At 33.9% G+C, this 72,089-nt stretch overlaps 1 pseudogene; it reads left to right on the top strand.

Moving 5' to 3' along the window:
- Window positions 1-37,076: 37,076 nt before the first annotated feature.
- Window positions 37,077-43,290, top strand: LOC116525009 (annotated as a pseudogene).
- Window positions 43,291-72,089: the final 28,799 nt, after the last annotated feature.

Here is a 72,089-nt window from a genome sequence, read left to right as displayed (position 1 = left end):
CTCAAAGTGCTGTTGACACTTGGAATAACCTAATCACTTGGAGGCTAATGAGAACAAGAACACAGATTTCAGTTTGCAACTGACAGCCCCTCTGCCCAGATCTGCACAGAGTATGCAGATTTAAGAAGAAAAAAAGGAAGAAACATTAGCACCCAGCTTCTCTCTACAGAGTAAAAGTACTGGATAGAGCATCCATTGGTCCAACTTTTGTAGCAGCCACAGAACTACCTTCAGTATCACTTTCACCAGTGCAGTGAATTTGGCATATTTTAGATATCTATGTGAGCTGCCAAAAAATAAAATAAAGTAGATTGGACTAGGATGAAGGGTTGAGGGGCCTATGAAATCTCTGGCCATGTTGATTAGTCTTCCCCTTTACAAAGCCATTCTCTAAAGATTGGGGGAGGTGGTTGCTTTAACTAATGTTCAGACATCAGCACATACAGTAAAGAAAGAAGGAGAGACAGGCAAATATGTTTCAAACAAAGGAATAAGATTTGAGGAACTTACTGTAATGAAATGGATATAATTTATTTATTTGAAAATGATTCAAAATAAACATAATGAAGATGCTCACTGAGGTCTGGAAAACAATATATAAACAAAGTCAGAATTTAATGAAGGGGATAAAAATAGTATAAAAGTACCAAAAGAAATGCAGCTGAAGATCAAAATAATTCAACTAAAAATTCACTAGAGCTACTCAGCAACAAACTAGATCAAGTAGAAAGAAAAAATCTATAAACTCAAAGATATGTCACTAACAATAGTAAGAGGAGCAAAAATAGAGAGGGAAAAAAGCTTAAAATAATTATGGAATATCATAAGGTAGATCAAACTATGCATAATGGAATTTACAGTGGGAGATAAGAGAGAGGACTAGAAAACATATACAAAGAAATAATGGACAAAAATTGTACATATCTGGTGGAGGAAATGGAAATCCAGATCCTAGAAGCCTAAAGGGCACAGAACAAAATAAGCCTAAAGAAATGCCCAGAGATATATTATAATCAAATTGTCAAAATCAAAGGCAAAGAGAGAATTTTGAAAGCCACAAGAGAAAATCAAGTTGCTACAGAGAAGAAAAGTCTTATTAGATTATTAATGGATTTATAAAAGAAACCTTACTGGCCACAAGGAAGTATATTGAAGATGCTGAAATCATAATTAAAAAAAAAAACACCTGTCAACCAATTTACGAATTATACTATATATAGCAAATTGTTCTTCAAAATGAAGAGATAAAGTCTCTTAAAAAAAAAAAAAGAATAATTTATAAGTGATTTTATAAGTCCAGCATTACCTTTATACCAAAGCTAGGCAGAACTATTCCAAGAAAATAAAACCGTGGTTCAATACTCCTGGTTGATATAGATGCAAAAATCTTCAGCAAAATCCTAGCAAATTGAATTGAACAGTTTTAATTGGCATTTCTCTTAGGATTAGTGATCATCTTGAGTATCTTTTTTAGTTGAGTATCTTTTTATATACCTATTGATCACTTGTACATCTTCTATGAAAAAACGTCTATTTGAGTCCTTACCCATGCTTAAAATTTGGTTATTAGTATGCAATAGAGTTGTAGGCATTTTTTACATGTTTTAGGAATTAACCCCTAAGCAAATATGCTTTGCAATTTTTTTTCTTATCCTGTAGGTCACCTTTTCATGCTTTTGATTTTTTTCTTGATGTGCAACAGCTTTTTAGCTTCATGGGGTTTCACTTGTATACTTTGCTTTTTTTGCCTGTGTCTTTGGTATGGTATTCAAGAAATCATTGAAAAAACTAATACGTGTTGAAAATGTTGGCAAATATGTTGCCTCGATACCCAGTTGTGTCCGTCTATCCAGCTTAGATGATGAGTTCCAGTATTAATTTCTCTACTAAAGGCCAGATTGCTCTCTCTTCAAACCTACACACTCAGTCATGGAGTCAGCTTGATTTGAAGATACACTTCCTTTCAGGAAAGGTTTGTCATGTTCTTTGTTTACAATTTCATACCTGCTTGCTATAAACTGTGCAGTTGCCACACTGCTCCTCTGGTGCTTATGGACCTCAATGAAGGCAAGCGCCCCAAGTCTATGCTTCTTTCCTGCTTGAGCTCCCTGAGCTACATGTGTCTGGCCTTCATGCGTGTTGTTTACTCCTTAGGACCTGTAAGTAATAAAATCTTTATTTCCATCTTGTATCACTCTTAATTATTAAAGGGATACCCTTCATCTTAAAGATCCTATACGAAAACACAACATCAGAAAGCATTTTCCATATGTTTCTTCAAGAAGTTTTATAGTTTTATATCTAAGGTGTAAGATTTAATCCATTTTGAGTTTATTTTTCTGTTCAATTTCATACATTTGAATGTGGATATTCAGTTTTCATAGAACTGCTTCTTGAAAAGAGTTTCCTTCTCCTATTGTGGGTTCTTGGCATCCTTATAGAAGACCTTAAAGTATATGAATGGCTCTCTATTCTGTTCCATTAGTCCATATCTCATTATTCCAGAACTAGACTGTTTTGAATACTATAATTTGTAAGATATTTTTTAAATTAGAAAGTCTGATGCCTCCAGCTTTTTTCTTCCTTTTCAAGAATGATTTTATTATTTGTGTGTGTGTGTGGTTGCATATAGGTTTAGAATTTTTCTATTTCCTTTTTAAAAAGCCATTGACGCTTTTATAGAAATTGCAAGGAATTTGTATACCTTGGGGAATATAGACATGTTTAACAACATTACACCTTCCAATCTATGAACAAAGATTTTTAAATTTGTTTTTGTGTTATTTAGTTACCTTCATCAAAGATTTGTAGTTTTCAGTGTCCAAGTATTTCATCCACTTAGCTAAATTTATTTCTATATATTGTTTCTTAACTCCCTTTTCAGACAGTTGCTAGTGTATGTAAATGCAATTGATTTTTGCATGTTTATTTGATATTCTAAAAATGTGCTGAATTTGTTTATTACATCTGTTTTTAATGGAGTTTTTAGTGTTTTCTATATGTAAGATCAAGTCTTCTGCAAGCAGGAACACTTAACTTCTTTTGCAGTCGCCTTTTATTATTAATTTTTCTTGCCTAAATGCTGTAGCTAAAACTTCCATGATTATGTTTAATAGAGGTGAGAAGAGTGAGCATCCTTGCTTTATTTCTAATATTAGAAGAAATGCATTCAGTTTTTCTCCATGGAGTTACGTTGTTAGCTGTGAGATTTTTATATGTTGGCCAATTGTATATATTCCTTTGAGATGTGTCTGTTTATGTTGTTTGACCATTTTTAAATAGGGTTGCTTTTTCTTGTTGATTTATGTTCCTTATATATTCTGAGTATTAGATCTTTGTTAGATGCATAATTTGCAAATATTTTCTCCCATTCTGTAGATTGTCTCTTTATTGATAGTTTCTTTTGCAGTGCAGAAGCTTTTCAGTTTAATTATATATATGCTGTTTTGGTAACTGTGGCCTTGTAGTTTGAAGTCAGGTAGTGTGATGCGTCTGGCTTTTTGTTTGTTTGTTTGTTTCGCTTAGGATTTGCTTTGGCTATTTGAGCTCTTTGTTGGTTCTATATACATTTCAGAGTAGCTTTTTCTAATCCTGTGAAAAATTACATTGGTTATTTGATAGGATATCAGGGAATCTGTAAATTGTTTTGGGCAGTATGGCCATTTTAACAATATTGATTCTCCCTGTTCAGGAACATGGAATATTTTTGCATTTGTTCTTATTGTCTCTGATTTTTTTCAGTAGTGCTTCCTAATTCTCATTGTAGAATTTTTTCTACTCCCTATTAGCTGTATTCTTAGGTACTTTATTTCTTTTTGTGGCTATTGTAAATGGAATTCCAGTCTTAATTTGGTTTTCAACTTGGATGTTATTGGCGTTACTGACTTCTGTACATTGAACTTATATTCTGAAACTTTACTGAAGTTTTTAAAAATCAGTTCCAGGAGACTTTGAGCAGAGACTGTGGGGTTTTCTAGGTATATAATCATATTGCATGCCATAAGAGATAGTTTGACTTATTCTCTTCCTATTTGGTTGCCTTTTATTTCATTCTCTTGTCTGATTGCTCTGGGTAGGACTTCCAGTACTACGTAGAATCGCAGTAATAAAGTGAGCATCCTTGTCTTCCTCCTGTTCTCCAGGGGAATTCTTTCTGCTTTATCCTGTTCAGTATCATACTGGCTGTGGGTTTGTCGTTGTTGTCTCCTATCATTTGGAGATATGTTCCTTCAATACGTAGTTTGTTGAGGATTTTTAACATAAAGTGATGTTGAATTTTACTGAAAGCATTTTCTGCATCTGTTGAAATGACTGTGTGGGTTTTGTTTTGTTTATAGTTCTGCATATATGATAAATCACGTTTATTAATTTGTGTATATTAAACTCTACCTTGCATCTCAGGAATAAAGCCTACTTGATCATGCTGGATTAGCTTATGCTGTTGAATTTAATTTGGGAGTATTTTGTTGAGAATGTTTTGGATTATTTTCTCCATTATTCTCTATCGTCTTCTGCCTCAGAAATATAATTTTATGACACATATTACATGAGATTCTTTGTACCTCTGACTTTTGTTTAGTCTTTAGCCAATGGGAGGCAATGGAAGAGTGTTGGAGCATGGGAAAGAAGAGATGAAGGTATTTATGTCCTTGGTTCTGTCCATTTTGGGAAGTGGGTTGGCAGGGGATGAGTTTCTTCACTGGTGGACAAAGCTGCTATCTGCTGGTCCTGGTCTCTAGCTAGAGCTTCCACACTAGGTTCTGCTAATAGTTCTCAACATTCATGTTTGTTTCCCTTCAGACCTTATGATGGTAGCTGCTTACCATTCCTGTTGGCTCCAGTGATTTAACATGTCTTTTAGATTTTGTAGCCCTATTTGTCCCTTTATAAAGTCCCCTGATTAAGCTCTATTCTATCATTTTCTTGAGTATACAACTACTTTTGATGGGAGGATTCTAATTGACATAGTAATTGGCTCTGGGAGGTAACCTAAAGAATAAATCTTAAAAATAGAAGCCTGAGGTTGGATTGATCATATTATTGATGAGCTCATGTGTATCTTTTCTACTGGATGGACTGAGTCCCTGATAAACCAGTATGTGATGGCACTATGCTTACTCACATTTTTCCTGGGCATGGATAAAAAGTGTGAGTAGAGGTCAAGGATCTGGGAAATGAGGAAATGGTTATTAAAGAGAAAAATGGCATTGGGTGTGGCTCTTATTAAAAAACAGAAAATGCCCGCAAAGCGGAGGATAAATATTTACTATCCAACTTAAGGCACAAGAGGAAAATCAGAAAGTCTGTATAGCAGTTATTTAAAAGTCTCTTACTTTCTGCAGGTACAGAGGGGATATACCTTGGTAGTCCAAAAGCCCAAATATAAAGATGTCAGGATTGCAGAACCAATTAAGTGGCCACAATTTTTAGTTCTTTTATTAAAAGTACAGCAATGGTGAAGAAAGGGTTGACTACTGAGAAATGAAATGGGGCTTTGAGAAATACATGGCTGAGAATGTGGCTTCCAAAACCCACACATTTTACTAACAGAGATGTATTTCTGTTCATCTCTCATTATCACCAAATCCTTAAGGAAGGCTGTATCTTACATAGCTCAGACAAGAAATGGAAAACACTGTCAAAGAAGACCAAACTATCCAATAGGATAGGGTGTATGCCTTAAATATGTAGGCAATATGTGGCATAGCCTCTCCTGTGGCTCCAAATACATATGCACAAGTCAAGAAGTGGATGCGGGAATAGCCAGTCACTATTCACTTTGAAGAAAGTTTGCTCCTTGCTCTTATAAGATGAGCTACTTGAGTTTCTAATAACCATTACTCTATAGATAAATCCTCCCACTACAAAAGATATTCATGATCATGAGATAGTCATCATACATGCTGCTAACCCAAGTTGCAGAAAGGCAGTCATTCTACTGGCCTGAGGATTTGTCGTGACTCCAAAACAGAAAATAGAATGCTGTCAGGCTAAAGAGATTATCTAGAAACCAGAAGATCTAGTGAGTGTTTTTTTCTGAGTGTGTGTTACTGCATTGTATCTATGGCTTCCTACCATCTAAAATGCCAGTGAAAACAATATTTCCTATATTCCTAAACAAGTTTAAACAGATATTTTTAATTTATGTATACAAACTCATTAAAATTGATTAAACATGCATGTATAAAATTACTTAAAACCTATGAAGTATGTAATATAACATTTTAAAAATAAAACCTGTTAGTCCAACCAAAGAAAAATAAAGAATAAAAATTGTGATTTTTTCCCCTATTCTAATTCTTGTACTATCATCCAATGAGTTAGCCAGTCCTGAAAACTTGAGTCCTTTCTTTTCCTCTCTCTCCTTATCTATGTCATCAGTAGTACTTGTTGCTTCTGTCTTGAAAGTATATTCTAAATCTACTCACCTCTCATTATTTTTATCTTTATCAGCCTTTGCTATCAACTTGTAGCTAATTTTATTCTTCACACTATATTAATAGCAATGCTTTAACAACTAAAATCGTATTATGTCATACTCCAGCTTGTTCTGTCTGAAATTCCTATAAGACCAAGTATGATCAGATGACAGCCTCTTTCTCTGATTTCATATCCTATCACTCTTCCTCATGCTCATTCTGGTCCAGCCACACTTTTCTTCTTAAAATTCCTCAAATATTTCAAGCTCGTCTCAAATACAGGAGCTTAGTCTAAATGATCTTTCTTAGTTCTTTGCATAATATGTTCTTTAACATAATTTAGGTAATGTATAAATGTCACTTGTGAAACATATAGCTTAACTATTTAAATTAAAAGCACTATCTTAACCTATATTAGTGCTTTATTTACTTTATAGTGTATATCACTTTCTGAAGCATTATGGTTATTTATGTGTTCTCCTTTTTATTTATTACCTTCTTCGTCAACATCTAAGCTCTGTGAAATCAAGAAATCTTTTATATTCACTTCTGTATCTCTGACAGCTAAACCTGGCAATTAATGTTAGCATTTGAAGCCTTTAGGGTTAGCATTTGAACCCTTTAAAACTTTTCTCAGAATTGCAGTTCTTTGGTCAAAGCATTAAATTTTCTCTGAACCTAGATTATTCTCTATGAAATTGAGAAAAATTACCTTCTTTTGATATCTATATTGACACATTGATAGTCAATGAATAATAAATGTTTCACTTTATATTTCTCAGCTATCTCAATGCCACTTACAAATATGCTGCCTTTTAATAAAACCATAACATTCAAAGATGTAGACTATTTATCTCATTTACTTCTCTTGGTAAGCAGGGTGATTTTCACCATAGGTATCTAGATATTAGGTGCCTGTGTTCCTTAGGGCAAGTGCTAATGCTATAAAGTTTTTAATCACTGTTAAAACTGAGAGTGAATATTGTTGAAAATAGCTATTCTGTTCTCCCCAGTACATCTCAAGTCTGTAAATTTATAAATGTCTAATTTGAATTAAATAAATTTGTTAGGAAACAAGATTTTATGATTCACAGAGAATAGTTAATATTCTATTGTTTGGGGTATTTGGTGACAAAAAAAATTAGCAATGAGAATCATGGCTAAAACAACCTCATACTTAATCACCTGCTGAGGCTAATTGCAACCTTGTCTTAAGTAACAATGATAATGATTGCATTAGTATATCCAAGTAAATAGAATTAATTAGAACATGCTGTAAAGTCAGCCTTATTTTGTACTATATGCAATTTGTAATCAGTGAAAAATGAAACGAAATTTGATTATAGTTAAGAAGGGAGTTAGACATTTTAAAAAGGGCAAGAAATATTTTTAAGTTTATAAATCAGAGCTTGAATCCTGATAGCCTCATTTTCTAACCATGATAATGGTTAGAAGGAATATTGAAGATTATCTGAGATAATATTGCAAGAGCATAAATTTTGACACAATAAATGGTAGCCATTTTTATTATTAAAGCTGTATATAGTAAAGCATAATGTCTTTTAAAAAGGGAAATGCTATTTTTAGATGATTTGACATTTGTGATCATCAGTCCCCCCACAATCTGCAAGTAAAATATTGTTTAAAATAACAGCAGTAGAAACTTTTTCCCTTTCTAGTTTTCCTACTAGAAATGTTTTATGATAAGCTTATTATCAGGAAAAGATAAACACATGGAATGAAAATGACAAAGATAGCCTTTGTTTATTTCATAAATGCTTGGCTTCAGAGTAATTGCTTTAAGATTGGCTTATTGTTTTTGTGAATAAAAACTAAGATATTACATGTGGTCCTGAGGAAAAGCATGATATTTGCTATGATAATTAATTACATGTATCAAATTGACAGGGCCACAGTGTACCAAGATAATTGGTGAACCATTACTCTGGATGTTATCATGAGGGTGTTTTTGATGAGATTGACATTGAAATCTGCAGAGTGAGCAAAGCAATTGCTCCCTGTGTTAGGTTGTTCTTGCATTGCTATAAAGAATACCTAAGATTAGGTAATTTGTAAAGAAAAGAGGTTTAATTGGCTTATGGTTCTGCAGGCTGTACAAAAAGCAATGCATTGTCATCTGCTTGGCTTCTGCTGAGGGCCTCAGGAGGCTTACAATCACAGCAAAATATTAAAGGGACACAGACATCTCACATGGCAAGAACAGGAGCAAGAGAAAGGGGAGGTAAAACACTTTAACCAGATCTTATGAAAACTCACTCACTATCATGAGACAGCACCAATCCATGAGGATTCCCCCTCATACCCAAACATCTCCCACCAGACTCCACTTCCAACATTGGGGATTGTATTTTAACATGACATTTGGGTGAGGACCAATATCCAAACTCTTTAACCCTCTCTAATGTGGGTGGGTGTCACCTGATCAGTTGAAGGCCTGAATGGAACATAAGGGTTGACCATACCCTGAACAAGACAATTATTCCTTCATGATGGTCTTTGGCTGGGGCATTGGCATTTTCCTATCATCAGACACAAACTGAAACAGTGGCTCTTCCTGTGTCTTATGCCTCCAAGACCTTTCAACCGGAATAACACCAACAGCTCTCCGAATTCTCAGGTCTTTGGATGAAAACTGGAGCTAAACTACCAGCTCTGCTATGTCTCCAGCTTGCTGTCTAACACTGTAGATTTTGGGACTTGCCAGCCTTCACAATCATGTGAACCAATTTCTCATAACTAATCATTTTTTATACATCTGTATGTGTAAGGTAAATATATTTGCCTACTTAGAAAATGAAATAATTGACGCTTTGGCTTTCTAAGACGAGATCATCATCATTGTTATGCAGTTAATAATAGCTGTAATAACCCTACTGAGGATGCTTATTATGTATTTCTGATGTGCAACTTGTCATACATGATTTCTTTCAATTTCCGTGTTAATTTTATTAGGAGTTTGTAACTCCCTGCATGTTAAAAATTAGGGGACTGTTCAATAACCAGTGCTAGGGTATTCTGTCAGTAAGAAGGTGGACCCATATTTATGCTATCTTATTTGAGAAAAAAAAAAGTTTTTATTATGCTATGCTTCTTTTCAGGGTCTCTTGATTCTTAATAGCAATTTAGATGTAATCATGGCTAATTAACCAATTTGTCTTTGGAATGAGGCCTTGTCAATTCTCTTTGCATAATCCTGTGCACTTCCAGGAACACAGGTATTTCTCTCTCACTACATAGAGCCAAGCAATGAATTGACCATTCATCACCTTTAGAAATACAAATATAATTGAGTTGGCCTGAACTATCACTCTTTTTTTTTAAATCAGAAACTTCTGCCATACATGACATAATATTCTTTGCCATAAAATTTCTTCATTTGAGACCTATTTTCTATGTTTTTAATATTTTATGTCATATATTCTTATGAGTGTTACCCATAACAATTTGATTTCAATGCCATTGAAGAGAGTTAAGTCATGATTATTTAAGATTTCTTCAGTTATTTCTTGGCAAGTCAGGATGTTAAGTCACTATTATTGATCACCTTTAAATGCTGTCTGTTGTAAAAACTAAGAGTATTATACTTTAATTCAAGCAGAATTAAACTTTTTTCTGCCTTTTATTTATAAACGCCATTTTCAATTTTGAAAATACTCTGCAGTAAACACAAATCAGTGTCTGCCTTTTTTGAATAATTTTCTTTCCTTTTTTATTTTTATATTACTATTTTATTTATATTGAAAAATAACCCTCTCTGAGATGCTACTTTGCCATAGAATACACTTATCATGGAGTGAAATAATATTCTATAATGTTTACAGTTTTAAAAGGTTTTACAAAATTTTCACTTATAATTCTTTTATTCTCATTTATACATTCAGTAAACATTTATTGGGAACATAATAAGTCTTCCCATAAGCATCTCAAGCTAGTAGGAAAGACAAAGATGTGAAAAGGGTAATTAAAAATCTAGTGTGATGAGTGCTATTAACCCTGCGTTCTATAGTGGCACATATGCATGGCTTCTTATCCACTGAAGAGTGGGACAAATGTAAAATAATTCATGGGGAATATCTCAACTGAATTAAAACTTGAAATATGTTCAGACATTATTTAGAGACAGATTCGAGGATAAATCCATTGGTAAAGGCTGCCAATTAGAAGATATTCAGGATAGAAGGGTAGTTAAAAATACAGCTTCTAGAGCCAGAAAACACAGATACATAAGCATTCAGTGGCTTCTTAGCAGTTGTACAATCTTGCTCTAGTTATTTGCCTGCCTATAATGCAGTCTTCTCATCTGTAAAATGGAGACAATAATAGTATGCACTCCATAGGATTTCTAAAGGTATTTAATGAATCAGCATATGGAAAATAGAAATGGTCTGGTACATAGTAAGCATTCATTAATGGTAATTAATATGTCTAGAGTACAGTAGTTGAAAACATTAGGCTCCAAACAGGACAGATTTTGTCCCCATTTTATATGTAAAGTTGAAATTAAAAAGTGATTTCTAATATTAAGCAATATTTTTCTTTTTTAATTATATATTATTTCAGTCCATTTTTGGATTACCATTTTATTCAAATGTAAAAAAAATAAACTTATTTTGAAACATAATTTTCTAATAGGTAACTACTAGCTAAATAGTTATCATTGCAGAGCCTCTTACAAATGCAATGCCTGTCATCTTTCTACAACTGTTTGGCAATGAGATACAGAGCTGTTCAGCTTTGACTCACTCACTCTAGCAGTTATAGGCTCCATTATACAGATTTGAGCATTATTAAAAATGGTATGCTAGCTGAATACTCCAGAAATCCTACCACTTTCATATGAGAATTTCCAAATAAAAGTTTTCATAGGCAGGACTCAACTTCATAATTAACATAGTTTCATTTAAAAATGAATGCTGCCATCCCTGTGGGATTCCAATACAACCTAGAAATGCTCCCCTTTGTCTTAGTTTTGTCACAAGTAGAAGATCACCTTTAAATCAGAATAGTTACCATTTTATGCTTTACAAATTTATCTAATCTTGCTCTGTTTCCCATACATAATATAATTTAATTTGGTGATATATTTTTGACTCTCAAAATAATTGGAATAAAATTGAGTACATTTAAATCTTGGAGCATCAGTTTATTATATCAATGTAAGTGTGGAAAAGATATTGATGCTAGGTTTTCAAAAATGTCACAAAATGACTAGACTTGTGCTAGGCATAGTGAAGACTGTGAATTAAATATACAATCAGTTATTGTTTTTCAGCATAATGTAGAGTGTTTTTTAATCTTCTTCTTCTTTTGTGGTAGCTCTAAATTTTTTCATTCCGTAATTCAGAGAGAAATGAATAAATGTGAATATCCAGTGTTGAAATGCATAAGAAACTAATCTATCAGCAAAGTTGCACTAGAGGGAAATCACCTGTGGACACAAGGCAGCTATCCCAACTAGTCTCTACAACATGCACTGTTATGTCAGCCCCATCTAAAATGACTCTATCTCAGAGTGCATCAGCACAGGCTGGAAATGCTGAATCACTCAGTTAAAATTGCATTTATATTACCATTTGTTTATTTATGTAATGTCAATGTATTTTAACTAGACTAAACTCCGCGAGGTTAGAGATTATAGCAATCAGATTTATCTACTCATTTTCAGTGTTTAATAGGTGCCTGACTCATAATAGGATTACAATAAGCATTTTTTGGAGGACAAATAGATGAGTGGATGAATGACTTCACTCAGCCTCTCTTAAACAGTTCTCAATCCCTCTTCTTCAAGGTATAAGAACATATTCATTGTCTGAGTTTGCTGTGCTCAGCTTCCCTTATTTCTTTCAAAGTACCTTCCAAAATCAACTATCTACAAATTCTACCATTTGCCTCCATTTACCTCAACTTTTCTTCTTGTTCTCTGTGCATCTTTTCTTACTATTCTTTCTAAAGATTGCTAAATTATATGAGAGAAAGAAAAAATAACTGGAAGATAATCTGTTCTGGAATATATTATAAAAATAAATATTTCAGAAGGGTTTTCTTTTTTTTTTTTACAAGATTAGGTATGCTATGGTATGGAAAATTTCCTTACAGTTGTAGATGAGGGCTGCAGACCAAGAGAGGGACTTTAAATCATAGTAATCCTTATCTACCAGTGAAGATTTATTCAATTAAGGTTGGATCCTCTATACTGTTGTAAGTACAAAGTGTATACATAAACTCATCTTTGAAAGGCAAACCAAATGAATTGCTAGGCATTTTGGAGAACCCAAATGAATTCCTCACTGTTCATTGAAAACAAAGGGCACAGATGTTTTAAGTGCAGACACAGAATGGGATTTTAGAACATAAAAATGAAAGAGACAGAGTCATTATTCAAAAACACCAGATAATATAAAAATTAAAGAATATCTCTGAAAAATATAAAAGTTAAAGAGTATCCCAGATAATATAAAAGTTAAAGAGTATCTCTGAAAAACATGATTAATTGGCTGGGGTAGGCAACAGTCACTGTTTCTTTTTTTTTTTTCTTTTATGCTAGAAACAGAAACATCTACCGTGTCAAAGATGTCATCAGTCCTTCCATGAATAAATTCATATTCTTTAGAGGAAAAGGAATATAATTCATGTATATATATATATATGTGAATCACCTAATTATATTTAACATAGGCAATTTCTGTGCTTGAAAATTAAAAAATGCCACAACTTACAACATATAAAGTTGCTTTTTGTTCTTACTCTACATAAAATCAGACTTAATCTTAGGATTTATGCTAGCTACTTATGGTAGAAGACAGATTATATATTATTCTTTGATTTCATGCTTGTTTTGCTACAATATTAGACTTTTTTTTTCAAAACAAGACTTTTGTGGCTAATGTTAGACAATCAGCCTCCTATTTCTTCTTCTCTTCCTGAACTAGACAGGGGTGATCCAAAGTCAACTAAGGAGCATACTTGGGTTGGGAGTGAATGAGTTTTGGTTATTCTTCTGATCTATTTATCTGGGCAACTGCTGTTATTTTCTTATTGGTTTAAACAAAATATGGGAGTATTGGATGGCAGTTTTGTTATCAGCTCTACACTTTCAGAAGCTTTTTCATAGTTCATTTCTTGGTATTAATTACATTGCTATTTATAGACAAGACATTGTATCATTGGTTAAGCAGACATATTTTTCTAAATTTCTCTATCAATATTTCTGTCATTATTGGGTATGGTTTTACCCTGGGTATGGAAATGCAACTGGCCTGGCAGATGACAAATATTTTGGGCCCTAACAAACATCCTAATGTGTTTTTCTTTTTACTTTTATACAGTGAGAAACAGGGAAAGAAAAAGGAAAGGAAAAGAGACGAAAGAAGAAGAGAGGAGAGGAGAGGAGAGGAAAAGAAAGGAAAGCAGGGGAAGGGGAAGGGGAATGGAAATTTTTATTTAGAACCTTTAAATTCTCCTCAGGCTTTTTCTGATGATATAATTGGCTTAGCTTGAGCATTCCACAAGTGTTTAATATGTATTCTGTGCTAATTCCATTCCCTATGATTAACAACACTAAATACTGAAATAGAGATACTGAGAATCAAACCTTCAAACTAGTTCCTTGGCTAATTTGTGAATGTAACGGCCAAGTAAAATTCATGAAGTAAAAGTTTTGAGGGAGATGAGTGAGTCTGCTGTAAGAGTATTCAAGGGCAGGCTTTGTAGGCAGAGTAAAACACCTGGAAGGAGGCTCATGCCTCATATATTCAAATAATATCAAAGAATACTGTGTCACTGGAGGACAACAAAAGAAGAGAAAAATTTTGGAATGATCAACATAAAGTCTTATCAACCATTGAAATGACATTGACAATGCGTCTATTCAATTCTCTGAACATTAAAAGTCCTTGTTGACCACATCTCTTAATTAAGTGGTGGGCCTAATTATTTTGCTCCACCCTTCCCATCTCAAAGATGAGAAGAAGGACACATGGGTAACTCAATATTGATGCAGGTTTTAGGTGGTATAAGTTAACTCCTACTTGTGGTTCATCCACTTGTCTCTCCTGTGGCTAATGCACTGGGGTTATGTGGCTGCATTAGTCTGTTCTCACACTGCTACGAAGAAATACTCAAGACTGGGTGTTTTATGAAGAAAAGAGGTTTAATTGACTCACAGTACCACATGGCTAGGGGGTACCTTAGGAAACTTACAATCATGGCAGAAGGCACCTATTCACAGAGCGGCAAGAGAGAGAATGAGTGCCAGCAGGGGAAATGAGAGATGCTTATAAAGGTATCCAATTTCACGGGAACTCACTGTCAGTAGAACAGCATGGCAACGACTCCCATGATTCAATTACCTCCACCTGGTCCCACCTTTGATACCATGGGATTATTACAATTCAAAGTGAGATTTTGGTGGGAACACAGAGCCAAACCATATCAGTAGCTATACATTAAAAAAAAAAATTCAGTAGTAATTACATGTATTTTCATGAACAAAGGGAAACAATTATTAGATCATCTTGTGACATTTGCTCAGAAGAAAGAAACTAAACTATAAATAAATAGAAGTGAAAATAATGAGACAAAGGAAACCTAGAGTAAACCTTCAATTAGAGTGGGTTTTTCTTCATTTCAAGAACGTGATCTTCCAATACATTAAGCTCTGCCTTCCTAATTTTGACCCTTATGTTCTGTCTCTCAATTCAGTCCTCTCTCAGTGGTTTAGCACATATTAACTTTTAAAAATCAGTATTTTTTAAAAGCTATCTTAATCATTGGCAGTATAAAAATGAATAAGACATAATCTAAAAAAACTCAGTTTACTCACATGTAAGTGCACATTGTAGCAACAGTGGAACAAGGACGTTTTTAATCTTTTTCTTTAGCTACTGTCTATTTTCTGAATTTGATAATGAAAAAGCATGTTGTTGTTGTTTTGATCGAAGATGATGATAAAAGGTTTTTAGCATGCCTCAGCCACTTGGAAATAGCAATATGGTACATATAGATAAACTCCGTGGGCTTTAATTTAAGAAGAAAAACAGGAATCTACCAGAACTGTGAAGGATATTCCAGATTCCAGGGAGAAAAAGGAAACTTTCCTGTGACAGTATCTGGTTGATAAAAGTGAATGAAGCCCCAGTACGTAAGAGCACAAGAACCCTGCTTATGAAAATTTGAATGTAGTAGCACCATGAAAGGATTACACTAGCTCTCCACCAATGGTCTCCAACAAAAATGGAAACTCAAAAATTACACATAAAGAGTTCAAAGAATGGATTGTAAGGAAGCTCAACAAGATCCAAGACAAAGCTGTAAATCAACACAAACTTTTAAAGCTATCCAGGAAATGAAGAGAGAAACATCTTTTTTTCCCCCTCTGATCTATTATCTTTTTTCATTTCAGCAGTTTTTGGGGTATAAGTGGTTTTGGGTTACATGGATATGTTCTTTAGTGGTGATTTCTTAGATTCTGGTGTACCCATAACCAAACATATTCTTGGACTATAATGGAATAAATAGAAATTAATATCAGTAAGAAATCTCAAAATTATACAAATACATGAAGATTAAACAGCTTGACCTGAATGACTTTAGGGTAGGCAACAAAATTAAGGTAGAAATAAAAAAATCTTGACACAAAAGAAAACAGAAACAGAACATACCAGAATCTAAAAGAGGCAGCAAAAGGAGTGTTATGAGAAAAGTGTATAGCACTAAATGACTAGGCCTCAAAAAGTTAGAAAGATCTCAAATTAATGATCTAACATAACACCTAAGGGAACTAAAAAAAGAACAATCTAACCCCCAAACCTAGCAGAGGAAGAGACATAACAAAAATCATAGCAAAACTGGATTTTGAATAAAATTTCTGTGAAGGTGATAGGGAAAATGGCAAGTAGGAGGCAAGATTAACTTGCAGCTCCCACTTGGACAAACAGAACGGTTGTGTGGAGTGCCACATTGTGAACTTTTGCTCCAAAATATACTGCAGAGACATACAGGAAAGCTGAGAAAATCTATAGCCCCTTTGAAGAAGGTATATTGTCACAGTCTGAACTGTGAGTCAGCTTGCTTTCTCAGCTCAGACGCTTGAAGCCTGGGGAACATTGTCAGCCCTGCTTACCTACTGCCTGGAAATAAACTCAGTGATACTGTTGGGGCACAGTGTAAGGGAGACCAGTCGTTCAGGCTGTGGACTGTATTGGAATTGGGAGAGACCTGTGGCTGCTGGCTTTCCACCACTTCCCTGATGACCTGTGTGACGTAGAGGAGGCAGCCATAATCTCCCTGGAAACATAACTCCATTGGCCTGGGAGCAAAACCCATACCACACCGCAGCTCCAACAAGCCCCACCCAAGGTGAGCCTGAGCTCAGACACATCTAACCCTGCCCCCAACTGATGATCTTTCTCAATCCACCCTGATAGCTAATGACAAAGGACAAAATTTTGGCAGCTCTATAGCCCCACCCATCATCTGATCCTCCTTAAACCATCACAACTTATGAGCTCTTGAAAATGTCACCACCTGCTGGAGGCCAACCAACACAAAACTAGCACATTTAATAAAAATACAACAAAGGACCCTCAAAGAGTTCACTTTACTTCCCTGCTCCCTCCCCTGGAAAAGATGCTGGTATCCACGCCTGAGAGGCCTGAAGATGGATCACAGGACTCTTTGCAGAGACTCCCCAGTACCAGCCTGGAGTCTGGTAACTCCACTGGGTGGCTAGATCCAGAAGAGAAATAATAATCACTGCAATTTGGCTCTCAGGAAGCCACATCCCTAGGGGAAAGAAGAAAGCACCATATTAAGTGAGCTCCCCATGGGACAAAAGAACCTGAACAGCAGCCCTTGAGTCTCAGAATTTCCCTCTGACATAGTCTACCCAAATGAGAGGAAATCAGAAAAAGAATTCTGGTATATGACATAAAATGGATTCTTAACACCCTGAAAAGCTCACAGTAGCTCACCAGCAATGGATCCAAAGTAAACCAATATCTCTGAATCACCAGAAAAATAATTCAGAAGGTTAACTATGAAGCCGATCAAGTAGGCATTGAAGAAAGATAAAGTTCAGCTTTAAAAAATAAATTAAAAAAAAAGATACAGGATACGAATGGAAAAAATCTCTAGTGAAATAGATAGCATAAATAAAAAACAATCATAACTTCTGGAATAAAGGATAGGTTTAGAGAATTGCAAAATGCACTGAATAGTTTTAGCATCAGATTCCAACAAGCAAAAGAAAGAACTTAGAGCTCAAAGACAAAGCTTTCAAATTAATCCAATCTGACAAAGACAAAGAAAAAGGCTTAGAACAAAGCCTCCAAGAAGTTTGAGATTTTGTGAAATGACCAAACCTAAGAATCATTGGTGGAAGAAGAAAAATCTAAAAGTTTAGAAAACACATTTGAGGAACTAATCGAGGAAAACTTTCCTGGCCTCACTGGAGAGCTAGACATCTAAATGCAATAAGCTCAAATAACACCTTATAAAAAGATCATCAACCTACGCACATAATCATCAGGTTATCTAAAGTCAAAATGAAGGAAAGAATCTTAAGAGCTGTGAGGCAAAAGCATCAGATAACCTACATATATTAAAAAAAAAAACCTATCAGATTAACAGCAGATTTCTTACCAAAAGCCCTACAAGCTAGAAGAGCTTGTGGTCCTATCCTCAGCATCCTTAAACAAAACAATTACCAGCTAAGATTTTTGTTTCCAGCAAAACTGAACTTCATAAATGAAGGAAAAATAGCGTTTTTCAGACAAGCAAATGCTGAGAGATTTTGCCACTACCAAGCCAAAACTACAAGACGTGCTAAAAGGAGTTCTGAATCTTGAAACAAATCTTCAAAATACACCAGAATAGAACTTCCTGAAACTATAAATCTCACAGGACCTATAAAACAACAACACAATAAAAATACCAAGATATTTTTCAGGAAACAAATAGCATGATGAATAGAATAGCACCTCAAATCTTAATACTAACATTGAATATAAATTGCCTAATTGCTCTATTTAAAGAATACAGAATGGCAGAATGGGTAACGATGCACCAATAAAATATCTGCTGTCTTCAAGGGACTCACCTGATACATATGGGCTCATATAAACTTAAGGTAAAGAGGTGAAAAAAAATATTCCTAGCAAATGGACATCAAATGAAAACAGGAGTAGCTATTCTTATATCATACAAAACAAACTTCAAAGCAACAGCAGTTTAAAAAGACAGAGACATGACATAATGATAAAAAGACTAGTCCAAGAGGAAAATACTATAATACTAAATATCCAAATCAGTAAAGAGGAATTAAAATGTCACAGTTTGCTTATGAAATGATTAAATACAAAGAAAACCCTAAAGACTCGTCTAAACACTCCTAGAACTGATAAATTAATTCAGCAAAGTTCTAGAACACGGAATGAATGTACACAAATTAGCCCTGCTATATACCAACAGTGACCGAGGTGAGAATCAAGTCTAGAACTCAGCTCCTTTTCTAATAGTGAAATAAAATAAAATACTTAGAAATATACTTAACCAAAAAGTTGAAAGAACTCTAGAAGGAACCAGCTTTTTGTTTTATTTATCTTTTGTGATTACAGCAAAAACAAAAATTGACAAGTGAAACCTAATTAAACTCTAAAGCCTCTAGAGCAGGAAAAAACAAAAACAAAAACAAAAAAAACTATCAACAGAGTAAACAGATGACCTACAAATGAAATATTAACAAATTATGCATTTGGCAAGGGTCTAATAACCAGAATTCATAAAGAACTTAAAAAATTCAACAAGTAAGAACAAATAACTCCATTGAAAAGTGTGCAAAATACATGAACAGACACTTCTGCAAAGAATACAAACCAGCAGACAACAAATACAGGAGAAATGTTTAACATCAGTAATCAGAGAAATGCAAATCTGAACCACAATGAGATACCATCTCACACCAGTCAACATAGCTATTAGTGAAAAGTCAAAAAGCAAAAAATGCTGGTGAGGCTGTAGAGAAAAGGGGATGCTTATACACTGTTGATGAGGATGTAAATGAATTCAGCCACTGTGGAAAACTATTTGGAGGTTTCTCAAAGAACTTAAAAGCAGAATTACTATTCGACCCTAGCAATCCCGTTACCAGGTACATATCCAAAACAAAACAAATTATTCCACCATAAAGACACAACTTGTGTGTTTATTGCAGTACTATTCGCTATGGCAATAGGTGCCCAATATGTGCCCATCAGATAAAGAAAATGCGGCACGTACATGCCATGGAATACTACAAAGCCACAACAAGGAAAAAAACCATGTCCTTTGCTGCAACATGAAAGCAACTGGAGGCCATTATCCTAAGTGAATTAACACAGGAGAAGAAACCAAATACTGTGTACTCACTTATGAGAGGGAGCCAAATACTGTGTACTCATGAACATAAAGATAACAACAATAGATCATAGGGACTACTAGAAGGGAAAGTCTGTGCCGAGAAGGTGGTGAAAAACAATATTGTGTACTATGCTCACCATCTGGCTGATGGCATTGTGGTAGGAGTTATTAAGAAATTATGTTAGGCAGATAGAGACGAAAAGGAGTACTTGGAAAGTTTTCATCTCTTTTAAAGCAGCTTCAGAAATGTTTCTTGTGCAGTAGGAAAGCCCCAGCTTTTAGAGCCGGGCAGGTAACCTCTGATATGCAAATGCCAGCCATTAGAAATTTGATCCACCCAACATGGTGATACCCACTGTTGCCTTCTTGCCCTTGCCCCCACATGTGCCTGGCAGCATGGTTGCCCCACATCTCCCCACGTGTAGAAGATGGAGACCTGCATTTGCATATTAAAAAGCTAGAGTGGGAGAGCCAGTTTTTTTGTGGGCTACATGAATGACATACCTGGTCAAAGCAATCCCCTGGGCCCTATGCAAATCTGACACTGCCTCCTCCAACCTTCTCATATAACTCATATCTTCCATATGTGGGGTTCCCTGTCTGAGTTTTGGACAAAGAAAGCAGCTTGTACAGGGGAGCTGCTTTCTTTGTTTCCCTTCTTTCTTGCCTATTCAACTCTCCGCTCCTTAAAACCACTCCATGTGTGTCCCTGTTGTCTTATCTGATTTGGCATGGGACAAGAGCTCTGGTGTTCCTCCACTCATTAAAGCCATATCAGCATTAACCTTAAACCAAACATAGGCATCACACAATATACCCATGTAGCAAACTTGTACATATACCCCCTGAATCTAAAATACAAGTTGAAATTATTTTTAAAAGGAAAATAAATGTTAAAATTTAAAGAAAAATAATTGCTTTTTAGAAAAATAAAGAATGCATTTGGTTAGATATTACTCTTAAGAAATCAAAAGTTTGTTAGATGAAATAAACAGCAGCAGTTTTTTTGGGGGGAGCAGATAATTTCTAAAAGTTGTTCTGAGAAGTATAGAGAAAAATATTTTTGTCCAATCATTTATAAGAAATAGTCATATGCTATGTATCTGTTCACCTGAAATACTTCTGAATGTCAATATACCCCAACATTTATTGTGTAAACTGGCTGTAATATAATTAATGTGTTACCATTTTAGTACATAACTACTGGATAGGATGCAGAAAAAGGTGAACTTACAAATTTTAGATTCTTCAGGTGGGTCAAGAAGTGCCATATCTCCCACTATGATTGATAGAATATTGAGTTAGATTGCAAGGCAAAGTTAAAATCTAAGAAGCAGAGAAAGGTTTCTGTTTGGCAAAACAGCATTAGTAATGTCTCTTTCTAGTAGACCATGCTAACTTTCTCTTTGACTAGGCTAGTGCTGGAATATATGTGATTCTGGTGTTAATCACAGAGTCTTGATATAAATTGGCCATAGTAATCATGGGCTCTAGACATATCCCCAGGGGCTTCCAGAGCCTAGAAAACTACTATCCAAATGTGTAATATTAGTGCTTCTAACTAACCTTTGACTCCTAGAAATTTGTATGTCTAGAAATGTATGGTTTAATGTTAAGAACTTGGACGGCGTTTTAATAATGTTCACACTAGTTTTGGAATTATTTATACAGTTATTCACTCAACAAATACTGAATATCTACCATGTGTCAAGCATTATCATAGACATCAGGGATAAAAAAATTAACCAAATGACAATTATAACAACATTAATGATACACTATTGATGACCCCACAGAATCTAAAATTGATATAGAAATGGATATATATTAATAAAAATATATAAAAATCAAAACAATTTCCTAAGATAAATAACACAATGTATTATGAGATTGCTTAATGGGAGACCCATTGAAAGGCAAATGTGAATCAGAGCTGAACCAGAGGTTACAAAATGTCCAGGCAGAGAGAACAGCATGTGCAAATCGGCTGGGGGAGAAACAAGGCATTTAAGAGTTAGTGTAGCTATAGTGGAGAAAGAAATAAAGGGTAGTGCAGGATGTTTATGGGAAGCATTAAAGGGAAATTTTCCTTCCTGCTTATATATATTCAGGAAAGAGGATATCCACTAGATAATGCTCTGATCTCTCTGCTCTTACAGGATGTGAGTAAATTAATTGTGCAGTTTGAAAGAAGGAAATAAGGATATGTGAATCAGTCTTCTTCTGTCTATTTTGGAAATCAACTTACCCTCAGAAAGTACACATTTTCCTATGCTTCTGCATGTTATAATTTTAAAAAAGCCAGTCCCCATGAGTAGTCCTGCCATTGTGTCCAATTTTGGAATTAATAGTTTATAAAACTTATTAGGCTAGAGTAGATATGCCACATACATATGTTACTAGTAATAAGATGATGTTTTCATTTCCTTCTTCGTGACTTTTTTTTTTTTTTTTTGAGATGAAGTTTTGCTCTTGTTGCCCAGGTGGGAGTACGGTGGTGAGATCTCAGCTCACCGCAGCCTCTACCTCCTGGGATCAAGCTTTCTCCTGCCTCAGCCTCCCGAGTAGCTGGGATTACAAGCATGCACCACCACGCCCAGCTAATTTTGTATTTTTAGTTGAGACAGGGTTTCTTCATGTTGGTCAGGCCAGTCTCAAACTTCTGACCTCAGGTAATCCGCCTGCCTCAGCATCCCAAAGTGCTGGGATTAGAGGCTTGAGCCACCGCACCGAGCCATCTTCTTGACTCTTTCTCTCTGTCTCTCTCAATTAATTCCAAACTCAGGTAAGGGGGAAAAGAATGCTACATATTTACCCACTCAAAATACTATAAGGGTAATAAGAGCTAATCAATTTAAAGCCTTGTAGACAATAGTAAAGATATTGTTTTTAATCCTAGTGTCAATGAGAAGACATCAATGTCCTACACACTATGAATGGACATGTTTATACATCTATATGTGTATATGTATTTGTCTAAATTAGTGTTTTATCTGGCTGCTCTGTGATGAATAGATTGTTGTGCAAGGACTAAATAAATTCAGGAAAGCTACTGAGAGGAATATTGGAATAAGTGTTTTATAGATTAAAATAAATAGCACTGTTCTAGCTTCTGGACACCCACAAAAATATAAAAGCCATTCAGTATCTAGTAAACTTAACTAGATGTCATTTTAAATCCAGTGTTGAACACAATGGCTGACACATTAAAAGTTCAAAATAGCAATAGCAATATGGTGAATGAAATGATGACTGAAGCTCTACCTGGAATAGTTAATACAGTTTATAAATATTTAATTTGGTTCATACATTTGGAAGTATATTAATATGAACTTTTGCATACTTAATTTTACATAATTCCCTTACTTAGCCAGAGCCATCAAAGCAAGATAGTGAAATAATTAATGTGAAGATTTCAACTTAAAAATATATTTAATGTATACATTTAACAAAATAACTAATAATTAAATATAATTTTATTTAAAAATATATTAATACATTTAAAAAATTATTTTCAGTGTTTAGGAGACAATAGTGTTAAAATCTCAACACTATGGGAAGACAGTCAACTGATATCTAATTTGCATACATATGTGTGTGTGTGTGTGTGTGTGTATATACACATATACATACAATTATATATAAATTTGTGTATATATAAATTAATAAAAATATATCTATCTATCTATATATATATATATGCTATCTGTTTTCCTCACTATAAAGTAGTATCTGACACTTAATCATATAATTGAAATTATAAATGGAGATAGCCAAATAAAGACACCTGGAAAGAAATATATTTTCAATAAGCTATAAATAACTATATTTAACATGGATATTTGTTATCTTCTGCAAAACAGCAGATAGTGGTATATAGAATGACCTGTTGTTTTTCTTAGGATCAGAATACGATTTGATGAAGGCGCCAGAAAGAGGGATGAAAGTCATTTAAGTGTCAAAGGTTATTAGAATTTATCTTATTTTGTACACATAAGTGCTGTCTGTCACTGGGAGCATTCAGAGTCTGAAATGTGTCCTCCCTAGTGAAGGGTCCTTCAATGGACTGAAAATGCATTTGGCGATCGTCCCTGTGTTTCAGAATATCTAGTACTAGAAATAACTCTATATGGCCTCTTGATAAATTTCTGATTTGATACCACACATAGAAAATGATTCTATTTGGAAGTCTCAGAACAGTGGGGGAGCTAGGAAGTATATGACTGTAAACAAATGTGTTACCTGCATATCTTCCAATGATGTTATGTGGCCAATTTTTGCCCAAAGAGTTTGATAACTTCTGCTTGACTAGGGATTATAAAATCTCCAGAAAAGAAGTTGGATGTAAGTAAAAGAGCCAAATTTGATTGTCTTTCCAATATGAAGGCCTAATTTTTCTAGCTTTTCCAATTAATTCCTAGGTTGCTGAAGGCATGAACAGAGTCAGAAAGTGAATAATTTGGGTCTTGCGCATCCTATTGTACTTCTTTATACATGAATACTATGGTCCTGCTTATTTTACTTTTATGAGAGGCAAAGTCTGCCAGCTACCAAAATGCAATTTTTCAAGTTAAAGTAATTTCATAAAAAATGGAGTTCAAACAGCATGCCAAGGAGCCAGACTGCAAAAGTTGAATTTCACACATAATGCACTATTTTAGCAGTGGAGCACAGGATACTCTCTAATTATCTTTTGAAACTCAGCACATTCATATCACTTAGCACCTATACTGTCTTTCATCCTTCTCTCTATATAAAAAAATAGACTCTCTACAAAAAGACACGTGTTTTGTCAGTAGGTAAACCCTGGACAATAAAGTTCCACTAAAGCTCAAACAGAGTATTTTCTTTAAATCACCTCTTACTGCTTTTCTTCATGTTTTCCTGGAGTGAGAGTTGCAAGCGCTAAAATAAAATTACCCATTTAAAAAATCAAGTGAAAATATTTTATGATGCTTTTCAGTTCGAGTAATTATTTACATTTTAGAGTGCCTTACAGCTTGTAAGTACTTATACGCACTGTGTGGGGCCTGCTGAGGGGTGGGGAACTAGGGGAGGAATAACAGGGGGTAGGGGATTGAGGAGGGATAACATTAGGAGAAATACTATTGTAGGTGACAGGGGATGGATGCAGCAAATCACTATGGCATGTATATACCTATGTAAAAATTCTGCACAATCTGCACATGTACCCCAGAACTTAAAGTATAAAAATAAATAAATAAATATAGCCTTCACAAACATTAAAAAAAAAAAAAAAAAGAAAGAAAGAAAGAAAAGAAAATGCTACATTTCAGGCACTACTTTTCTCCCAGGAATTTACCCCAAAATATTTCTTATAGAGAACTTATTTTTATCCTCCCATTGATGACACACAGTATTTTATGTAAGTTTCTTATATGGGGGAAAATGAGACCCAGAAATATTAAGCCACTTTTCAGAATACACACCAACTGGGTGATGGTGAAGTTGAGATTTGAAAGTGGTTTTTCCTGACTACAACAGACTGAAAGTTTAGATCATCTAGAAGGACAGCTGAGTTCTCATAACATCAGTCTTCATTCAAACTTGAAAATCATCACAAGCAAACTGTGTCAGGACACACACTTAGTAATACTCAAAACTGTATTTTCCAATGATATAAAAATATATTAAAAGTGCCAATTTGACAGACCAGGTGACAGAAGAAACACCTTCATCCATATTAGCTAGACGGCAAAAATTTCCTGCACAGGTGGAGACAGTCCCAAAGTATTAATTACCATGGGTTGGCCCCAGTAGAGGACTTTACAAGGAGTGTTGAATCAACCAAACTAGGAAACATAACAGGGAAACATAAATGTCCCACTCCTTCAGAATATTTCTTCTGCAACTGCCTTCTATTATATTGTCTTCTACGTAATTCAAAAGAAAGAGAGCATTTAATTATGGTCAAATAAAAATTATATTGCACACTAGTTATCTCTTAGGTACTTTTAATCCAGGTATGTTATTTATTAATTCCCAAGAGTATTAGTCACTTTTGCTCTCACTATCTAGAAAAACAATTAGAAACTGTAAATGGATGGCTTATAATTTTCTTAACAACTCAGTATCTCTATCATTTGTATACACTAATTCCACAATTCTGCTTTTTATATGTCTTACCCTTATTTTCTTCTCTCTTAATTTATGTTTTCCTGTAACAGTACAATCAATCACACTTTAAAGCCAACTTATATATCACTTTTATTATGAAGTTCAGAAGAATTATATTATGTCTATCTAAAAGCAGTGTTTCAAGGGAATCATTACATGTTTATATCCTTGACTTTGCCTTTTAAATGTTCATTTCATATGCCTTCTCTTTAATTTTATTTTTCCTGCTAGTCATTTCAAATTTAGTCAGTAATGCTTTAGAAAATGAGCATCTGGCATCATTGAAGCTCTAGAACAATTTAAAGTGTTTTGTTCTCCAACTGTCCCCATTATTTATCAAATATCACTCACTGTGACATGATGTGCCATTCATCCTAATGACTGTAACAGTGTTACAAGTACAAATGCCAAACAAACTATTTTTTCCTCTTTAGCCTTGCATTAAATTCATAACTACCCCAAAAAGACAATGCCTAAATATAACCTTTCACATTTGATATTGTAATTTTAAAACTTAAATGGATGCAAAGAAACAATTACAAAAAGCAAAGTGTAGATACACATTAAGAACTGTTCACTCTTGGAAATGATCAAAGAAATGTTTATTAAAATAACTTTGAGGTTCTATTATTGCACTAGGAAAATTTTTAGGAAAAAAAAATCAAAGTATGCATTGCTAACAAAGTTTCAGTAAAATTGAATCATAGGTTCAGTTGAATCATAGGTCAGCAGCTGTAGTTGGTATAAACATTTAAAGTAGTAAAGTAAAAAGTAACTGTACTGTAGATATAAAGACATACATGTGTAAATACATTGTGATCTAACCCCAGAAATGTATTGCAAGTTTATATCTCATCAGACAACACGCTGTGTTATAAGAAGATACATATTAATGAATCATCTGTTCTTAAAAATAAAAAACCCATAAGACTGTATATAACTGAAAGACAAAATTATGTTGAAGAGGTATATTAATATCACTGGCATTTACATAGCTAGGAAATATATATTTATTATTAAAATGAAGTACAGATCAGGGAAGAATTTGTAATGTTACATACAATCATAAAATATAATTATATTTCTATAATTATTATATGTTCATACATACAGGTTTTCTCAAAGCACATGCCTACTGGGAACCTGAGAAAGTTTAAGGAGTTATTGATAAACAAGTTTTTGTTCAGGCTGTACATGTTGGCTCACCCCTGTAGTCCCAGCACTTTGGGAGGCCAAGGCAGGTGAATCACCTGAGGTCAGGAGTTTGAGACCAGCCTAATCATAATGAAGCCCTATCTTTACTAAAAATACAAAAAAAAAAAAATAGCTGGGTGTGGTGGCACATACCTGTAGTCCCATCTACTCAAGAGGCTGAGGCAGGAGAATTCTTGACCCAGGAGGTGGAGGTTGCAGTGAGCCAAGATCAAGCCACTGCACTCCAGCCTGGGCAACAGAAATTGGTTAGGTAGTTGGGAAAGAACCATGTTCTTTATCTACATTTTAACTCCTAAATATGAGGTTGGCCTTAATTCCTAAAACTCTTGAGCCTAATTCAAAACTATTTAAGACTTCAGCAGGTGGCTTAAATGAAACTTTGATTTTAGCTTAAATGAAACTATTTTAACTTTTCTCCATCTCTCTCTGTTTGGGTAACTAATAATCTCAACTGGCCTGAAAATTTTCTTCTTTAAGCACTGAAAATCCCAAATATCAGAAACACTCAGTCACAGACAAACCAGGATAAATAGACCACTCTATTTTTTTTTAATCTTGTTGGAATTCCCCCTCATCCTTTGTATTGCAAGATTCCCTAACCCATCCTGAACAGTAATCATTCTCAATCTCCAACTGCAAATATCTTCATCTCCATCTTTTCCCATGCATTACTATTAAAGCGGAGGTAGGGTTTGTCTCATGCTGTATTTGTGGACTCCTGGGATGAGAACAGAGTGCTAGTGGAGCTGGTAGAGTTTGGATAATAAGAGTTACATATTGGGGGAAAAAATTATACACAAGCCTTCACTTTGGCTATATCTGTTTTATTCCACTGATTGTCTAAAACAAAATAGCACCTATATCGCAAGGATTTGTCATTTCCTAAAACTTTTCCTGACCACACACAAGCATATAGGAAAAAATAAGATTTTCTTATTCTATTTTTGGTAAATTCATGCATTGACCTTCTAAGAAAGCACCCTAGCCCTGTTTCTGCTGATTTGTTTCACAAACCTTTCATTCATTTGCAAATAGAGATAAGCCAAACTTGCTATTCCAAGGCCAAGGCCAGCTGAATGATCCTTTTAAAACCTCGGATCATAAAACTACATCATTTCACCTTTGTAGACAATCTTAACTACTTGAACTTGCTACATATTTTATGGCAAATAAATATGTTTCAAACATCATCAATATGAATTCCTTGCTAATCAGATATACAGCATCTTTAAACCAATTTCAAGACTAAATAATTTCTCTCCCTCTTCCTCCCTCCCTCCTTCCTTCCCTCCCTTCCTTTCTTCCTTCCTCTTTTCCTGCCATACTGCCTTTCTTCCTGCCTTTTCCTTTCTTCCTTCCTTTTTCCTGCCTTCTTGCCTTTCTTCCTGCCCTCTCTTCCTTCCCTCCTTCCTTCTTTCCCTTCTTCTCTTTCTTGTCTGCCTGCCTGCCTTCTTCCCTTTCTCCCTCTCTTTCTCCTTCCTTCTCTTCCTTCCCTCCCTTTTTTCCTTCTTTCCTTTTTTCCTTCCTTCCTTCCTTCCTTCCTTCCTCCCTTCCTTCCTTTCTCTTTTCCTTCCTTCCATGCTTTCTTTCTCTGTCACATCTAAAACTTCACCTGACACTTCATGCTATATATGAATGAGAGTAGGGGTCAAGGGATAGAGGAAATGGTGATTTTTGCTATCAATGAAGCCACATAGACATAATAAATTCCCTCTCCTTCTAAAAGCCAACCTTACAAATATCAGAAATTCCCCATGCATTCCTGAGCCACTCAGATTACATTTCATGAATATACTATAGTTTATGTGGTACATGAAAACAGGAATTCTGTACTTTAAGAGAATATACATTTATAACTCTCAGCCCTATACATCAATTCTATCATGATACACTGTGATGCCATTTATCTGTGTAAAATTCCATCAAACCTAATGTACAAATAAGAAAACATAAACCAAATCCCTTCTAGAAAACAGAATCTTTTTTTTCTTTTCCTCTTTGAAATAGAAGTTTTAGATTTTCTGCCCCAGTCATTATTTTTTATTGGTTTTCTTAAAATGTTCACCATTATTATAAAGAAATAATTTAAAAGCACAAATATAGGTTCTTATTAATAAGATGTGAATCATTCCTGGTAAATTCGTCTATTTGATGAATGACTCACCTTGCAGAAAATTCATACCTGTAAATTATGTTTATGTTTCTCTTCTCTTTCTCTTAGCCAATTCTAAGCCTAAATGAAGTATTCATATTGGCTCATAGTTTGGGGACATAACTCCTCCTCCTCAAAAAAAAAAAAAAAAATATATATATATATATATATACACATTTTAAAGAGACTGAGTCTCCCTCTGTCAACCAGCCTGGAGTCCAGTGATACCATCATAGCTCACTGTAGCCTCAAACTTTTGGGATTAAGGAATCCTCTTTCTTCACCAGCTTTCTGAGTAGATGCCCAGCTATTTTTATTTTTTATTTGTAGAGACAGCAGTTCTTTCTTTTCCCACTTCTAATCTGCAAATATGCAGGGAAAATGGTCCTAGAAAATGTAGCTTTAGCATACAAGCTATATATAAAATATAGCATAGGAAACTATATATAAAATTTAGCCTAAAAGCTATATATATATCAGCATACAAAGATATATAACACCACTGAGATATTTGTTTACTAGAAATTTACCATGGACAAAATCAACACTATCAATAAAGTCAGAAAAAAATCAGTATGTTGTGGTTAATCATTTCTGGCCTATGCTGTGAACTAACTCTGGAAATGCCTTTCATGCAAGGAATTTCTTTATTCATAAATAGTGGAGGAAACTGGAAAGAGAACTAGTTATTTATTGAACATCAGAGTATATGAGTAACTATGTTAGAAGATTTACACATATTGTCTTTTGTAAACATTTCAAAACACATGAAATTAGTTATTATTATTACAGTTTTCAATATGTGGAAACTGAGGCTTACAGTAATTATGTATTTTGTTTCACTTTCATGTACAGAAATTGGTGTTATATGTGTAATTGCAATATTAGTAAACATAAAACTTAAACATTTGAAATTTATACCACTAGTTGTATAAAATGATCTTGCCCAAAAATACAATAATAACAATAAAATTGTTGTAAACAAAGCCTATTATGTAATTCAATTACCTTTTATAGAGCCGTCCTATCATTAAGCCTTAGGAGCTGCTGGCTCTTATCTTCTGACAAAATTATACTCAAATTATGGAGTTAGACATATCTAACTTTGTGACCTGTTTATGGCATATACAAATGTGTGACTTTGGGTAATTTGCTTTTAGCCTCTTTAAAGCTCTATTTGTTTTACTATAAAATAGAGAATATAAGAATACCTAACACACAAGTTAGTTCTGAGAATTCAGTGAGAAAATAATGACCTGACTATGCTCTGTAAATATTAAAATATTAAACAATAAATATATTAAAATTATAGAGAAAATTAATATACATAAAAAACACATGTATAAAATGAAATATAAATATACAATATGATGTGGTGTTATACATATAAAATTTATGTATATTTTATTTAACTTGACTTGAAAATGGTTCAGAAGTAAAATTAATGCTGAATGTAGTCACCAGATGGGACTAGTTTTTAGAGATAACAATCCTTTATCCTCTGCACACTGAATTTTGTTTTTATTTTATCAGTCTTACTGACTATATTATTTTATAAATTTCCTCAAACTCTTTACTGGGATGACTTGGTTTACATTTTCAACAAAAATACATTTCACATGATATTATTATTTCTTAGATAATTTGTAACTTCCAATGAATAATTAATATTTTGATTTCAGGCTATTTCAAATTTATGGTAACTTCTAATGAGTTTGAAATATCAAGCCTGAAATCAAAATATTAGCTGCCTCCATAGCTCTCTAAACCACATAAAATCTAACGAATTATTTTGCATAGAGCCAAGACCAATTATTCATGAATAGCACTTAGCTGCTTTTAATCATACTTCACCTGGCTTTCTAGAGATGATCCTTGCAGCTTAAGCATACCAAATATATGCAATGCTGTCAAGAACTTCTCTTTGAGAAAGTTCAACTAAACTCATAAGAGATCCTTGATGATCTACTAGTGGTAATGATAATTGCTTTTCATTAAAGTTAATATTAGTCAATATCTAGCTATATTTACAAGATTGGCTTAATCCTCTATCATTAAAAGAAAATTTTGCCTAATGTTTTCTAGTAAGTTGTGGAAAGTGGCTCTTTGTCTTTTAATGATACAGCATGATGAAAAACCTAGCCATCAAATTTTATGCCTGAGCTCCACAAAACTGTTGTACTTAATATATTGAGTACTGATTGAAGCAAGTAGAAATTTGGAGAAATACATACAAATATTCCCAGGATACCTGAAAAGTTAAGTAGCATTACATTTAGATTTCAGCAAAACACACAGGCAATTCTCTTAAGAGTTGCTGTCACTTCATTTCAAGTTGTTCCTTGCCAAGGAAATAAGAAGGCTGCCATATGACTTGTAATAAAGAGCTCTTGGGAACAGAAGTCAAAACAGCACCAAATGCCTCTTTAGACAACACTAGTCATTGGTTTTTTTCTTTCTTTTGTTTTGTTTTTTCTGTTTGTTTTTATTGCAGCTTATAAATAAAATTATGAAGTTTATGCTTATGCTTCTAATTGTTTCTTATGATATATACACTAAACAGCTAGTCCTCCTGATCATAAGCTTTCACAGAGGTATTTTGTTATCTGACCAATGTGTTAACACAGACAAATCTAAAATGCTATATTAAAGATCAACTGAGCAAAAATGATTGTGTAACAGTACATATCAGATACGCAGTAAGTGATCACAATTGTTAGAATTATTTTTAAAATATTTTAGCATCTAACTATGAAATTATTGTTTTTCTACTACTGGCTTCACGTATACTTAGACCAGGCCCAGGAATGAATTTAGAATTTAATGTAAAAAATAGGGATCATAATAATTTATCTTTCTGTGCTTTCCCATTCCATAATTGGTAACTATTTTCTAGTGTTTATATTCACAACATTTAGAGGATGGTGGAAAATTGAACACACTACATTTATAGATATGGAAACTAAATTATTTTTCTAATCATGTAGTAAGCTGATTATCAGGAAAAGAAATAGAACCTACATCTTCTGGTTCCTAAATATTTTATTATGGAATTTTATATATAGCTCATCAGAGTTTGTGCAAAGTTTTTTTATACAGATTATTTTTTATCTTTAAAGTTGTTATCTCTTGTCTCCGGTTTTCATGCCCTCAAGTTTTTTATCTTTGAGGATTACTATTCCCTTTATTATATAACTCTTGAGAACTGCTTCCACATTTTATAAGAAGTTCAAACTTCAAAAGAATAGTCAAATCTATGTTCAATTTTCTTTTATTTGGGCATTTTAGAAATTATTCTGTCTTGATATCTGTATTTACTGTTGTCTTTCATTGATATCAACCAGAATGTACACTTTCCTATAATAACTACAAACGCCATCACATCAAAAAAAAAAGTGTAGTTTTTGTATTTTATGGAGGAATTTATATACTGCTTGATAGGTATAATTTTTTAATTATTAAGTCATATGTAGCACTACAGATACAAATAATATAAAATCAACATTATATATTCCTCTATTTTTTCAGACATTCTTCCCCCAACAATGTTTTTTAATTTTTTCAGCTCTGTTTCCCATTTTTCTAGCTATGTTTGTGAGTCTACTTTGATTGACTTATAGAATATAGTCATCTAATCAACAATCTCTTTTCTGCTTATCTTGCTTTTAATAAAACATACTTATATTGCTGTATTAGTGTAATTTTACCATGTATAGGTAATTTGACACTGTCTCACAGAAAATATTGCAAATATGTAAGGTGGATAAAAGTAATAATAAGGCTTGACATTCAATCCAAAATTTTAAGACATAGAAAGAATCAGAAAAATGTAAGTCATATGAGGAAAAAATAGATAGAACCAAAGACATAATAAATGACAGGTTTAATAGAAAATAGTAATAGAACAGCTGATATAATTATAATCAGTATATTCAAGAGGGTAGAAAAAAGCATAAGTATGACAAAGAGAAATAGAGAATTCGCTATATTTCTGAATGTTATAATCTGAATGTTTGTTTTCCCAAAATTCATATGTTTAAATCTTAATGTCCAATGTGACCAAATTAGGAGGTGGGAGCTTTCAGATGTGATTGGGTCATGGAGGCAAAGCCCTCATGAATGCGATTAGGACCCTTTTAAAAGAGGCCCAAGGCCCTCCCTTTCACAATGTGAGAGCACAGCTAGAAAAAGCCAACTATAAATAGGAAAATAAATCTTCACCAGACACTACATTTGTCAGCATCTTAACCTTGGACTTCCCAACTTCCAGAACGATGAGAAATAAACATCTGTTGTTTATAAACCACTCAGTTTGTGATATTTTGCTATCGAAGCCCAAATGAACTAAGAAAGTGAAAAACAAAACAAAACAAAAAACTCCAATTGAAATTCTATAGACAGTAAAATTAGGATGCATGAGTTAAACAGATAAGATACTGCAGAATAAAATTTCTTTCAGGAACTTGATAAAACAGGAACAGGTGATATAAAGAGCCATAAGATTAAAAGATAAAATTGTCTTAAGTTGTAGGATAATTTTAAGGGATCTGATAAACATGAAATTGGAGTCTTCAAAATAGGGAAGTAATATAAGAGATAGAAAATAAATTGTAATATTGGTTGAAAAATTTTTAAACTTGATAAAACTATAAATTCACAGCTTACATAAGTTAAAGGAACCCAAGTTCATAAAAATGATAAAAACTATACCTAAGCACATCTTTGTCAAATAAATTGAAACCAGTGATGCTTTAAAAATATCTTTAAAAAAGCTACAATGAATGATTCATTATGTGCAGAGAAACAAAGGTAATAATGATAGATTTATTGAAGAAAACAATATATGCCGAAAAGGAATGGAGTTTTAATAGTATACCTTTTCTCATCTTTTTTGATGGACTACTTTAAAAACATATTACATTTTCACTGTATTTATTTTTAAGTAACACACTTAATTACTATTTTGTCTGGTGGTTACACAAAGGTTCAAACTTATATCTTTATCTTATAAAACTCTAATGTTGAGTGATATTATTCCTTTCTTCCTGCACAAGGAAAATATTTCTACGTGCTTTCTAATATTTATGCTATTTTTCATGTAATGGATATCTATAGTATTTAAAACCTAGTAGATAATACTATTAATGTTATATACAGTCAATAGTCATTTAGATTTTCCCATGTATTTAGCCTTTCATTGATGTTATATTCTTTCCTATATCTCTGAAGTTTCATTTGAAATTATAACCCTCTGCTGGAGAAATATCCTTTAGTGGTTCCCTTGGTGCAGGTTTTAATTTTATTTCTGCTCATTTTTTCAGAACACCAATTCCTGCATTTGATTTTTGGCCTTCTCTACTTTTTCTCTACAAGACATTAGGTTTCTTCATATGCAACTAAATGATGCTTTTTTATTTTTTTTTAAACCTGGCTTTCAATTGCTGTTTCTTGCCCTTATATGTTTCATATTTTCTGTAGAGCATCATTGGTGCTTGGCAGTAGCCACCTAATTTATTGCTATTTGTGTTTATATAACTCCTCAATGCCTGAAGTATTACATTTACTTGTGCATTTTCTTCTACTGGGATAATTTTAATTCATCACCACATTATTTTAACAATTTCACTTCAACTTTGAACCACCTACCGCCAGTGATATGTTCCTTGTGCCATGCTAGTAGTGAATGAGTCTACTCTCAAATTTCACCTTGAACTACTTCCTGTACCAATTCTTTTAGGGTTAGAAAGGAATGAAATGAGGAGAAAGCAAAACATGGCTAGGCATCTTCAACACCACACCTTGATTACCAAACGTGGGCTTCCTTGAGAAGGGCATTGCCTTGGCTAAAGTGGCCCTCTACAAATGAGGACAACTTTCAAAATACTAATAGCTAATCTTCTCTGAAGGTAGATATGAGCAAGACATTTCTGTATCTTCCAAGCTCATAGAAATTTCTTTAAGTGGAAGCATTTTAAAAACAAAAAATACATATTTACTTCTACTAAAATAATTAATACATTTGGAGATGTGTCTAGTTTAATATCCTATTTAAGTAGTGCTAACTCATGTTAAAAATAAAATAACTTGGTCAAACATTAAGCAGGATGTGTTGCAGATATAATCATGAAAGAAAATAACTCAGTTTTTCTTGCCATGTCCTTTTAGTTCTGGTATTGATGGGAGGAAATATGCACTAAAAAAGAATAAAATAAATGAATAGTTAACATACAGTTTGATCATTATAAATGCTGTATAAAAACTAGAGAAATTTGAAATATCTTTGAAGCCATTTAGTAGATCAAATGATCAAGAAATGTGTTCTTTTAGATGAGAAATCGTTAGCCATGAAAAATTAGAGCAGAAGGCTCTAAAAACAACAGGAACAACGGAACTGAGGTAGGATAAGTCTGGAAGCATTTTAGTACACAATGTGAGGCAATGTGATAGCATGAAGTGAGACTGGAAGTATGTAGGCCAAAATGAGGCTATAGATGGAAGCAGCTTCCAGGGAGAAAGTGTCACATAACAAAAATGTTTACTGTCTTAAAATCTGAACAAGGTAAATGAAAATATGACTCCTTTAGCTGTGGGAGTAGTAAAAAATGAAACTGAGAGACAATAAAAAATTATATATATAGAAAGCCTGCAACCACAGGAAGGTGAATGTGTGAACATCATTGAGAATAAAATACACAGTGAAAGAGAAGTCGTGCTACGTAAGTGGGTGTTGGCTTCAGCAGTGAGTCCTCACATCTACTCTGTGTCCTGAAATATCTGTGGTTCCAGTTCTGGTTATATGTGTTATTATCAGGATAAGTATTCGTTTTCCTGATATAATGCAAATTAATATATAGACAAGTACAGGTCTAGTCCAGGTGAAAAACTGCAACATTTAGAGGACCAGTGCACTAGAGAGCAGAAAAAAATTTTTTTTAATTGAAAATAAATAGAGATAGAAACAAAATTGGGAGAATGAATTATCATGAAAGCAAAGAGGAAGAAAAAGTTACTTTAAATTTTAAAGGAAATATAAATACATAAAACATTACAACAAGATGTGGAATAAAAGATTAAAATCACTCAGTGATGGCTTCTGTAGAAGAAGAGATAACAATTTGATGAAAATGATTAAGGGAGGTGATTTATACCATAGCCAGAAAGCTAAACGGCTCTGTATTTTAATTGGCAAAAAGTGATCACAGATTATTAAAGTTCAGTGACAAGAATTTTAAAATATGCATCCTAAAATTAATCTGTTGTCTAGTATATGAGCCAAGTCAGTGGAAGAAAGAGTTTTAAGTATTTAACGGTCATGAACTCTGTACTAGGCAATTTGCATAGCATAGGGGTTAAGAGCACAGAATATAGAACCAGACATCCTGTATTCAAAGCCTAAGTCTTTGAATTAGCTTTTTAATTATTTTAAATATTCTCTCAATTTCCTTACTATAAACTGGAGATAAGAGTAATGCTTACCTGAAGTGAGAGACTTCCTACCATGGAATCATGCAATCTTGACTGCAGGAAAACTGCTTGAACCTCCCAACCCCTGAAACTAGAATAGAAATCTGCCCCAAGATGGTGGGACAGAACTGTTCCAGGGAGGGAGCTTGTAAGGGGCCCCACATCCATTCTGAGACCAGACCAAAGCAGGTAAAGCGAGACAACATTTCAAACCTAGCCATTGGCAAACTACACGCTGTCCTGGGACCCGGTGGCACTGGGATAGGGGCAATATGGAAAGTTGGGATGTCATTGCTGTGACAGAAGAACAAGTTTGGAATGAGCTAGGAGTATTCTGTAGCCAGGGCTATGAAGCATACGAGGCATGGGCAACACTGGCCAGTGCCAGGAAGCAAGTGTTGCTGGGATTTGAGATGAAGATGTGAGTTGCTGCTGGGACTTGGTTAGGAGCTGGGCAGAGGCTCCTGCAGCCTGGTTGGGTGTAAAAGTTAGGTGCAGGCTACCATGACCAAACTGAGAGGCTGCAATATAAAGGAAAAATATGTTTCCCACTCATATCCCAGGCTGTGGCAAAGGTGGATGGTCTCACCTTCTCCAGTAATAGGACTTCTTCATGGCTGCTGCTGCCCCCTACCTGAGCCCTCTGTTGGGGTCTAAGAATCACCCATCTCCTACCCACTAGGGCTAGAACCTGCTCTTATCACTGGGGTGACTGAGGACTAGTCCACACAGACTAGCTTTGCACTTCCCTTTGAAACAGAGCACATAGTCTGGGGTCCTGGGAAGGCCCAACCAAATCCATGTTCATAGGCACATAGGCACTCTCCCCAGGGGCCTGAGGTTAAACTCAAACACCTGGCTGCTACACGTCAGCTGGCAATTACTTGTAAGCAGCAGCTGCATGCCTAAACACATGTCCACTCAGCTCATAGCCGTCATGGAGAATATCAATACACAACATTTGAAACCCATAGAATCATCCCACTACTGCTACTGCTATCACCCATGCCACACTGGGTGCAGAAGGGCATGAGAACCCACCGGCCCACCAGATCCACCACTCCCACACAAGCATCTAAGCAAGCCTCAGGAGGCCCAAGAATCAGCCTACTATTAATAGCCAATAATACCAGTGCCAGTGTTAGCCTACTACTAACAGCCAATACCATCCAATACCAGTGCCATTGTCATGTAGTGCAAAGATTGGCATACGTGACCCACTGATGACACACTTGAGACCTGAAGACTGGCCTACCTGACATCCCAGTCCCCAGCACAACCTCAAAACAGTCTCAACTATTAACCATACCCTAACACACTGAGAAAATCACAGAGACTACTAATGCTATTTACAGCCAACAAACTCATACAGAGATTACACTATTGTACACACAGAGTCAAAGTCAATTATCCCACCTAACCATCAGCACACACAAATCTTCAAGAAAATGTCTTCTTTTGAGCAGTATCCAATCATGATCTTTGGCCACTTTTTGATAGGGTTTTTTTTTTGTTTTTTTCCTTGTAAATTTGTTTAAGTTCCTTGTAAATTCTGGATATTAGACCAAACACTGCATGTTCTCATTTGTAAGTGGGAGCTGAACAATGAGAAAACACAGACATAGGGAGGGGAACAACACACTCTGGGGCCTGTCAGGGAGTAAGGTGAGGGAGCACATCAGGACAAATAGCTAATTCATGTGGGTCTTAATACCTAGGTAACCGGTCGATAGGTGAAGCAGACCACCACAGCACATCATGTTTACCTATGTAACAAACCTGCACATTCTGCATATGTATCCTGGTACTTAACGTAAAAAATAAATAAATAAAAAATAAGAAAGAATGAAAAAGAAAAGGTCTTCTGAAGGAAAACTCAAAAATAGAAAGAAATGACTGTTACATCAGATGTGAAGATATCGATGTCAGGAAATAGAAAATAAGAAGCAGAAAATTATGATACTTTCAAAGGAATACAATAATTCTCCAGCAATAGATCTTAAACAAAAACAAATTTTCAAAATCCAGGATAAAGAATTCAAAATATTTATTTTTAAAAAGCTCAGTGAGATACAAGATAATTATGAGAAACAATACAGAAAACTAGAAAACTAATTTAGGATAGACTGAGAAATCGAATAAAGATAGGTAGTTTAAAAAAGAACCAGAGGGCAGGATGTGGTGGCTCATTCCTGTAATGCCAGCACTTTGGGATATCAAGGCAGGCAAATAACTTGAGCTCAGCAGTTTGAGACCAGCCTGGCTTACACTGTGAAGACTTGTCTCTACTAAAAATAGAAAAATTAGCTGGGTCTGGTGTCACATGCCTATAATCCCACTAATTGGGAGGTTGAGGCACAAGAACCTGGGAGGTGGAGGTTATAGTGAGCTGAGATGGGCGCCACTGCACTCCAGCCTGGGCAACAGAGCAATACTCTGGAAAAAACAAAACAAAACAAAACAAAACAAAACAAAACAAAACAAAACAGAGATTCTGATGAATTAACTCCAAGAACAGTTTTTAAGTTTTATTTTCACATCGAAAATCAGTCAGATTTGCTTCAGCCTCAAATAGCATGTTTATATAAAATTTAATAAGCACTGGCAGTGAGTTGCACTTTTTTTTTCTAAATGGTAAAAGGCTTAATTAAAAGTTTCAACATTAGACTGGATTAGATAGAAAAACAAATTCCATAACTTGAAGAAAAATATTCTGAAATAATTCAGTAAGAAAAAATAAAGAGGCTGAGCACGGTGGCTCACACCTGTAATCTCAGCACTTTGGGAGCCTGAGGTGGGCGGATTACCTGAGGTCAGGAGTTCAAGACCAGCATGGCTAATGCGGTGAAACTCTGTCTCTACTAGAAATACAAAAATTAGCTGGGCATAGTGGTGAGCACCTGTAATCCCAGCTACTCAGGAGGCTGAGGCAGGAGAATCACTTAAGCCTGGGAAGCTGAGGTTGCAATGAGCTGAGATTGCACCATTGCCCTCTAGCCAGGGCTACAAGAGCAAAACTTCATCTAAAATACAAAATTTAGCCAGGTATGGATTACATGCCTGTAATCCCAGCTACTTGGGAAGCTGAGGCAGGAGAATTGTTTGAACCCAGGAGGCGGAGGCTGCGGTGACCCAAGATTGTGCCATTGCACTTCAGCCTGGGCAATAAGAGCAAAACTCCACTCAGGAAAACATAAATTGACCAAATTTATAAATTATTGATATCCCCAAGAAAGTATAAACAAAGAAGTGATTGGAAAACCTATTCAGTGAAAGATGAGAACTTCCCAAGTCTAGCAAGAGATTTAGACATTTACATACAGAAGGCTCAACAATCTCCAGGAAGATATAATGTAAAAATGTCTTCTCCAGAGTGCATTATATTAAGACTGTATAAAGTTGAAGATAAACAGCACATCCTAAAATCAACATAAGAAAGGTGCCTAATTACCTATAAAAAGAATCTTATCAGACCGAGCGCGGTGGCTCATGCCAAGGGACTGAGGAAGATATTGCATGGAAATGGAAACCAAAAGTGAGCAGGAGTACTAAAAGATAAGAAACAAAGAAAATAAAATGTTATCAATAATTTTGACTTACTATGTATAGAGAGGTTTGACACTGCAGTGGTTAACTCTTGTTTCTAGTGCTTGCAAGCCCCCCAAATGTACAAAAATCTTTAAAAATATAAATACATTCACACAAATGAATTTTCAGACATCCCCTTTGCAAGTTATGAATAAAATAGGTATATCTTTTTGCTTTAACACTCTCCTCCCTCCCTTCCCTTCCATCCATCCCCTTCCCTCCCTCCCTCCATTCCTTCCTCCTCTCCTTCCCTCCTTCCTTCCTTTCCTGCTTTCTTTCTTCCTTTCTTCCTTCCTTTCTTCTCTTCCCTCCCAACCTCCCTCCCTCCCTCCCTTCTTTCCTTCTTTCCTTCCTTCCTTCCTTCCTTTCTTTGGATGGAATTATTGTATAGTAATAATTCCTTTTTGGATGGATTATTGTTCAAAAATATTTTTATACATGCTCACTTTTTACTAAATTTTATAAGATAATATTGTTGTCTTGGAGATGAACACTAACAGTATTATTAAAATAATAAGCATTGAACATTCTAGATGAGTATAACCTCTAGCTATTTCTAAAGGAGTTCAATTTCATTGGCTGTCATTGTAGACTGCAGTTACCAGAGAAAAAATGCACACAGTCATCAATTTTGCATGATACACAGGAGATTCAGTTTAAATGCAAGACACCTGAGAAAAGGGTTTTTTTCCTTCTTTCTAACATAATTTCTAGATCTACATTTACATATAAATTAACTCCCTTCTCCCCATTTTTTCTTTTTTTGGTTTGTTTTAGTACATGACAGACAATCTGTTCAGAGAAATATCATTGACTATATAGGGAAAGCTAGTGAGCTGAAGTCCTATCAAAAGCTGTTATACTCATGTCTGCAGATTTTTCCAAGGCTCATTATTCCTCCAGGTAGGATCTGGCACTATTTCTCCTCACCTTCCAATCATTAACATTATGAGCAAAAACTATTGATTCAAATATGACTTCTAATAAACAGAGAATGAAGACAAAATCTAACAGAAATTATTTATATAAGTTAGAAAAACTCTAACAATTGTTATAACTATTGGCAATGGTACTATTAAAAAGAAATAAGAGAAAAGGAGATTATGGGCTTTGTCTAATAATCTTCAAAATTTTGCTCTATTGGAAATTCTGGACTAAAGAAAAATGTTTTCTAAATCATACAAGCAGCTATAGTTAGGGTTTACCTGGGATTGGGAACTTCACACATACAAACACCCTATAAAGTGTTGTTTATCTCAATCTGTATATGAGCAAACTGAAAAACAGTAAGTGCTGTTTTTCTCAATCTATAAACGAGCTCACTTGGGTTTAAAGAGAAAACAGGTTATACATCCATTCAGCCAGCAAACATTTTTGTCTCCCCACAGAGTGCCATGCAGAAGTTTAAATTATACAACTAATAAGTGAAAAAACCCACAAGCATGCATTTGACAGTATGGGGGTGGTGGAGGAGTGCATGCAATATATGAAGTAAGTAAAGTTTAGTATTTAGATGATGTTAAGAGATATATGAATAAATAAATGAATAAGAAAATCAAGTTGGTAAGCACCTGGGTGGTCAGGGCAGCCATTATTTATAAGACAGCTTTTGAGTAGGGAGAATATGAGGGAAAGTTAGAATAATAGAAGATAAAATTAAAAGGTAATGGGGCCAGTTTATATAGTATACTTTAGGTCTTTATAATGCTTTATACTTCAATTAAATACATTAGGTGATTGGAATGCAAAGTTGTTTGTTTGTTTGAAGTTAATTCAGGGCCACCAGCTTCATGCATGTGGTGTTTGGGGGCTGAGCTGTGTGTGGGTCCTTTTCTCTGACCTGGACAACACTCTCGTTGACACAATGAGCATGAGAGGCTTACCACAGGTGATAATGCTCCTACAATCAAAATACCATTATAAGGAAAAGGCTAAAATCATCTGTGGTAAAGTTCAAGTTAACTCAGCAAGGAATGTTTTTATCCTTACAATACATGCATTGCTGATCTAAGGACTTCACATTGGGAAGAAGCAATCCAGGAAACAAAAGTTAGTGCAGCCAGTAGAAAATTGACTGAAGAATGTTACTTCCTTTGGAAATCTACATGTTTACAGCATATGACACTAGCAGAGAATCTCAAAGCCATGTTCACTGAACTTCGAAAGGAGATCCGCCTACTTCTATTAACGAATAGGGACAGACAGACGCAGAGAGAGAAGACTGAGGCTTGTGGCTGTCAGTCCTATTTTGATGTTGTTGTAGGTGGAGAGCAGAGAGAGGAGAAGCCAGCACCGTCCATGCTTTATTATTGCTGTAATCCTCTCAGAGTACAACCTGGGGACTGAAAGTAGGATTGAAAGCAATAGTCTGGATCAATAAAAATGGAATAGTGCCACTGAAGTCCTACCCAGTTCTGTGTTATAGAGTTTCTTCTGTGCTGGATTACAGACCACAAAGTCAGTATGCCTGTTTAAAGCACATAAAAGGGCGTGATTATGCACATTAGAGTCAATTTGAAGAGTTTGAACCAAAAAAAATTAGGGTGCTCCACTTGCCATCGTCCAGTTCTAAGAATAATTTTATTTGTGATTTAATGACCAATATTTTGAATGTCTTCCCAATCAAATTGCTTTTAAGTTGTAACAACCAATCATTGACTGGTATTTGTATCTGAAATTCAGATTACATGAATACAAATCTGTAGTATATTCCAGAAAATTTGAGGAACTATATTATTTGTTAGTCTGCAAATGAAGCTTTACTAATCTTTTAGTATCTTGGCTCCATGACACGAAGTAGGATCGCTTACACATGGATGCATATATATAAGGTTTATCTTCTGTCTTAAAAATAGATATTTGTTAAAAATAAATTTTCTAAAACACAGATTTATCAGAGCAACTGAATCTAGTTAATATGAAATAAATACTAAGTCACATGCAAATCAAGAAATTTCATAGTGAAATTATTTTGCATATGTTAAAAATATAAGCCATATTTTTTGCCTTAAATATGTAAATTTATCATATCCAACAAACATACACATACACACAAGAATACAAGAAAGTGAAACAGGAAATTTTTTTTTTTAGATGGAGTCTTGCTTTGTCTCCCAGGCTGAAGTGCAATGGCATAATCTCAGCTCAGTGCAACCTCCGCCTCCCAGGTTCAAGTGGTTCTCCTGCCTCAGCCTCCCAAGTAGCTGGGAGTACAGCACCCACCATCATGCTCGACTAATTTTTCTTTTTTTGTATTTTTTGGAGAGACGGAGTTTCACTATGTTGGCCAGGCTAGTCTTGAACTCCTGACTTCAGGTGATCCACCTGCCTTGGTCTTCCAAAATGCTGGGATGCAGGATTGAGCCACTGTGCCCAGCCCAGTATCTTAATATCTTAGATATGCATGATGACTGTGGAAAATTCCACTTATTTTCAAAAGATAATATATCAAATAAATAATATATAACAAAAATCATTATTTAAATTGAGATGAAGTATTCACTCTAATATGGTGAGTTTATAGGAAAATTGCTTCAGATATGAGAAAAATGTGTGTAGCAATGCATGTTCAACTTTTTAGAATTATGTTTTCGGCATCAAATAATTGATTTGACATACATAAATTGAATAAAAAGAGAAAAAAATAGACACCTGGCCTCTGACAATTACAGACTCAGTATGAGTCCCCCACTTCATGTTATGTCCTCACTCAAGTACGGTAAATGCAATCTTTAGGCAGCATTAACAGGGAAAGTATGTACAGAATGTGAGAGACAACAATCCTGCTTAATTCTGCTTTCATTACTGGAATACTGCATTTCAAATTAAGAAATTACACCTGATTCCCAATCGTCAGAATGGAGTTTAGATAGAACATCTAACATAGGAGAATAATTACGTTATAAACCGAGGACTGACTAAAGCAATTGGAGGAAGAGAAGAAAGAATTTAGACAACATTTGTATATAACCATATAATGACTATTCTGAAAAAGAAATAAAACTCACCCTGATTGGCCCTAGGACAAGAATTTGGTCTATTTAGATGGAAGAAGCAGATTTTTGCCTCCTAGTGAGGATGATCATAAACACTGGATTTATCCACTATAAGGTAGGTTACCCTTATTGATTACCCAGTAACTGAAGATCTTGGACCTAGATTAGTATTAAGGGGAGGTGTTGTCAGGACAGAATTTTCAGACTCCAGTGTGTACATGCATCACCTGAAGATATTGTTTAAATGAAGATTCTGAAAACTTATGTGAGAGTAGGGGGTATAATTTTATTTTTTTATTTTTTTTGTAATTATTTGTTATAATTTTTTTATGCTCTGTTGTGCAGGCTGGAGGGCAGTGGCATGATCTCAGCTCACAAATGATTCTCTTGCCTCAGCCTTCCAAGTAGCTGGGATTACATGTGTCTGCCACCACATCCAGCTCATTTTTTTTTTTTTTTTAATTTTTAGTACAGATGAGATTTCACTATGTTGGTCAGGCTGGTTTTGAACTCCTGACCTTAAGTGATCCACCCATCTTGGCCTCCCAAAGAACTAGGATTACAAGCGTGAACCACCGTGCCCAGCCAAATTTACATTTTTAACAAACTCTCGGTAATGTCCATGCTGCTGGTCCATTGCCCAAAGTTAGAACAGCAAGTTTGTAGAGCAATTTAATATACTTATTTGTACTTTGAATTAAGAAATGTAAATTTTCTTTCAGCCCTGAGATTGTATTGTCTGATGTATGTCTAATGTTGTCTAATAGCATCTGAGCATGCTATAAACAAAGCTCCTGTATGGTTAAGGATTATCTCACTTCCTTCTCACCCTGATTTTAAAATAAAAATAGAAGAATAGCTTTTAAGGAGTCACCCAGTGAAAATGAATTATCTCATTTAAAGAGCAGGAAATCACCATCTTAGTATGTGTTAACACACATCTTAAATAATTTCTGCCTTTTATATTGAGGTTTATGACTCCCAAAGCAGGTTAAGGTAAGTCTGTTCCTAGTCATTTAGCAATATTCTTGTATTCTTTTATTTTGTATTAGTCCTCTATTAACTTCCTTATATTGATGGACGTGAACCCATTTATCAAGATATTTGCATTAGAGACATGCTGAATTTTCATATGGATTACAGAAAATTGCATGTGTCAATTGAAATGCTCAAATATTTTTAACACCCAAAGTCTTTCACTGAGATTTTCTTCTTTTACTTTTATGCTCCAACTATAATAAAAACCAATTAAAGCTTCAGACACTTGGCTATGGATGGCAGCTGACTTATACAACTCTTCAGGATAAAAATGTGTAGGCACAATATCTTCCTTTAAATATGGAAAATTCTAAACATTATTTAGTTTGATCATGGTTATATATTTCAGTTCCTTCAAGAAAATTAATGTTTGTTCTTTCCTCTATGTGATTGATTTTAGTTGTTTGTTTTACCTTTATAGAAGGAACATCAAGGAATAAAAAATAAACACTTAAAATAGTGTTCTAAACCTGTCAGAGGATAGACATGACAACCAATTATTTTTTCTTTCTCAGTACTAAGGCTTCAAATAATGCTTGACAGAAAAATTTTTATTTCTACGGTGTAATTTTTGATGATTGGTGCTAGTATACAAGTTGACAATTCCAGTTAATTTCAAAGCAAAAATCTCTACTATTATTTCCAGAAAGTTAAAAGGGGGAAAATAATCTAGGCAAGATTTTAATTCTGACAGAAGTTTTCAGCATGTCTACTAATTAATAAGAGCAAAAACAGAAAGTACATTAATTGGCTTCCTTTCAATTACATACAAATCATGATAAATTGAAGCAAGGAATTAAGCTTTAGGCTCTCTGCTCTGATTAATGAAAATCATTTTCCTACTTTTGATTGATAAAAAGAATATTTGACTTGAGAGAATTTAGGGGACAGACTTGACTCACCCTGTTGGAAGAAAATAAAACCGTATTTCCTATAGGTTCAGATGTCAGTCAGTGAAAACAGAATCTTAGTAAATAAATAGTGCTACATAATATCATCTATTTATTTGTCTCTTTTAGAAGGAGACTGCCACAAAACCATTATAGATCGGGGAGCAGGCCTGTGAATCAGAAGCATACAATAGTCTCTCAACAACAGATTCTGAAGCAGAAGAGGTTTAAGCCTTATTATAAAGCTTGGGAAAATAGTTTTCAAAGAAACAAGTGGAAAACAACAAGTATTCTGAAAAATGAATAAGACCATATTTCTATATATACATATGGTCATGTGCCACATAATGACATTTTGGCCACCAATAGACCACATATTGAACAGTGGTCCCATAGTCTTGTAATCTTTTATTTTTACTGTATCTTTTTCTATGATAGATATGTTTAGATACAAAAATACTTACCATTGTGTTACAATTGCTTACAGTAGTCAATACAGTAATATGCTACGCAAGGATAGCCTAGATGTGTAGTGGGCTATATCATCAAGGATTGTGAAGGTACACTTGATAATGTTCATAAAATGGCGAAAATATCTCACAATACATTTCTTATAATATAGCCCCTTCATTAAGTGATGTACACACATAACTGTGTGTGTATGTGACACAGACATATACATTCATCCATATATACATGTATACCTACATGTGTATATACAAATATATATATACACACACGTATAAATACATATATATATATATATATATGCACACACACACACACACACACACACATTGGAATTAAAAACATTTGTTTTAAATGTTTGCAGTGGATAACATCTTTGCAAAGCATGCCTGATGTCTGCTTTTTTGCTTAAGATAAACTAAAAGAGACTGCTGTTAAAATACACACACCCACACACACACACACACACACACACACACACACACAAATGTGTTTGTGGGTAGATAGCAGGAATTATTCACTTGCATTTTTAATTAAAAAGTTAAAAAGCAGAATGTAGAGATTGGGCAAGTGTTGGTACTAGATGCCACTCAAAATATTAAATTATTCAGAGAAAATGCAACTTAAATTTTTGATCAAAATCCTGTGTTACTTGTGTTTGGATCAAAGACAATAAGGACACACTTAAACATCAATTTATTGTTATCTCTCCACTTTACACTTAAGCCTTTTATCTCAAAAATGGTTTAAAATCAGTATTAGTCTGTAATTAATTCATTTTACTCAGTTAACATCCATCGCACAGCATGCCTGATCTCTGCTTTTATTGCTTAGGACTAACTGAAAGATAGAGACTGCTGTTAAAAAGGTGACACTCAGAAAGCAGAATGGCTTACTTAGAACTATACCTAATACTTAATGCAAATAGCAAAGCCTCCTTTAACCTGGCCCTGGGGAATGGCTATATATTGCTTGTTATATAACTGGTACCAAATACAAGTTGGACATATATATATATATATACACACACACATATATATATACATATATACACACACACACACACACACATATATATATATATATATATATATATATAAAATAGTCTAAGAAATATGGAGTTTGTAATTTTACATAGGATAAAATACAGGATGATATGAATTTTGTGACTATTTTTCTGCTATTTACTCTTAAAAATTATAGAGCTGAGTTCCTATTTTCAATTCCTCATGGAAATGGCTTGACTTTTGCCTCTTCATCCTTATAACTAGTAAAAAGATGAACAAAGTAAAGAAATCAATAGGTTTTATAAAAATCCATAAGAGAAGTGATGCCACAGGGCAAACTGGAAGCACAGAAATTGGAGATGCTCACCAGTAGATAACAGTGAATTATCACATACCAGAGTAGAAATATCCAGGAGAATCAGTACCAGGGTAGAAAACCTTAACTGTATTTGTCAAATTACTGGAGAAAGAGGGTGGACAAGTCTGAGAGTTAAAAACTCTAGGAAGACAGAGTCATGTCCAAGAGCCAGTGGGTTCTCACAGTACATATGGGAGAAAAATTGCCATCTCCTTCTGACAAATGGTAGGAGGAAGAAATCATTTTGATATATTCCAGAACTCCAGTTCCCAACAAGCTCCTCATGTCCATCTGAGACCACCTCAGTCTGTACTTCATTGTTTAAATCACCATCAGCATTTTTGTCAAAGCCATTCAACAAGTTTCTAGGAAATTCCAAACTTTCCCGTTTTTCTATCTTCTTCAGAGCCCTCCAAACTGTTCCTGCCTCTCCCTGTTACCTAGTTCCAAAGTCACCTCCACATTTTCAGATATCTTTATAGCAGCACACCACTCCAAATACCAGTTTACCGTATTAGTTCATTCTCATGCTGATAGAATAACATACCCGAGACTGGGTAATTTATAAAGAAAAAATGGTTTAATGGACTCACAGTTTCACATAACTGGGGAGCCCTCACAATCATGGTGGAAGGCAAAGGAGGAGCAAAGGCACATCTTACATGGTGGCAGGCAAGAGAACATCTGCAGGGGAAATGCCCTTTATAAAACTGTCAGATCTCATGAGAACTCACTCACTATCATGAGAACAGCATGGAGGTAACCACCTCCATTATTCAATTACCTACCACCAGGTCGTTCCCCCAACACCTGGAAATTATGGGATCTACTGTTCAAGATAAAATTTCAGTGAGGACACAGTCAAACCATATAAGCCAAGGATATTGGAAATATTAGACAAATAATTGAAAATAAGTATGATTAATATGCTAAGGTCTCTAGTGAATAAAGAGTATGAAGAAACAGATGTGTAATGTAAGATGAGAGGTGGAAATACTAAGAATGCAATGAGAAGAAATACAAAATACAAAATAAAAAGCAAACCTAAAACAAAACCAAAAAATTCTGTAACAGAAATAAAAAAAAAAAACTTGATGAGCTTATTAGTAACTGGACAGAGGCACATAAAGAGCACTGTATCCCCAAACAACACCATACTTAATATTTTCAAGTGTATTATAGAACATTTTCCAGTATGGGCCATATGTTAGGTTACAAATTAAGTCTTAATAAATATAAGAAGATATATATTATGAAAAGTATCTTGTTTAACCATAATCAATGTCAGAAAACAACAACAGAAGTAAAACTGCAAAAATCAATGAATTGTGAAAATTAAGCCATGTGCTCTTAAACAATCTATTGATTAAAATAGATTAAAATAATAGATTAAAATAGAAATCAAAGAAAAATTTAAAAATACTAAAAGAGATGACTGAAAACAAATTAGAACAAAAAAGTTATGAGTTGTAGCAAATCAGTGCTTAATAGAAATTTATAACCATAAACATCTTAGGAAACAAGAAAGATCCCAAGTTAACAATTTAAATTTATAACTTAAAGAACTAGAAAAAGAATAGCAAACTACACGCAAAGCTAGAAGAAAGAAGAAATTAACAAAACCAGAGCAGAGATTAATGAAGTAAAGAATATTAATGAAAACAAAAGTTGGTTATTTTAAAATATAAACAAAACTGGCAAATTAGGAGAAGAAGGAAACTATTTCAACAAAATAAAAATAATATATAAAAATCATACAGTGAACATCATACTCAGTGGTGAATTATTCAAAGCATTTTATCTAAGATCAGAGATAAGGCAAGAATGCTTATTTTGCTACTTCTATTTAACATAGCATTGGAAGCATTAGCTGAGTAATTTGGCAAGAATAAGAAATAAAAGGCGACCAAATTGAAAAGAATGAGGTAAAATTATTTCTGATCTTGTATGTATAAAAACTATTAGGAGTATGCATATACACATGCAAAACCTATTATACCTAATAAGTGTATTCAGCAAAGTAGCAGGATTCAGATGCATTCTATACAGTAACAATGAACAATGTTAAAAAGGAATTTATGAAAACAATTCATTTACAATATCATCCCCAAACTAAAATATTTGTAAATTTTCTTAACCAATTAAGCAATGACTTGTACAATAAAAACTTAAAGCAGTGCTGAAAGAAATTAATGAGGGCATAAATAATGGGAATCACATCTCATGCTCATGGATTAGGTGAGAATAATACAATGGCAATACTACTCAAAGAGATCTACAGATTCAATACAATATTTATAAAAATCCCAAAGACATAGTGTGCAGAAATGGAAAAGCAATTTCTAAAATTTATGTGGAATCTCAAAGGGCCAAAGCTATCTTTAAAAAAAGGAAAACTGAAAGACTCCCACTTCCTGAATTCAAAACTTACTGAAAGAGTAACCAAAAAAATGTGGTACTGCATAAAGACAGACATATAGATTAATGAAATAATATAGAAATCTCAAAAATAAACCCTTACATATATGGTCAAATGATTTTGACAAGACTGAAAATAGCATTCAATGGAGAAGGAAAAGAATAACATTTTCAACAAACGGTGCTGGGAAAATGACATATCCATGTGTAAAAGAACAAAGCTGAATCCTGCACTAATATCATATATAAAAATTAAAGTAGATAAAGATCTAAATATAAGATCTAAAACTATGAAACTCTTAGAAGACAATATATGGCGAAAGCTACAGGACTCTGGATTTGGCAGTGGTTTTTTAGATATGACACCACAGGTACAAGAAATGAAAGAATAGGCAGACTGAGCTTCTTGAAAATTTTTATAAAATTTGCATCTAAATACATTATCAATAAAGTAAAAAGGCAACCCAAAGCATGGGTGAAATTATTTGCAAATCATATATCTAATAAAGGATTGATATCCAGAATATATGTAGAACTGAAATTCAACAACAATAAAACAAACAACTTTAGTAAACATTGGGTAGAAGACTTGAACAGACATTTCTTCAAAGAAGATACACAAAAGACCAATAAGCAAGTGAAAATATGCTCAATATTGCCAATCATTAGAAAGATGCAAATCAAAATTACAATGATCTGTAACCTCTCACTCACTTGGATTACTAATATAAGAACAAACAAAAAACAACAATAATTTTTAAAGATGTGGAGAAATTAGAACTTAAGTATTATTATTGGTGAAAGTGTAAAATAGTACAACTGCAAGGAAAAAAACAGGAAAATGTTCCTCAAAATATTAAAAAGAGAATTTCTATGTGATGCAGCAGTTCCAGCTCTAAATGTATACCTCTATGAATTGAAAACTGGGTCTAAAAGAGATTTTCATTCATTCATATTTATAGTTGCATTATTTACAAAAGCAAAAACGTAGAAGCAACTCAAGTGTCCATCAACAGATAAATAGGTAAGCAAATTGAGATGTGTATATACAATTAAATATTATTCATCCATGAAAATGAAAAAAATTCTAACATATGCTACAAAATGAATGAACCTTGAAGATGTTATATTGAGTGAAATAAGCTAGTCAAAAAAGGATAATTACTGTATGATTGCACTTTCATGAGGTCATTAGTAAAAATCATTGAAACAAAAAGTCAAATGGTAGTCACCAGGAAATGGGGGAAAAGAAAAAACGCAACCTTACTTTGTTCCATAAAATACACCTTAACACATTTTAAACAATATAATTCATATGATTTGATTTCAGTAGAAACCAAATAACTGTGTATAATACTGTAACTGTGGACACGTGTGATGCATTTGTCCAAATCATTAGCATACATAACACCAAGACTGAAAACTAATTATAGATTTTGAGTGATATAAAATAGCTTTTAAAAAAAGCAAATGAAAAATAAAAATGTTGAAAAATATTTTTAAAATTATAAAATTATAAAGAGGATTAAAATACAACTTAACCTCTGAAAAAAACAAACTAGCCTTGTAAGATAAAATTTTAATGAGGTCAAAGTTCATGATTTGTTCACTGCATGTACTGTTTTGTTTTTATGCTTTAAATCCATTTATTTTTATTTTATAGGTTTTATATATCTTAGAAATAATCTCTGACTCAACACTACACATTTAATTATTTTTATAAATTTCAATATATTGTTATATTTGATTAATATACTTTATGTTTTCATGTTTTGATTTAAGTAACTTAATTTTAAATACATTGAATATAATTTTTATTTTATTGCATCTAGTTCCCATTCATTAGTCTCATATCAAAGTTTAAATTCCTTTACTCATCAGCTTCATTTTTCTTTTTTTTTTTTTATTATATCTTAAGTTCTGTGATACAGGTGTAGGATGTGCAGGTTTGTTACATAGGTATACATGGTCATTTATATTGTGATTTAGTATTTAGGTTATCTCCTATTTTTGGAGATACATACTTTGGAATCTTTAGATTTGGGTAGTGATTTTGTTTGTAATTTTGTATTTGTTCCCATCCAGCACCCATTGCCTCTACTCCAGGACCCTGGTGACAGAATATTTATAATATTGATTTTATATTAATAACCCATGTTTTCTTATGTAACCCACTATTACATTCATTTGTGTTACTTCTTTCAATGTCTCCAGCCATCCCTTCACATAGACATAGACGTCTGTTGTGTTCTATACAATCAGAATTTTTAACCTAGAAACTGGAATTTTGAATACATTGAAAACTGTAGAGTCAGAGCAATCCAACATGTGGTGTTCTACATTCCTAAACCTTCTCAGATATCATTCTCTCTGAGGCCAGAATCTTTCATTTTTCCTTTACTTTTTGGATTTCCCTCATATTTTCACAAGAAATCCCTTTATTTTTCACTGTGCAGTGTGCTTGACCACAATATGATCACAACCCCTTATTTTCTAAATAAAGTTACAGATGTTTTTCTTACAACCAACTTTCTCATAGGCATATAAGGTATGAAAACTTGTTGTGCATTGGTGATCATACTCTTATTTCTAATTGTGATTTTTTTTTCCAAATAAGTGTGATGGAGATTTTTGTTCATCTTTTAATAACTGTTTATTCATTCTTCGAAATAGAAATCTGGAGAGTTAGTCATATGGCTACATATGCATAGTAATATGACTAAATTCTAATCAGTAGAATGTAAATATCATTAGCATGTGCAACAATGATGAAATTTTCTTAAAGGGAAAGTCATATCAGATTGTGTTCTTGAAAATTTATACATTGAAGTTCCTACCCCCAGTACCTCAGACTGCAATCATATCTGAACATCGATTTTTAAGAGGTAAAGTTTAAATGAGGTTGTTGAAGTGGGTCCTAAGACAGCTATAGTCCTTATAAGAAAAGGAGATTAGAACAGAGATAAATATAGAGGAAAGAGTATCTCATGACCAAAAGAAAAGATGGCCATCTATAAGCCAAGGAGAGGGTTCTCTGATTGAAATAAACATTGCTAACAGCTTGATCCTGAACTTCTAGGCTTCACATTTGTGAGAAATAACTTTCGCACCTTTAAGTCACTCAGGCTGTGGTACTTTATTATGGCAACCAGAGAAAATTAATACAGAATGAGTGTTTCTATATTTGTGACATTTTTTGCTATAATGTGGAACTGATGGCTAGAGCTTGTACAGTCATCTGGAACCAAAGATAATAACTGCATATACTGGATCAACACAGAAGAATAATGATGGTAAATTCATCCTAACACACCTATACTTATCTGAAACTTGTTTGTATAGGAAAGTGAAATAAAATCACAGGTTGTTGGAGGTACTTTACATTTCTACTCACTGCTTGTGATCACCTTAGCCTAACTTTAAATGAAACCTAATGTGAATTAATACATAAATATCTGTTTCTAAATCTCTAAGAGAAAGATAACATCAGCGATTAAAGAAATAGTTTATAACTTTGTCCATAATAGGGTAATATGCCTTGCTAATAAGAGAGCCAAAAAAACACTCATCGTTACTTAATTAACAAATCTTAACATCCTAATTCTCCCTAAATTATTCACTATATAGCCCATGTGGCTTTTTTTTTTAATCATGGCAAATACTACTTTATTGTTTTCAGGGAATATTGTACAGTTACAGTGATAATGATGACAGTGGGAAAGAAGAGATGAGTTAAGGTAATCACATATAAGGTCACTGCTGACAGCCCATCACATGACTAATTTATAATAAGAGTGAAAGATCCCAAGTACTGATCTGAGATTACACTTTCCTGAGCACAACTGTAATAGACTATGGAATGACATAGGCTGACGCCTTGAGCCTCCTTGGAAGCATGACTAATTGGAAGCAAGTGGATAACAAGCCACAGAAGCTTGTACATATTTCAACCAAATCAGAAGCTAAAATGAACAACCCACTGTGTGGGAAGAGAGCATTTATTTACTCAAATTTATAAATCACCATGAAGCAGGCATGAGCTCATCAATTTAAATAAAAATTTATTAGCAGCATGGCATCAATGAATATTTTTTTCTTTATTTTATCCTTGTATCATCACAATTGAACAAATTTGGTTAATTATTGAGAAGGCAATAAAATAAAAAATGGTGACAATAGAGCACAGAATGGGAACTAAAAGCCTGGGGTTAGTCTCAGCTTTCTGATTTGTGTTACATCAGGTCCAAACTCTAGGCTCTTAATTCTAATATAATCTCTAAAACTCTTTCTACTTCTGGAAATTGATTCTAGGACCCCTATGGGAGAGGAGTCTTGCAAAAATGTACCATGGGATGAAAAGTACATCATTACTTATAGAGTTTCTAGAAAACTATTGAAATATATAAATCTGAGCTAACCTGTTCTTTCCTTTCATAACATCCCCCAGACTTCATCATTTCTAGAGAGAAGAGGTTTAAGTACTTAAATGGAGGTATTGACAAAGTCACCATGAAAATATGGGATTTGTAGGAGCCCCTAGAAATGTAGAACTAAAATAAACAACAAAAGCCTTTTGGTGAATAAGTCAGTCTAACTTAGAGGTATTTACAGACATACTGCATACCTACATTACTAGCTTATGAGAAAACTGAGTTATGGAAAAATGATTGTGTGTCATTAAATTTAGAAGCATCACTGGTTTCTAAACTAGAGAAAATTAAAAGTAAACTATCAAATCACTGGATATATTATACAGATATTATTTTGCAAGCAATGTAAATATCTAACTATATTGTCTTGGGTGAGTATTTTATTGCTTCTGTTTATTCTGCAAACAAGTGAGTTATATATAACTATCCAAACATCATACACTGCTTCAATACCATTCTCCTTCAACACCTACTCTGACATCTTTAAAATAAACTGCTCTCGCTCTTTATTTTGTCCTCTTTGGGGTTAGCTGCTAATCCTTCTGTATTTCCATCTCTACAATATACTTGATAAATGTCAAAAGTTTCATGCATTATAAAAATATGCAGTAAAAAAACAAAGAAATATGGTTGGTACAGTAAACAAATTGCAAAATGACTTTATATTCTCCTGTCTTCAATACTTTTGTATCAGTATAATTGGGACTCATGATCCAGGAGGGGATTTATGATTTTATCTTTGCTGGTAAATTACTGACAACCAGCACAAGAAATATAGAAAAGTAACTATTGTCCAACTTGAGAAATGCCATCATCTCGCTTCAGAATAATGAGCCTGAAACCCCATGCATATATAGTTTTATAATAATGGTACTATATCAAAATTAATAAATTTATTCTACCAAATAAGAAAAATACTCTCATATTGGGGATACAGGCTTCTATAATTGATAGTAAAATACTATTTAACATATATTAAATGTTAAAGTATATATTTTACATATTATATATATTAACGCAAGCAATTAAAGCAACCACCCTATCATATTAGTACTGTTATTCTCATTTTACATATAAGAGAAATAAGAACCAAAGATTAGTTGTCTAAGGTTTCATATGTCATAAGGAGGCATTAGGATATAGACGAAAACCATCTGTCTCTAGGTACTGTGTTAGCCACTACATTACTTTGACTCACTGACACAGTATATTTAATCCTGCTTTTGTTTTTGGTATATAACATTTATGGTCCATCTCCATAAAGCCATAATACACAGGCAATCCTGGGAAATAGGTATTGTTTTCCTACCCACTAGTAAAGAAATAAGTTGATGAATTATTTCCTGATTACTTCCTAAGTTATATTGCTATGTGGAGCAATTCAAATATGGGTCCAATATTAGTTAGTACATCTTTAATAGAAATAAATTCAAGCTAGCTTAAGCATATCAAGGGAGCTCTTTAAAAAACAAAAACAAAACAAAAAAAGGCAGTTTTTGATGAAGTCAGAGAAGAAATGAACCTCAAAAATGTGAAGTTAGGGACTAAATGATGAAAAATATGCATTTTTTTCTAGACATTGCATCTCACAACAAATCAGTTTTAGACCTATTTTTCTTAGTCTCAGGCTAGATTGATTTACTTTGCTATTCTGGTCCACAGGACAAATCATGATGTCTAAAAGCTCTTGAGTTTTCAATTCACAGAGAAAATGACACATCTTCTCTTGGTCCTAATTGCAATCACCAGAAGATAGACTGCCATCTGCCTAACTTGACTAAGGGTACATGCCTAATCCAATAAACTATAATAAGAGAGTTTATTAAGTAAAAACATGGCTGTAGGAGGTGATTTCTATAACCATGAGTTGGTAAAATATTTTCAGACTAGAGATATTATTGTATTAGCAGGCATGATTAGAGTGGCATAATTCTTCAATACTGAGACCATATATTGTCTCCCTCATCATAGCAGGGAGCAGAGAGTTGTGCAATATCAATGATCTTAAAGAAAAACCTGATCTAGTGTTTTTAACACTGCACTCTCATGATCCTTCCTCAAATTTTGTCACTACCATCAATGACTCATCCAAATTCTAGGACAGATGTTGTTTCTGATACATCATTGCTAATCTGAGAAATATGTAATCAAATTGGGAAATGTGCTGTATTTTACCAATGTCAACTTGGTTAAGCTTGGAATTGAATGTTCCAGAATAACTTGCCTGTACATTCTCATTTTGGAATTGACCAAAATAGAAGCTACCCTAAAATGTGGAAGATACAAATAAAGCGGTGGTCATTAATCTCAGATTTTCACTACCAGATGTGATGACAGGCAGATGCAAAGGGCTCTCATCAGGTCCTAGCTTATCCTTTCTCTTCTATGCTCACGTCTTACTCATCTACCCATTCACTGGCCTTGTTGAAGAATAGCGACCCCAGTCCCACAACTAGACATTTGCATGCAAATCCGCAGAGGGTGATGAACCGGAATCAACAGCTTCTCATTCACCTCTCCAAAGCCCATCCTACCCAGTCCCATTTCAGTAGCTGAATGTGCTTAGCTCATTAGATTTCTTGGGACGTTCTGTCAATCCAAGCTTGTGCTTAAGGAAGTCAAGTTAGTTACTCATTTTTTGAATTTCCAACTTCTCCTTCCAGAGGTCTTTAAACAATTCTATAGCAACTAATTATTATAAATAAATGTGTCATCAAGTAACCCTCATAGTAACCCTGTGACCCTAGCTCCCTGACTGGAGTTTGACTAAAACGGTTACTATTATAGCACCAGAAATGGTGGAAATAGAACTTCAGTAATTGGCATCTGGAATTGGCTTCTTGATTTGACTAGAATAAAAGACATAAAGGGTTCTATGGGTGCTGCATCAGGGTTAATATATTAGATCAAACTAATCTTATTGATATAATTGCACGAATCAGTGTCTGACTTCAGTGTGTTTGCTCAAGTAGCTGGGCAACCTGTAACTGTTTGCTTGGTTGGCTGCCTAAAACATAGAATAAATACAAGTGATTCCATATTAAGTTGTGATGCCAGAATTTTCTTACTGTCCTACAGATCTGTGCTTTTCAAGGTCATGGTAATGGATACATGTGGTTATTTAAATTAATTACAATTAAATTAAACTAAATTCATTTGTTTAGCATACTAGCCATATTATAAGGACTTACAAGTCTTTTCTAATTAGTGGCTACCACAGTAAATAACATAGATATAAAATAACTCCATCATTGCAGGAAGTTCTATTGGACAGTCCTATTTTAAGGGAAAGTATCCACAGACATCGAGATTGAAATCCTGTGGTGGATTGATATGGTTTGGCTATGTATCTGTACCCAAATCTCACCTTGAATTGTAATACCTATAATCACCACGTGTCAAGGAAGGGACCAGGTGAAGGTAATTAAATCACATGGTCAGTTCCCCCATGTTGTTCTTGTGATAATGAGTGAGTCTCATGAGATCCAATGGTTTTATAACCATCAGGCATTTCTCCTGCATGCACTCAATCCATTTTGCTGCCCCGTGAAGGTGCCTGCTTCTCCTTTGCCTTCCACCATGATTGTAAGTTTCCGGAGGCCTCCCCATCAATGCAGAACTGTGATTCAATTAAACCTCTTTATCAATTACCCAGTCTCAGGTATTTTTTCATAGCATCATGAGAACAGATTAATACATGGATATGTTAGGAAAAATCTGCTTACTCACCCCCTAACTTTGTCTCTTGGAGGAGGACAATCTTTGTCTCTTGGAGGAGGGCATCTTTTCACTGAAGCTTTAAATGGAACACCAGCATTCCTAAAGAGCTCTGCACTGGCTGTTCTCTACCACCCAGGAGTGACAGTAGAAATGGTTGTCATCAAATGAATTCCTGGAGTTCAATAGAGATGATAGATTTAGGAGTTGAAGGAGGAAGGTAGCCTGCATTTAACTGCCAAATACAAGTTTTGTAATGGTTACTGTAACTGGCAGCACAGCACTACAGAGATTTTTTATTCTGGCTAATTTATTACGGTGTTCTTAGGACTGAAATCAATGGTCAGTCTATTATTTTTTTTTTCACTTGGAAACTCAAGGTCTAGTGAACACAAGGGTAGAGACTTCTGTACCCTTTATTATTTTCCAGGCTTGAATCAGTGTAAATACTCATAACCCTTACTAAAAAAGGGAGGATGAGTCCCTTTGAAAAAGGAGTATGGGGAAGCCCTGCCAAAAGTATGTTTTATAAATCTTCCTTCTTGTAGTTCCCCAATGAATCTTCATTATATATTAGGGTGATTTTGATTTGGTAAAGGGCAAATAACCAGTTTCAGAGATTATTGGACATATTAACCTGAACTAACACTAATTCCTAAAACCAAAATTGCCCCTGTGGTCCAACCTTAGTGCAGGGTGTAAAGAGAGTCACATGCTTAATGGAGTTGCCTCAGGCCCATCTCACAGTGGGAACAGTGAAACTCCAAACCCTTGGTATAATTATTTTCTCGATTCTTACATGCCTAGTTGAAAGAGACAAATCAAGCAATTGGCAGAAACCCCACACTGGTTATCTGACAGTGAAATAAAAACTATATGTCAAAAAAGGACATGTGGAAGCCTCTAGAGCTGTCTCTAACTACTGAAGAGTAAACCAAAAGCAATGTTGCTTTCCTAGGAAGACTAGGAATTTCGTTCCATGATCACAAACTTGAATTATGTAGGGTTAGTGATTTCAATCACATCCCAATTCCATTTGCTTATTTTCTTGTGCCAAAGATAATAGATCTAATAGAAAGTTGGGTATTGTAACTTAATCAACTTAAATTTCAACTGCTGCTCCAGATGTAATTTCTTTGATGGAGCAAATGAGCACATCCCCTGGCACCTGATATTCAGGTATTGATCTGGCAAATGTGTTTCTTTTTTCCTGCATTTTAGCAAGGATACCAGAAACACTTTGCATGTAGCTGGCAGATCCAGTAATACAGCTTCACTTTCTTACCACAGAGCTTTATCAAATATGTCATAATCTATCCCACAGGGAAATCAGTCCTTCTCCATTCCCCATATTATATGTATCCGTTAGGGTGATTATTTCATATATATTTGAGTTGATGAAACAGAAGTAGTAACTAGTCTAAATACCTTGATAAGACATATTTGTACTTAAGGGTAGAAAATAAATACAGAGAAAATTAATGGCTTTCCATATTGATAAAATATCTAAAATATTAGTGCATATATGTCATATATAACTATTATACCTATATCTTCAAAGGTGAAAAACAGCACAATAATTAGTGAACCTTTTTGGATTTGAAGGCCTATATATCCTATATGGGCATGCTATTCAAGCCCATTTGCCAAGGAATGCAAAAGATTGTCACTTTTAAGCAGGGCTCAGAGCAAAAAAAAATTTAGTGATGGGTCCTGACTTCTGAGCAAGCTATTCCACTACATGAACCAAATTGACCGGAGACAATAATGGCTTTTGAAGTGTCTATGAAGAATAGGGGTGCTGTGTGGAGACTTTCCTGGGCCCTTATTGAGTAATAACAGCACAGGATTGTGGAGAAATCCTGTATCATTCTTTACAGTTAACTATGCGATGGAGAAGCAATTTCTGGCATACTTGGACTTAGAAAAAGATGGAAAGCTTTCTATGGTCCATTAAATTATCATGTGACTTGAGATGTCTAACCAGCTGACATCTGATCTATCAAGATGTAATGTTGCACAATGCCCAGAAATACTTGATCCAGTGAAAATGTATATATGAGATCATGCTTGAACAGGTCCAACATACATTAGCCACTGGCTGCTTTTGTATGATTGCTATTCCTGCTGTATCATGTATCCTCTTTGCACTTGATGCCTATAACACCTATGTCTCTTACCTGTTTTCAACTATAGCTACTGCTGGTCTAATCTAGGTTGTCAATAATACCTAAATGATAAATGAAAAGAGAACTTATAGAAAGTTTGTGAGACCATTACAAAGGAAGCATAATGTGCACACCCTGTTCATTCAAAGAACTTAATTATATTAAGCATATGGAGACGGAGACTATACAAATGAACCCATGTCCCTTTATACTGAATGAGTGTTTCAAAATAGCCAGTACACATTCTTGTTGTTCCACTTGTGGCAAAATAGAGGAAAGCAGTAGTCTTTTTATCTTACAGTATATACGTCACTCATCATCCTCCACATTTTCCAGGTCTATGTTATATGGTGTAATTTGGGTCAAGTCCTTATCCTTATTCTGTGGAACTGAATACACACACACACACACACACACACACACTCACATGATGACAGTAAATGTCCAAAATATAATCAAGTTTGAAATATAAAATATGACATATTACAACACATAACATTAAATATGTCCTTCAAAAAAGCTATTGTTGTATTCATTCAGTGAAAATATAATATCTAATATTTTTATCAGGATAGAGAACAAACAACGATTAGCGGTGTGCACCATCTTGTGGCTGAAATTCCTGTTAACTCAGCAGATTGTACTTTCATTCCCAACATTCCCTTTGTCCTGGATTTTCCTTCCAATCTCTCTCATCCAAATGTAAACTCACAGGCCCAGTTTTGTAGAGTTCTATGCAATTATAGATGGAATCAATATGATAAAACCATCTGGTACAAAGGAAATGGCCCAAGCATTTCTTTCCTGGCAATCATGGGTGGGTCAGTAAGATACTGGGTGTAGTCCAGACATTATGAACTCCAAACTTGTGCTATAAAGTCAAATCAATGAAAGTATAGGCCTGATTACAATTTGGTATTAATGATTTTGACATCAATGTCTAAAGTAGGGCTATGGTATCAAAGAAGGACAAGGTCTGAAAACTGAGAAAAGGGGCAGAATTTAGGAATCATATGAATCATCAAATGCATAAATTATTATTAACATAAGTATGTAAAGCTCAAATTATGGGAAAGATTTTAAAGACTTATGCTTCCAGTGATATAAGAATTCCTGGGATTATTTTACATATATATATATATATATAAACTATATATATATAGTTGCATTTGAGGTTTTGGGGTACATGTGAAGAACATGTAAGATTGTTCCATAGGTACACACATGGCAGTGTGATTTGCTGCCTTCCTTCCCATCACCTATATCTGGCATTTCTCCCCATGTTATCCCTCCTCAACTCCCCACCCCTTTGTATCTAATGTTTTCACACGAACTAACTAATTTCACCAAAGCATCAAAACATGAAGCCTGATGCTATTCTTATTATCATCACTGTTCCTGCAAGGATGTTAAGGCATAGAGAGTTCACCTAACTTGTAAAGACCACAAACCTAATAAGCCTTGGAACTTAGATTCAAAAGTAAAAATGCCAGATTCATAGTGCACGCATTTAACCACTGTGCAATTTCATGTTTCCCTACATTTCAGTGATTTCAGTGGTATGTCAAGTAATGTTTTTTCATTTCCACTAGGCATTACATGGCTGACACAGGTCCCTAGAAGATGAAAAAAGTAATAAATGATGGCAAATAGAAAACTTAGGGGCAAATGAGGGAGATAGATGGGATGGGAGTTCTCCTAAGATCTAACTACCAATTACAGTCATAGTTCATAGAACACATTATTGACCCCATTTCTTATGAGAAATTTTATGATATAATATATACATAACCTCCATACAGATCTGAGTTGAAGTAATATATATCTTCTAATACTTTGGTATAAGGAACAACTAACAATTTTTACGTACCAGTAAAATATACATAACCTAACAACATTTGAAAATTATTTTCTTTCATTTACACAGTAAGAACAAAACCACATACCTTGCTTGATAACAATATATGTAAAATATTTGGTAAATTTAATTATTTGAATAAATGATAATTCCTTTTCTATTTTGCAAGAATGTTTTCATCGAAACAATTGTATAAATAAAGCTAATAAGAAGTCTCCACATTAGCTTATATTTTGGTTAACATTCAAAAAAGATGCTAAAACAGATGTCAAAAGAAAAATATAAAAAGCTGTCACAAATCTTTCTAAATTCCAGTGTTGAAATTAGATGGGCTAGTGGATGAAGAACTTTGTTGTTGAGCCTCAGTTTCAACAACAGTGGAACAGAGATAATCACTTTGACTATGGCAGTCTTGGGAAGATTATTAACTCAAACCCTCTATTCAGAAAGATGAGGACATTGAATCCTAGCAAGGTTGAAAGTATTGCTCAGTATCATCTCACAGCTAGTCAGTAATAGAGGCAAGATTTGAATAACAATCCCAGAATGTATATGATATGATTTTCCTCCTAAATACTCAGAGCATATAAAAATGAAATAAAAACTATAATTTAAAAGTGGGGAGTTAACAAAAAATACTCTAAACACAAAAATGACGAACAAAACAGAAACCAAACTTCTTTATAATGTAGGAGAATTTCAAGTGTGGAATTAGCTGCATTACCTCTATAGGGATTCATTTGCTCCATGGTGCCACTTCTTAATTCAGGTAATTTTTTTTCATAAATATGTTTCTTATGTAACAAATACTCACATAATCTTATGTGACAAGACATTTGTCATTAGCACTTACAAGGAGAGTTGATCATATTATTTCTTACTTGAGAATCCCCCAATAAATAAAGCTGAAATTATAGGCCTACCTCATTCTTTTTTACCTACTGTGCTTAAAAATCTTAGAATGTATCTATGTTACAGCTTTTCTAAACATGCATACAATGGAAAGATAAAATATACAACTTTTTGCCAGCATTAAAAAGTTTTCTAATATGTTTTCAAGGTCACTGTCATTGATTGCCACAATACCTCTGTGCAATAGGTAGTATTGCCATTTTTAAAAATTCTGTCACCCATAGAATTTAAGTAAGTAACTTATCCAAAGCAGTAAATGGCAGAGACCGTTCTTAAATCAACTCTGACTCCAAATTCAATATTCTTTTCTCTATGTGACACTGGTTCTATGCTGGTTTGCAAATTGTAAATTTAAGCACTATCTAAAAAATGTAAATGTAAGATATTATATTTATTTCAGGACTGAGTCAGAAACTTAAAAGAAAATAATCTTAAATGCCTAGTTTTATTTCTATTGCCATTTCAACATTCAAGGACCTACAATTTATTCAGGCACAGAAGGGCTTATTCAAAATTATTTCCAACTTGATGAAAACAATAATAAATTTACAACATATTAACTGGATTATTGAAAAATATAAAGAAATACAAAAATCATATCTGATGTGTGAAAGACTATATTACAATGTGTTTTTCTAATTGCATAATTGCAAATTCACATACAAAATATATGTTTTCCATATATTATCTGAAGTCCCTCTTAAAACTTTGTTTTAAAAGAATAATCTCTTTGTGCCATTCTGTAAAATAAAAATTCACAGAATTTCATTTTTATCCAGTTATTAATATTTTTCTCTAAGTGAGTTCTTTAAACCAGTACAATCATCAGCAATTTTATGGGGAAAAAAGGAAATGTGGAGCAACCAGCAAATTATCTGAAGGGTTTTGTGTTATTGGAATTTGTAACAAGAGTCTGCAGGGTCTAAATGATGTTTGGACAAGTCATCTCAAGGCCTTCCAGGAACAATTTAAGATTTCACTTGGCCTCATTATTCTTAATCAAGGTAGCCCCTACAGGTTTCAACAAAAGAAAGACTCTTCAGGAGAGAGGCCCTTCTTTACAGAGAAAGAAGACCCGTTTTTACCAAATAGATATCCACATATTGTCTTCCTTTACCACCTCTCAAAAAAACGTAAAACACACACACACACACACACACACACACACACACACACACACACACACACACTCCTTCCTTTCCAGTAGAGTGATTTTAAGAAGAACATGTTTACCTTCACTATACAAAGGTCTATCTGCAGGGTTAACCGAAAAAGACGCTTTGTTTTAAGGTCCTTGGACTATGCTCAGTTTATGTAGTAGTTGGACATTTCCATTGGCTTTGTCCTTGTACCTTAAAATTCTGGCATGGAAAATATGAATACATTAACTTTTTTTTCCAGTTAATTATATTTTTACCTCTCCAAAGCATAATTAAGACAGCAAACTAAAATGGCCATAGTTAGTACCAGTAATTACTCTATTTAAGTAAGAACTAAACAAAAAAAAAAATCAAGGAAAGAAAAGCAAGCACAGGCTATTCAAACATCACTATAACCATAAACTGTCAATGATTCTTGATTGTAAGGAATGTGCCTTATTTCCTGTTGAGAGACATTCTCTACGTAATGCTAAGAACCGGTGTTTCATAAAATAATATTACTAGTCACCATTCATTCTAATGTTTGTTCCCATTCCTCTGTTTGACTCAGAATTTATAAAAATGTTTTGCATAATTTACTGAGTCCTTGAATTCAAACCTTTTCTTCAATCTAACTTCTTAAAGTTAGAACCAAAATGCCTACCTGGCAATGAGAGGAGAACCATAATTTAGCATGAAAGACGAAGGAAGTACATGAGATCTGGATTCAACACATGATAGTTTACAACAAAGTTGTGATGGTGAATTTAACTCAGGGATAGAGTTGGTATGTAAGCAGCCACAAAGGAATACCAAAGCCACATATCATACTTTGATATTAAAAACTTAGTAAAAAGTAGGATTACTTGATTGTTTACAATTCTTTTAACAAGAAGAATTCAAGTTTTATCAATGTGTTTATTTTAATTACTTGTTAGTTACCATCTAAAAGCTGATAATTTTCTCTTTCTGCCCTTCAGTAGAATTATAATTAGATTTTTCTCAAGCATTTCTTCCTATTATTCTAGATTCCTCAAATAATGTTTAGTCTCACAAGTTAACAAATACCATAATATAAAACACTGTTTCCTAAAAAGACATGCTTATGACAAGGAAAGCAACAGGTAATTAACTTCTACTCTGCTAATTATCTAGGTCGGGGGGTAGCAGAACAACATCATAGGTAAAAGGAAGATCACTTGAAAAATGAATATTAAGGTGATGATAATGAGTATGAAGGAAATATGGACGTATATGATATCTATTTTGTAGAAATGTTTGTTTTCTCTATTTTGAGGATGTTCCACTGGCTTTTTCCAGTTCCAGACTGGCAATGTTCTTTCAATGTACATATTATACCTACTTCAGGAATATCTATGAGAGAAAGAAGCTGAAATGATTTGTAACTCCTCCAATAAAACAATGTCTGTGACCTTAATGTCACTGTCATACTTCTACCTGTATTACTTGGAGACCCTGTCTCTATAGGGATATAATTAATTGAACCACAAAAAGACTCACAAAGTCTGTACTAACCATTTTTTCTGTTTCTGAAACTCAAAGTTTCTCTCCAACTCATATTTTCCTTTTGACTGGGACACTTCTTCTCTTTTCATATATTAGCCATTTATCTTACAGGTATCTTCTTAAATATTTTTTTATAAGGTAAGCTTTTTTTCATCATGCAGAAGAGTATTTTGGCTATAAATTTTAATGTTTAAGGAAAAAATAACTATACAAATATTATTCTCTAGTTGCAAATGTGTTTCTTATAGAGACGGATATTCATTTCTCGAACTAATATATTACTCTAGGAATGAGCAAATAAAATATATTGTTAATAATAAAAGCCATATTTCTTACTATTGGAGAAGAGCTACAGATAGGAAAAGCAGGTTAGTAAATTGTATAGTGTTGAATTTAAATTGGAGGTATCAGTATGAACACATGGTTTAAAACACACGTACACATGTTGATATAGAAATATATATATATGTATATATATTTGTGTCTGTCTATTCACACATATGTTCCCTCATCCTCTCGTCTGAGAGATATTCAAAGTAAAGACAGACACCAGTATCAATAAGCAAGCATACTTAGGACATAGATACTGTTTTCTAAGTATTATCAGTCATAAAAGAAAAGTAAACAGATGATTTTCTTAAAGAAATTATTGACTCCAAGTCCTGAGAAAGAAAATTAAAAGATTGTCCTAGAACCTCTCCTAGAATTAGAAATGCAAGAACACACTTAAAAAAAAAGGGGAGGGAAAGGAAACATGTCAAAAGAACATGGCAGCCAACGTGGGAGAAATCCAAATCCTATCCAGAATAAACTGAGAATTAATATTAACGTTAACTATAATAACAAATTATGAAGTATAAAAAATAAAATATCTACAAGTCCAGAATGATATAAATAAATAAATGAATAATAAATAAATGGTAGAGAAGAGATAGTTTTTCATTGAATTCTAATAAAGGAAGATGAAATGATCAATACAAAAATTCACAATTAAAAAAAAACACCCCTTTAAAAGATGCAAAAAAATTATCATAATATACAGGATAACCACATATTCTTAAAGCATATTCTCCTAAAATACATTTTGATCATCAGTAGAAAATTTTTAAGTTTACAGTTCAAACTCCTAGAAGCCACCAACTCAACCTAGTTATTGAAGGTAGTATCCTCTGTAATGAGATGTATCAGCACTATGAACCTCAAGTTAAGATGCACTAAGAAGGCCTCATAATATATTTTGTGACATTTTTGCTAAATACACATTTCAACATGAATAGCTACCAGAAAAACTCAAATTGAGAGGCATTCTAAGAAATATTAGGTCAGCATTTCTCAAAAGTTAGAAAGTTTTCTAGATAGGAGGAAGCTAAAGAGACAACTTCTAGTCAGGCACTGTGGTACACACCTGTAATCCCAGCATTTTGGGAGGCCAAGGTGGGCAGATCAGGAGGTGAAGAGATTGAGACCATCCTGGCCAACATGGTGAAACCCCCCCCATACTAAAAATACAAAAATTAGCTGGGCGTGGTGTCAGATGACTGTAGTCCCAGCTACTTGGGAGGCCGAGGCAGGAGAATTGCTTGAACCTGGGAGGTGGAGGTTGCGGTGAGCCAAGATCCTGCCATTGCACTCCAGCCTGGGCAACAAGAGTGAAACTCTATCTTGAAAAAAAGAGAGAGACAAATAACTATACTCAAATGTGTGGGACCCTGAATAAATTCTTGGACCAAAAAAATGATATGAGCTGTACAATTGGTAAAATTTGAATGAAGTCTGTAGATGAGTTAATACTATTGTATCAATGTCAGTTGTCTCCTTTTGATAATTATTCTAGCTTATGTAAGATGTAATATTTGAATTATTTTTGCACTATTTTTATAAGTTTGAATTATTTTAAAATGAAAAAAAATGTCATTGTGTGGTCTTTGTAGATTTTAGATGCACTCAATAGTCAACCTAATAGAAGCAAAGTCATACACAGTATTAAATTACATTATGAAATAAAATGTTAATTTGAGATATGCATATGAATACATTTATATGTAAAGAAAGGTAAAAGCAAAGTAGTACTGGTGCACGAAGTTTAGACAAAATAAAAAAAAAAACTAACAAAGTACATTTTCAGAAAGGGTTTGAATTTTTTTTTAAGTATACTAAAATTCTTTATTTGCATCTTTTCTTTAAAAAAAAACAGTTACTTTGTTTTATTCTGACAAAAGTACTGAAATATAGAAATACTATTAATATGTATTTCTTTTTTTCCCATTTATTTATTTTATTGCATTTTAGGTTTTGGGGTACATGTGAAGAACATGCAAGATTTTTGCATAGGCACACATGTGGCAGTGTGATTTGCTGCCTTCTTCCCCATCACCTACATCTGGCATCTCTCCCCTTGCTATCCCTCCCCAACTCCCCACCCCGCACTGTCCATCTCCTATTTCCCCCATTCCTACACCAATAACAGACTTAAAGAGAGCCAAATCGAGAACGAACTGCCATTCACAATTGCAACAAAGAGGATAAAATACCTAGAAATACAACTAACAAGGAACGTAAAGGGTTTGAATTTGTAATGCATTTTGTATATTATATTATTTGACTGTGTATTATTAACATGTATATCACAGTAATGCAAATTTTTGTTATTATCTCTATCTATCTACTTTTAGCAAAGATAACCTCAAAATCTAACCTTAAAAGTAGTTATATAGACATATCAAATTATTTCTTTTTATATAAGGCAGTTTCCAGGAATAATGACATTTGTACATTCATTAAAAAGTTAGAAAAAAATCTACTGAGGATCAAAAAAGTCAAACTGTCAATATATTGCTTATTTCAAGAATTCCACCACTAATACATTAATCAGACATACGTTGATTAATTTAGTTAACATAAGGAATCATTATCTCAAATTTCTGATTAGAAAAAATGCTGTTTTGTAAGTAATCAAAATGTGCTCAATTTTAGATTTGTAAAATACAAATATTGTGCTAGTGATACAATTTTTAACGGTATGTGATATCTGAGAATTATAAGAACACTGGCAAACAGATCTTTCTTGATAAAATTCTCATAATCTTCTGGTACAATTGACATGATGCAAATCTTATTTAAGATAAATTTATTGGCATGCACCACAGTTTCTTAAGGAACAATAAAATTAATTTAAAAATACTAGTATACCCAACATCCCCTCATGACAAAAACTCTCAACAGACTGGTCATCAAAGGAACACACCTCAAAATAAATAAGAGCCATATATGACAAATCCAAAACCAATGTTTTGTTGAATGGGCAAAAGCTCAAACCATTACCCTTTGAGAATTAGGACAATACAAGGATGCCCTCTCTCACCAGATCTATTCAACATAGTACTGGAATTCATAGCTAGAGCCATCAGGGAAGAGAAAATAAAAGGCCTCCAAATAGGAAAAAAAAAAAAAAAAAGAAGTCAAACTATCTCCCTTTGCTGAAAATATGATTCTGTACCTAGAATATCCTGGAGACTCTGTCAAAAGGCTCCTAGAATTGAAAAACAACTTTAGTAAAGTTTCAGGATACAAAATCAATGTACAAAAATTAGTAGCACTTCTATATACCAATAATATCCAGGCAGAGAGTAAAATCAAGAGCATAATCACACTTACAATAGCCACAAAGAAAATGAGTAGCTAGGAATACAACTAACCAAGTAGGAGAAAGATCTCTATAATGAAAACTGCAAAACACTGCTGAATGAAATCAGATATGACATAAATAAATTGAAAAACATTCAGGGCTTATGTATCACAAAAATCAGTATTGTAAAAATGGCCATATTGCCCAAGCAATTTACAGATTCAATACTATTTTTTAAATCAAACTACTAATAGCATTTAGCACAGAATTAGAAAAAAATGATTCTAAAATTCATAAGGAACCCAAAAAAGAGCCCTAACAGCCAAAGCAATCCTAAGCAAAAAGATCAAAGCTGGAGGCAGCATACTATCTAACCTCAAACTGTACTATAAAGCCACAGCAATCAATACTGCTTAGTATTGGTACAAAAAAGACATATGGACCAATGGAACAGAATAGAAAATTTGGAAATAAAGTCACACACCTACAAACCTCAGATCTTTGACAAGAACAACTCAAAGAAACAATGGGGAAGGGACTCCCAATTCAACAAATGGTGTTGGGATTACTGCCTAGCCATATGCAAAAGATTTAAGCTGGACCACTATTTTTCACCATATACAAAAATTAACTCAAAATGGATTAAATATTTAAATGTAAGACTTCAAACTACAAAATTCCTGGAAGACAACCTAGGAAATACTCTTCTCAACATCAGCCTTGGAAAAGAATGATTGGCTAAGTCTCCAAAAGCCATTGCAACAAAAAATAGATAAGTAGGACCTATTTAAAGAGGTTCTTCACAACCAAGGAAACTATCAACTGAGTAAAAAGTATTTTCTTGTTCTATGTGTATACTAATATTTTGGGAGAAATACAAAACGGGAAAAGATATTATGCATTTGACAAAGGCCTAACATCCAGAATCTGTAGACAGCTTAAACACATCAAAACGTGAAAAACAAATAATTTCATTTTTAAAAAATGGGAAAAGGACATGAACAGACACTTTTCAAAAGAAGATATACAAGTGTTCAACAAACATGAAAAATATACTCAGTATTACACATCATCAGAGAAATGCAAATCAAAATCTCAATAAGATGTCATCTCATACGTGTCAGAATGATGATTATTAAAACATTAAAAAACAGCAGATGCTGGTGAAGCTGGGGAGAAAAAGGAATGCTTATACACTGTTGGCAGAAATGTAAATTAGTCCAGCCACTAGAGAAAGAGGTCTGGAGATTCTGCAAAGGACTTAAAACCAGAGCTACCATCTGATATGACCATCCCATTACTGGATATATACCCCAAAGGAAATAAATTATTCTACCAAAAAGACACATTCTCTTGCATGTTCATCACAGCATTATTCACAATAGCAAAGGCACAGAATCAACCCAGGTGTCCATCAGTGGTAGATTGGATAAAGAAAATGTGGTACATATATACTGTGAGATATTATGCAGAAATAAAACTAATGAAATCATGTTCTTTGCAGCAACATGGATGGAGCTGGAAGGCATAATCTTAATAAATGCAGGAACAGGAAACCAAATACTGCATGTTCTCACTTATAAAGAGGAGCTAAACACTGAGCACACGTGGATATAAATGTGGGAACAGTAGACGCTATGTGCTTTTAGAGGATGAAGCGAGAGAAGGTAAGCTAAAAAACTATCTGTCAGATACTATGCTTACTAACTTGGTGATGGGATCCATACGCCATACCTTAGTATCATACAATATTCCTATGTCATAAATCTGCACATGTTACATCCTGTATCTAAAATAAAAGTTTAAATTTAAAAAAAAAATCTAGTATAAAAATTGAATTAGAAAATAATTTATACTCTAAATGGAAGTTGAATAAGATCTTTATAAGGAAAAAATGCTTAGGCCAAGTGCAAAAAGTCTAACCTCAAGATATGTTCTAATAAAAATAAATTATTTTGCCAAAGATTTAGCTACTTGTTACTAGTAATAAACTACCTTAATTTTCACAGCATTGTAGAGGTGAAAGGAACTTTATATGTCATCTCAACCAATTTGACTTTACAGATAAAGTTTTACTAATTTACCTAGCTGGGCATTAGAAATGTTGGCTTGTCATATCACACAACATAATATTTCTATTTTAATAA

Source organism: Sapajus apella, unplaced genomic scaffold (genome assembly GCF_009761245.1).
Source record: "Sapajus apella isolate SASKATOON/1434 unplaced genomic scaffold, GSC_monkey_1.0 scaffold47, whole genome shotgun sequence".
NCBI classification, from domain to species: domain Eukaryota; kingdom Metazoa; phylum Chordata; class Mammalia; order Primates; family Cebidae; genus Sapajus; species Sapajus apella.
Note: the sequence above shows the minus strand (reverse complement) of the source record. Positions and strands in the feature narration are given on the sequence as shown.